This window comes from Oryza sativa, chromosome 3, assembly GCF_034140825.1.
Source record: "Oryza sativa Japonica Group chromosome 3, ASM3414082v1".
NCBI lineage: Eukaryota > Viridiplantae > Streptophyta > Magnoliopsida > Poales > Poaceae > Oryza > Oryza sativa.
The window spans coordinates 15,723,538-15,777,733 of record NC_089037.1 but is presented as its reverse complement, the minus strand read 5'-3'; the positions used below and the strand labels follow the sequence as shown (position 1 = coordinate 15,777,733).

Genomic DNA, 54,196 nt, shown 5'->3' with positions numbered 1-54,196 from the left:
ATTGCACGTGCACGTCTTCTACTCGGGTTAAGACTAACCTTTGACGATTCATAATTCCATCATTTCACTTATTATTATGCTTCTTTATATGATTTATAGTAATAAAAAATACTTTATAGATAAAACTTTTATATACATATTCTTAACGATTCAAAAGTAAATATTGTAAAATAAACGACGATTAAAAGTTAACTTCAAAACTAAAATTTAAAAAATAAGTGAAACATGTAGCTATTAGAGAGGATTCAACATTTGGAAATGCTGTTCTGCATGGTTGAGACTAGAGAGTAGCAGTGGTAGCTGAGTAGTTTTTTTTTTTTTTGTTCCATTGGCTCCGGATGGTTCGATTTGATCCCTGTTTTGTTTTGTTCTCTTGTGCGAGCAGGATGGCCTCAATTTCAGACTTGACCCTGCATGCTCGATGCCGTTGTTTCATTTGATTTGTCTCTGTGTTTTTCTTTTCTAGTATTTGATTGCAACTACAAACTAGTAGCTCCCATTAATGTTGGAGACATGTAGAATTATTTTTTTTATCAGAGGAAACGGCAGCTATCAACGATTTATTCTTGTTTTTACTATCCATGCTAACGACGCAAGATAACCGTAATACTATGTTTCTCATCTGGAACAGTTGTCTAGTGTTGACACTTCCCTATGACTCCGAGAACGAACGGTCTTCTCGAATTTATATCCCATCTTAAAAAAATGACTCTGACAAGCATTTTCCGGATTTGTTTTCCCTCTCAAAAATTGAACATGGCATGTTCCATCATTGGCTGAGAAAAATAAGGTTAAAGCATTCAAAGTAGACATCACAAAGAGGCTCCAGGTCAATAAACCAAGTTATCCAACTTAATTCAGAGCATTTGTGATGTTCCTGTTATAAGATGGGTTAGGGGGGGGTTGCAATCAACTCTTAAGCTAACATGATACTATGAATCAGAAGGGTAGAAAAGAATGTACGATGAATCAGCTTTTAGTCAGTTCCTTGCTTTAAAGAGGACATGAGTTAGATTGGGAGATGGCAGTCCAGAATTACGGCTCAGATGGTACACCAGACAGCGATTTACCACCACCAGTGTAACAGCTGCAACAACTGGGTGGGCTTCCAAGTCCTAGCAATCCAGGGAGCAAACTACACTTGCAAGAGCAAAAGATGGCATGTGCTTCATTTGGCAAGAAGTAAAACAGACTACAAAAGTAAGGAGACGCCAAATAGTTGTAGCACTGGCCGAGGAGACTAGGATGGGCACAAGAGGATACAGAAGACACCGTGCCAAATCAAATACGTTCCTAAAAACACATTTTCATTCATGAGAATCTGAATAAACATTTGTCTCGTGTCACTGGTGCCAATCAGTTCATGAATGAAAGGGGATATAACTTCGAGGCAGCTGCTCAGGTGTCCACTGGTTTGAAACATGAGATTGTTGAGACAAATTATTCCACCTCTTCCAAGAAATCCTTGATCTCTGCAGGGCTCAGAACCCTGTATTTTTCAGGAAAATATTAACAGTCAGCAAACCATCTGAGGGCAACGATGCAACATGTTCTATCATCTCAAATAGTTTGGACAGAATAGACAGCTATACCAGAGACTAGCGTGATAACAAAATACTACACCTTAGTTAAAAAAAAAACATCAAATGGAAAGGACGAAAGAAATCTAGGATTATTCTCCAGAAAAGATTTAACCTATTATGAGCCTCTACTCAGATGGGGGTAAATGTGCAGTTTTTTAAGATAAAGACGCCTATGATGCAAAACAGATGGCTATTTTCTAGAAATCCACAATTTAGAAAAGCTAAAAGATTTAGATCTTTGGCAGAGATAACAGAATATGAAATCTGATAAATGGTAGCAACAAGTTGATTAAGTCTGTATCATACTTGAATTCACGGTCAGATCGGATTATCCCAATTTCAATGTTGTTGGCGGAGATTTGTCCTTCATATCTGCAAGTTTGTAATCCATCAAGTTGTTTTTAAAAAGGAAAGAAGTGGTAAACAAATCAACACACAATAATAGTGAGGTACCCTTCTTTCAGAGTTAAAATAGCAGTATGAATGGCATCGTCAAGCTCCATATCTTCTGTGTATCTGCAATGAAACAATAAATGAATATGAAATTAATGCATTCATGCCTTCTTTTTTTTTGGGGGGGGGGGGGCATGAGCCTGTATAAACTTGACACTTAAATTAAGAAAAGGAGATATGTAGCATAGAATTAAGCACCATGTTTATGATCAAATGGAAGAAAAATGATACCACATGTAACAGTATCTAGTATCAATTGTAAGTTTTGTCAATCTGCTTACCTTTTCTCAAGAAATGTCTTTGCATTTGACACATTTTTCCCCATAGCTGATGCTTTCCAGGAGAAGTATGACCCTGATGGATCAACCTAATAAAACAATGACAATGTCAACTGTCTGCAATATTAATAACTACAAAGTCGTAAATGCAATGGTCTGAAGCAAGAAAAAAAGAAAGAAAGATTGTTCGCATTTGACACTTTGTATTTACACAAAACCTTCTCTGTTGTATATAATTATTTGTCAATACCTGGTACAATTGGGGACCATTGTCATCATACCCAGCAATCAACAAAGATACACCAAATGGTCTTACACCACTGCAAAAAAGCCATAATGAAATTTATTATATACAAATCTACAAGTAATAAAATAGATATTCTGGCTTTTGTACTTCACCGACCATGGTTTTCATTTGACCACGTGGACCACTGGGGTCTTATATTCTTACTAGTTTGTGAAAGAATATGCATTACATTGATAAGAAACAAGCATTGTGTTAACTTTCTAGAACATGCTGTTTGTGTATAAAAAATGACAGCTTAATTCTTCTGAATAGGTAAGGCAGAGAATGTTCATGGTTTATCAATCTGCTTGTACAAATTTTACATACCCAGATTGTGTAAACTCCTGCATGACAGCAGCAGTTTCTCGGACTAGCTGTGTAACAGGTATAGTTTCCTGCATTTATATATAGACAATACAGTTAGAAAGCAGAAACACCGATTCGGAATCACTTTATTTTACTGACAATGTAAATCCCTTCTGAAAGACTATTCCTACGTCTACGACATATTTTTTTAGGATAGCACTGTAAAACTGCAAAATAGACCATCAAATACCTTGTACAGACGATAATACTGTTGTGCTTGCTTTCGACTTTTCCTCACTAAAACACGGAAGTCTGGCCCCATGCCACTGGAAGAAAAAAAAAACAAGGTAAGCACATGAATATATGCAACAAAGTAGTGAGAGTCGACCATCCTAGTCATTAATCTAACCAAAGGCCAGTGTCTAACATGATTGAGCCTCAGCAACAAGAAGTTGGCACTTGTAATAAGCATTTCAAGAGAAGAATAAGCCCGAGTTCTAACGTTCAAATCACTAGAATAAGAACCAATGTAATTCCTGTTTTTTGTTCTTATTGGATGAAAATGAAGCATTCACAGGTTGTAATTCGAAAATATTAACAGTCAACTAAATTACCAAATCAAACTTGCAAACTATTAACACTAGCAAAATTAGTTAAAAGAATCAATGCTTTATAAGATGAGGCAGAAGGTATGATGTAGGCATGTTTTTTTCCCTAGTATATATAGTATGTACACGATAATTTTCTCAAAAGACATGAAATGTCTCATGTGCTCATGCCTTTCTAGTTGTTTCTATACCATCTTGTTAGTGCAAAGGGGCAGTGAATACATATAAGATCAAGAAATTATGAAAATAATTTTTTTAGAGGGATTAAGATAGCAGTACAATATTATGTAGCGTAATATAAAGTGTAAGATAATGAATAAGGTTGTACATAGCAAGACAGCAGTATATGAACAATGAAACACAGTTAAAATAAGTACCTGTAGACAACACCAATATTTGGAGTCAACGACTGAATCTTTTGCACCTTTATGTATGAATATGAGTATTCATTAGTGCCTCCAGAATATGAACAGATAAGGGAGCTTAAATTGTGAGTAATGTCACACTTACAGATGTTTCATCCACTAAAATAGAAGGCAACTTCTTCTCGGTGGCAATAACTACTCCATTAGCAGCTGTTACAACACCAAATATTTTGCAAAATTATTAAGCTTGCATTGGAGGAACCAAGCAATTTTATGGACCTAGCCTGTGTAATGGAGGAATCTAATAAATATGCACCTACAACACACATTGCAAATTATTCGGACAACTAAAAGTATTAGAAGTTAGTGTCTAGGAAATATTTGCCAAACTATAGTTTCATTCAACTCAGACAATAGTACACCTTCAGTTGTTAAATTGGTGCTGAGCAGAACCAAGCATAGTAGTTGTTTTCCAGACCAGGTACAGTTAGATTATTTTGAAAAACAAATGAACACTGGAAACCATGCAATTTGTGCATACAAAGAGGCACTTGTGTGTAGGTGCGTGCATGTGGCTACAGTGCTACTTATAAAACACTGAACAACTCATTGATAGGAACTCAACTTATCATTTTCCAGATTTCATTCATGCCTGTGCAGATATATTTGCAAGGTGTTAATCATCCTAGACAGCTCAAGCCCAACCTATAGTATTCATATTTGCACATGTTGTCTTTGAAAAACTATGTAAAAAAAAAATCAAGCTCAGGTAGCATCATAGCCAGAAACAAACAACAAATCGGTCATGCATAGTTCCAGAAATGTGTTCCTCCTGTTTTAGGTGGATTTGTTTAGCAGGTCATCTAAGCAAGTAAAGGACACAATCTTCAGACCAAGTATCAACTTCTTTAGTACTTTAGATAATCATATTATAGATAGAATTTCTACTTTTGCAATCTACAAACTCTGACAATCTCCATTTACTTCACAGAAATAATAAACAACCAACTTCGCCAAACGTTTCAACTTCATTGGTTCAAATTTTCCACAAGTGCCCACATTGCCCAATACGGCATAGGCACCGAAAAAAAATGTATATCACCAGTTCACCACAGCTAGCTGCCAATAGCAGAGTCGACAAGCATCCAGGGGCTCCAAAACCCCCAGCCTAACCTACCCACCCTCTGCGACGAACCAGCGCACACGCTCCCACAATCCACACGAGGCCAAGACCTAAACCCTAAATCCCACGACCGCAATCGTACCACTGTACCAACAAAAAAAAAAACTCATCCGCATAATCCCTAATCGGAGATTAAAGGGGAGGGAGTGGCACGCACCTTTGATCCCGAGGGAGGTCTGGCCGGACCCGACCGCCGTCAGCGCGTGCTCGATCTGCACCAGCTTCCCCGACGGGCTGCAGCAGCGGAACGGAAGCCACACGAGCGCGTCAGAGACCAATATGCTCCCGATCTCCGCCGGAAAAGAGAGAGAGAGGGTAGCGCACCTGAAGGTGGTGAGGGAGAAGGAGTACTGGCTGTCGCCCATCGCCGGTGGCGGCTCGCTCGCCGGCCTCTGCTAACTACGATTGCTTCCGCCGCCCGCGAGAGAGAATCAGAGAGAATTTCTCCCGTTCGATTTTCGATTTGTTGTCGCCGCCGACTCGCGTGTCGTTCGTTGTTGCTTGTGAGGGGATTATAGAGGAGAAATAGGGAAGAGGGGGAGTCGGTCTGCCATGTGGGGCCATGGCTACGCGACTCACGTGGGCCGTCCGATTCGTTCCGGGAGGGTCGCGCGCCGTCCGATGTGACTCCTACTCCCAGTCCTTTTTGGGTATCCTCTCTTCCTTTTCCTAATCGCAGTCGCCGTCGAGTTTCGTAGCTTGTCACGGATTCAAAATGCTACTACCTCCGTTTTGGTGGTGACAATGTTTTGGTAAGGGGCAGTGACACATTAGTGTATCTTTGAGAATAAATCCCCTATAGGTAATTCGAGATGACATTACAAAAGATGATGAAATCTCATACTTACTCTAAAATGATGAATTGTTTACGATTTCATGTACTCTAGAGTGGTCACTTTCTAATCCCAGGAGGATCTCGTCTAGATGAAGTGGGGAAAGCACAACACAACGATCAAAGCCACGACCTCGAATCAAACCGTGCAGTATAAATAATCAAGAGCTGCATGCTTGGTTCGGAGCTCAAACATTTTTGGAACCTGATTTAGTTCAAACTTGGAACACCATTCTTACAGCTACCACCAGTTTCTGCAGTGTTATCAGACAGCAGTTACAGTAGTCTACCTCCTCATGCTGCAGTGTTAAAAAAAAAAAAACTCTAACGCTCCTCGTAACCATATTACAAAACAATCGAGTATACAAAAATATCACAACATCAATGTTTCATCTGCCCTCTTGCACTCGCATAGCTATGTTAAACAGTTAAGGGAAGAAACCACAACAAGAAACTCATCTCTTTTGTACATGCTAATGCCCCCTGAATAGCCGTCGTGTGTTTCGGCCAAATGTGTGAAACCATATAACAGTACATGTGTATACGGTATACCACACAATTGGCCGGAAATAAAAGGAGCATAGTTTGGCCAAGAAGCTCCAAAAATATCTTTAACCTTCGCATATCATGCTCCATTCCACGCACACCATCCCAGGAGCCATGTTATGAACCCCTCCATGTGATGTTGCGTGCTTCAATATTTGGTATTCCAGATCAAGAATTGTGGTGGATCAAGCTAGCGAACATGAAGCCTTTGTTAGCCTCTAGTCCAATCAGATAACAGCCATGTTAGCTCACTCTTCCATATTGTTCTTTGCCACATCATTTTCTTCCTCCATCTTGTCCTTTGCCTCAGTATTTCCTTCCTCCATCTTATTCTTTGCCTCAGTATTTCCTTCCTCCATCTTATTCTTTGGATCATCATCTCCGTCGACGGTCTTCTCCTCCATAGCCATGTCGTTTGCCTCAGGATTTTTACCATCCATCTTGTTTTCTTCCTGCATTGTATCAATAGTGTCTTCCTCCATCTTATTTCTCATCACTGCATCACCATTTTCTTCAGCCATGACATCGTTTGCCTTATGCATACCATTGCCAGCATTGCCATTTTCAGTTGCATCAGCATTGTTTTCTGGTACTGCTGAAGGTGGTACATTTGCATGAGGTGCATAATATTGCATGTATTGCATCTGTTGCAAATGAAGTGGTTGGGGTTGTCAGATTCAAAGACATCAAACATAATTAACATAATTAAGTTTTGCAAGAGACTTGGTACTGGAACAGTGCTGTATGTACCTGACGAAGATGTTCTAATCTGAAATTCACTAGATGACCAATATCTTCAATACCAGCAACATAATGAATATTTCCAGTTTCCTCTAAAGGTCGCTCTGTAAATGGTGTGCACTCTTCAAGATTCAAGCCAAGCTTATCAGGCCTCTGGAGGAGAAGCTGGAATGTTGGCTGCAATTCGTAGCACTGTTCAAAAAGTGAACGACGGCAGAACACATACAGGCCCAGACGAGCACGGGACATTGCCACAATAAGTCTTCTGACATCACGAAGATGCCCCACAAAACGGGTGCGGACAAGAGATAATAAAATGAAATCATTTTGTTGACCCTGGAACTTGTCCACTGTGGTAACCTACATGATGCATAGAAAAGGGTACATGTCAGCACAAAGCAGAAAGAATGATAAAATACTAGCTTAAAAAACATAGCTCAAGCAATAAATACCTTGCTAGGTGGTTCGATATTCCATGGCTTGCATCTTCTGTTAATAACATCGCGAATAAGAAGCTTCTGACCATTGTAAGTGGTCAATATCGAAATCTTATTGGCAGGGTATCCAATCAGGCGCATGTAGATGTAGACACTAACTATAAACTCAGCCTCCCCTTCATTCTGGTAGAACCAAGGAGAAGGGGCAGACTCACCTCTGCCACGGAAATCAGGAACATCAACCAACTGATAGTCATAAGAGAAGCCAGAATTAGCTTTGTGGAAGATAGCCTCCTCACGGACGTAAGGTAGATCTCCAAGTTCTCTGTATCTCCAGTTATATAGTTCGGCGATGCTAGGTCTGGCACGCCCCTGAGCATTGAGCTCAATGTAAGGGACACCAAGACGAACAAATCTTGTAAAGAGACTTTGGTCCATGTGGCTGTACTTCTGAAAAGCCATGTTCTTCACGACAGGGGGTAACTGATGGTGATCACCAATTAAAATGCAACGTTTCAGACGAGCATAGCCATCTTCCTGCCGTTGCAGCAGCATCGGTATGAAAGTCTCTATCTCTAATATCTGTGCACTTTCTTCCATCAGCAAATTATCGTATTTGAACCCTAACTGAAGAAAGTCTCTCCTCTTCAATGCCGCATGAGTACAAGTCATGGCAACAATCTTGGCTTGTTTGGTCATTAGATAATTTGCCCTCTCTGCTGTTGACTTAAGTAGCTCAAAAGCCCTACATTCTTCCAGCTCTTGAAATATTGTCAAAAGATGTTTGAAACAACCTTTGGCTGCATGCATATCTTTCTCAAAGGACTCACCAGTGAAGGTAGGTTGTGGAGTATCTGAGAAGAACTCTGAGAAAGGGAAGCGGTCTTTAACAAATGAGGGCTTGTCTTGGTTTTGCGCACAGGCAGCTAAAAATTGTTCCCAGCGAGCATAAACATGTAATAACCAAAAGTATGCAGCCGTTTCACATGTGTAGCTCACATCTTCAGGAAGATGAAGGGAACTTGCCAATTTTGCAACTTCACCTAGCAGCTCTAATCGCCGAACCAGCATAGCATTGACACGACCTTGACGGCTAAAATCGAGATCAGTTGCCAACTCTTGTTCACCCTGACCAAGACGAAGAAGGTACCTAGCAGGCACATCTCTCTGGAAGAAACAAGTAAAATCAGCAAGTTTAAAAAGAACATGTAGCAAGCCAACTATGTAGAGAGCATCTAGGTGATTAGGATATATTTCAATATGAGATGTGCATGGCATTGCATGAAAATATGTAACTCCATTGGGACATATGTAGCACAACTTTGCATGAAAATATGGCATAAAGAATCATTTAAGAATCATTTCTGCTGGAAGTCCTCAAAACCCAATAGATACCCATTTTCATTCAACTTAAAGAACACTAGAAATGATAAGCAGTAAAATTGGTATGTTGCGACTGAAAGGAACAGGAGCAAAAATGTTCAGGTGGTTTTCATGAATAAGTGACATTAGGATAGCTGGCATAGCATGGGATCAAATATGCAATATTTCTCTCTCATAAAGAATAGATTAATAAGGAGTAAAACAGGAGTAATTGGTGCAGTTACAGTACCTGCATTATCTTCTCAAACAAATCATTCAAAGCTTGATTGGAATGAGTTATAATTAGAGTTCTTTGGGAAGGACAGTTGTGATATAAAACATTCAATATCTGCACAGCTGTATCTGTTTTTCCCGTACCAGGAGGACCAACAACCATTGTCAACCCAGGTTGAATACCAGATATTATAGCACCAATCTACAAGTAAAAGAGATTGTTACCAACAGAGCTAAAGTTAAAGGACAAGTCATATGGTTGTGTATCTCAAGCAAATTCAAATAAGCAAGTAAAATAATAAAGCAAGTACAAAAATCTCAGCACCTAACACAAATGAATTGACACATAAGCATTATCATAGTCTAGAAAATCTATTCATCTGTGTAATATTCAAACAAAGACATATTTTCTCTATGTTACAATAATAGGCTCATAGGAAATACTTTAAAGTTTTCTGGCAGGTTTTGTTGAAAAGATATGCACCAATTGAGTGATGGTTAGCTGGTAGCCTGAAAGTACCTGAGTAGGTGTAAACCTCACTGAGTTCTGTTTAGGTTTATCTTGAGGATACGGCCCTGGATCAGCAGGAATATAAGTCTCAACCATTATTTTTTCTTTCTGGGGCCCATCATCATCAACCATATTGTTCTTAGCCGACAAAACAGAGTTTACATTGCCAGGTAGAGCATGACTACTTTCCCTCATTTTCTTGGACAACTTAATCTTAAAAGGAGGGCTCGGATTCAGGTTTTCTGTTCCATCTGAATTGATAAATGTGACCTACAAATGAGCTAAAAGTGTTAGAATCTTTAGGGTTAAAATTAAAAAAGTACTTCCACTTTGAAAAAAAAAAACAGTACAATCAAGTTTTAAAAGATATTTACCTGGTAATCTGGAAAGCTTTGTACAACATGGTCCGCATCAAGAAAAGTGTCCTTAAAATCTATATTTTCCAGAAGATCAGGCATATTTATCCACTGTGCGGCAGAAGGGTTCCCATAACCCAAGAATATGTTATGCAACCATTCAGGAACTACACATGTTTCATTCATTAGATCACGTATAGATTCCAATATCGCTTTGAAATTATTCTCCTTGGGTTTCCTTCTCATTAGAATGTTAAATGTCCCATACACATTCTCTGCACCCTTCTCTGCTACCTCAGTAACATCAATATGATACTGAGCTGTATCCAAAGCAATTTTAACAGTACGAATCTCACCCTTGGGAGGTTTCCATTCCTCTCTCTTTATCCTCCCTGTAAAATCATTCATAAGAGATCCTTCCTCATCACGAATTTCAATAACCTCACATCCACGTACACATTGTAATCCAAGCCTTTCTGGCACAGTTGATTTTGCAGCCTCCTCAGGGCTAAGGGGTTCAAAAGATGGACGGATCGACAACAAAAATAAAACATCATGTTCCTTCAAAGCATCCCATTCAGATTTGATCTGTGGCTTGTAGCTTGAGATGCTGAAAGTGACATCAGCAGTTACAGCAGATGGCTTAACTTCTCCAATGTTTGGCTGCTTCACTTCAGTAATCCTAAATTCCTTGATTGGAACAGCCATCCTGGACCAACCACGAAAGGCAGTGTCTCCCTCATTGTTAATATAGGCATGCAGATGAGGAACAGCTTCCTGGATGTCTTCACGAATTTCATATGTTGATTCAAGGCGGAAAAGATTGAAATTCCTCAATAAATAATCATGAAGTGTTAAAAACTGGAGATTGAGTTTTGGGAGAGCAAGGCAGCCCTCTCCAGAATAATTAATGCTAGGAACAAGGCTTTCATCCCACATGATCTGTTCATTTGGATAAAGAGGAAGTGCATTTACTGCATCTTTCTGTGACTGACGCTTCTCAAAAAAGGCAACCAGGACCTCAATAAGAAAATCACGTCTTCCACTGCATGGGTCCTCCTCTGAAATTAACTTGAGCTGTATATATAGGAAGAAGTTAAGCACATGAAACGCATTTATTTCAGTTTCACGTGCAAAATATCTTAAGAGTGAACTCAGTGATGAAAGACTCATCTGACAAAAATTAATAACTAACTTGTGAGGAACATCTATATGATAATTTCCTTTTATCCTAACAACAGTCCTGCAGGTATGGAAGAATTTTATTTCCTGCTCTTAGCTTTCAAGTTGAGCAGCATTCTTACAAAAAAAAATTGAAAGATTTATTAGAGAAGAAGGTATATTCAGCTTGGTGTATGTCAAGGGAATACTACTTACAAATAACAATAACAGCTGATAAAAAAACTGAAAACAAATAGCAAAGGGAGTTCATGTAATCATGCGAATTGCTCACCTTATTACAAACCAGATCTTGCAGTTCTACATCTGTCAAGACAAGCAGCTTCTTTGCTAAGTCCGCACGCTTATGGATTGAACCAATATTACACAAGGAAAAATCTCTCAACTGCAACGGTTAGTAAAAGAACAATGAATTAATATTTTTATTATATTGGAAATAATAAAGAACGGCACAACAGAATATAAGGTGCACACCTTAGGCACTTGTTTGAAGGCCAGCAGCTGAAAGGCTTGGAAACGGGAATAATGAGCTTGCAAGACATCATCATCACTGAGCTGTGTTCCAGAATGATCATTAATCTCAAAGCCTTCATAAAACTGCAGCAAATCAACCAACTGCGCAAAAAGACGCCCCTTTTCATGGGTATACAGTGCACTTAAGTGACACTTAGCAACAACAGCTACATCGGCAACAAGGGGCCTTAAAAATCTGCACATTGTTAATCAGCATAAGTTGAGAGCAAACATAATATGCATTTTATGATGAGAAGCTAGCTCTTGGTAATAACATAATATCACCGCTAGAGCAGAAGGTTTAAATTTTAACCTAACAAAGATATATCCATCCCTAGTAAATGAACTGATATTGCATAAAGAAATGCTAGTAAAAAATTCATGCATAAAGTATTCACATCAAATCAATGAATAGACATCTGGTTGTCACAAGATGTGGTTAAGAAAGTTCATACAATAGCAAGTGAAAATATGGAAAAAGAGCTCGACCAGTGGGTTAAGACGGCCAGATTTTTTATGAGTAAAACCCAGATTGGGGACTTCATCACTGAGCTATAAGCGTGTTTATGGGTAAAGTTGAATGAAATACACAGGTGGTCAAAGTGCTCAGGGGGAAGAACTAGGCAATACGTGTTTTTTTTTATAAAAACCATTTGATGCACAGTTGCACACGAACTTCAAACTATGCACATCATGAGTGACTGACCAACTGATATTCTGAAAGTAAATTGTATGCTATCATTAAACCTGAATAGAGTTCTCACTTAGGTCAATGAACTTAAGAAATGACCCAATTTAGGCTTGTATGTTGTATCCCCGAATGGAGCTTCAATTTGCCCCAATAAGACCAAGTGAAAGAATTGCAAAATATATTCCTATTAATGAAATATGAGTATATTCATTAATTTCCACTAGAAATCCTAGATGGCTGTCGCGACAGGCATCTGGATGTCATGTTCTCATTCTTAGATCTAAGAGGAGAAACGATAAAGTTGAATCACCTAGAGAACTATACTCATATTAATGAAATACGCTGCTACTAGTAGTAGACAATTAACAAAATTGTATTCATACCGTCTAGTAGGAAGCTGGCTCAACATATCAATCAAAAACTCCATGAATCTCTCACAGTACAAGACACAATAATCATCAACCTGCCCACTGAGTGATACATTCAACACAGATTCATCCCCACCATCTTGACTGGACAATATTACCTTCGAATCAAGAATCTATAGAGAAATTTTGCAGGAGTTAAGCACGATTCACACAACATAGTTATGAGAAGAGTTTCAAAGGCACACCTCCAGGAATTCTTCTATTAAGTTCCTAAGGAATCTATTCTCGAGCATTTCTGAAGCATCACAGGTTTGACCTGCCTTTTTTGCTTCTTTAGCTTCTTTTCTTTTGATTTTGGTCCACTTCTTAATCAATTCAGGGTTAAGGCAAAGCTCCATCTGTAGATATTTGAAAACTATATAAGTACCAAAGAGAAACACAGGATAAACTAGTGTGAGAAGAAAAGAACAGCACAGTTACCTGAAGCCGTCCAAAAGAAAGAGTATGCCACAACTTTAGGCTTACTAACTGAAGTATGGTTTCTCGAACTAGTTCATCCTCCAAACTCTGCAGCAAAGATGATTTGTAAGAGCACTGAAAGGATTAAATTTTTACCACATATGGAGTGACAATCACCGTAGACCTTTGCATACTAGTTTTTAAAAATTAATGTGGTCAATTACACCTAATCCAGAAGAACAAAAAAGGAAACTGATGAGAAAATAGATCGATTTGATCATAAACTTGTATGGACATTCAAGCGAAACATCATAAGGATCCAGATTAGAAGGCTCAATTTCACGAAGGAAGTATTCTCTGGTGGTTGATGGTTCAACAAAAATAGTAAGGCAAAAAACACATCTAGGAAGAAAAAGGTGAGCATCAGCATGTGATTCAAATATCCTATTGCAAGCATAAAAGTTAGTACCTGAAACGCATTTATCATGAACAACAGGTAGTTTGTTTTCTCGGCCATATTAAGCTCCCTATCCTGCAATAAGAAATAAGAATGAGACGTATTATGAAAAACATGACAAGACATCTGAGTGATATCTTCTGTAAGTCATAATGAGATCACCCCAAAGGCAACAACTGAAAGAACAAAGAAGTTCCAGAATGGATCTGCAAAACTGAATGGCTCAAAAATGTAAACTAACAAAGCAAGCAAAACACAATGGCAAAAACCCATTAAGCCTGATTTCCCTCAATTCAAAACTCCAAAAGTACGCACAAAGTCCATCTGAGTCACCTAGAGTATTCCAATCTTTTCAATAAACCATACAGGGGCATCTGAGAAAGAACTGCTCCATGCAACTACTTAACTGGTGGTCCAAATGACAATATAAGGGATCACCATCAGCCCAACAGAATCAATTTCAACATGAAAAACTTCTCATGCTTATGCACATAATAAACACAAAAACCACCATTAACTGTGTTGAGTAGCAACTACATGCCATTACCGCTTAAATTTTGTTTAGTTGAGAAAAATATAGTGAAAATATATTTCCAGTTCCAGGAACTGCAGCAAACTAGTCGCAAGCATAGTGAGCTCTGAATGATGCTGACTGCTAGCAAGCATTGAGCTCGTACTAAACAAATAGTGCCTGACCATACTGAACAACCCCCACCAAGTAATAATAATAATAATAATAATAATTCAAAGTAGATGCACAATTAACCAACACTAAATTCCATAGTGTCCCCAATTAGGCTTCTCCATCCTACAGAGAGCCATCTATATTCTATACAGCTTTAGAATTGCAAGTTAAGCATTGGAAAAGCAAAGAGTTAATTATGGTGACATCAAAACAAACCTCTTCCTTTAGCTTGAGAACCCGCCATAAAAATCCCTTGAAAGCATCCTTCCGGTCATGGAAGCAGGTCCACGCCGCCACATTCTCCCGGAACTGCACACAAAAAAAAACCCAAACTACATCAGAAACCCTAGAAATCGCCCGAGCAAGGGAACAGCCAACAGCGATTGCTCCAATTCGAGTAGGGGGGTCGAAGAGGGGGGCGGGTCAGCACCTTCTCGTTGACCATGAGGATCATGGACATGACGTGCTCGAAGGAGGCGCCGGCCGGGTCGAAGTTTGGCCAGAGGTAGTTCTCGAGGTACTGGCTGACCTCGAGGATCATGACGCGGTGGAGCGGGACGGTCTTGCGGCCGCGGCCCTCGACCCGGAGCTCGGTCGCGTAGATCTCCCTGACGAGGGCGGCGTCGAAGGCGGCCCCCGCGGTGGGCGCGCCCCAGTGCTCGGCGGCGACGCGGGTGAGGCGGTCGCGCTGGATGTCGAGGAGCGTGATGGTGGAGGCCGCGGCGGTGGGGATGGCCTTGTCGGGCGCCGACGCGGCGGAGGCCGGGACGTCGGCCGGGAGCGGGTACTCGGCGGCGCGCGGGTGGCGGAACTCGAAGACGCCGGTGCCGTAGACCTTCGGCATGGCTGGCGCCGCCCCCCCGGGGGGGTTTTAGGGTTTTGGTTTGGGGGCCGCGGGGAGTGGGAGTTGGAGTGGTGGTGGAGGAAGCCGCGGCGGCGGCGATGGCGGCGGCGGCGAGGGGGGGTGGAGATGGGAGTCGTGGGGGAGATTTGAAAGGGAGGGTTTAGCCGGAACCCTTCATTTTTTTTTTCTTTTTTGTTTGTTTGGGGGTGCGGAGGGAGAGGAGCAGAGTGGAGGCCTTCCGCTTCGTTTTTAGCTTTCGCAAGCGCAAAAAAACCTTGGCCCGTTGGATCTGTGCTCGTGTTTTTGGCGTCGGATAGGCGGTTTCTGCTACTACTTCTCTCAATAGAAGATAGGAGGCGACGCAGGATGGAAAGAGAGAGATTTTCGTAAATGTGCATTGTTAGATGATTATTTTAGGTAAATTGGATCGGTCCTATGAAAAATATTCATGAAACCTGATATTTGGCTATTGAATTACTCTAAAATTCAAACCATGATGTTATTATCATCAAGATTTTTTTAACACCAACGTCTTATGTGAGAAAATGACAAAAGTGTCATCTCTTTTCATGTTAGCTCATTTCTCTCTCTCCTCTCTTAGAGCATGCGAAGAGCACCCAAAACAAATCCATATCCAATAATTTTTGAGGTTTTGTTGAAAAAAATCAATCCAACAGTGACCCTAAGCAGAAAACCCAAAATCAGATTCCCATCTCCAGGTTTCTCGTTCTCCACGAATAAAGAAGCGCTCTCACTCCCAATCCACCTCTCGCGAGCGCTTGTGGCAGTTCCCGCGCCCTCGTTGAAATTTTCCAGCCTGCAACTTCGTCGCGAGGTTGTCCGTCATCATCGCCTCTAGCTACCCTGCCACCGGACGCATCTCTCCCATAATCGGCAGAGTCTTTTGTGGCTCTCCCATTCACACATTTGACCGGCGCCTGATTCACACATCCACTCCCGTCGGTCTGCGTCGATGCAACAACGCATGACCAATATGTTGTTGTTTTTGCTGTTGCTATGTGTTGAGGGAAAATAGTACTTCATCCTGCTGTTGCTACTGTTTCTAGTTCTGTTCTGAGTAAAAAAATGCCAACGTCAACGGCGGAGCACGCTGTCACGGTGCACACGCGCGGCGTGACGATTCTCTTATGCTTGCTAATGCATTTGCAAACTAAAAACTGATGCTTGCTAAAAACTGATGCAGACTGAAAACTGATGTCCTCTGCTATGTGCTAGATGTGTTGCTACTGATGCTAAAATTGTTAAATGGCCTTGCTGCTGCTAAAGTTGCTGCTAAAATCGCACCATTTTTGTCTAACAAGAATGCTAGGAATAAATAGATAGTGCTTGACATGCAAATTGTATGTTTTATTTTTTGACATTGTATTGTTGCTCAAGTATTGATAGGTGCCCATATGTTGTACCGGATCTGCTGTTGGTGCTTATGCTGCTGACTGTAGAGTTGCTAACAAATTTCTGGAGCTACTAATGTATTGCTGCTTGCTGGTTGGTGTTGATTGCTACTAACTAGAGTTGATTATTGTTGCTAAATCACATGTCTGGAGCTGCAAGACCTGTCGATCGGAGAGGAGCGACAACGCCGAGTGGTGAGCGTGATACTGCGATCGCAGGTCGTGCAAGCGAGTGTGACGCCGCGATCTTGCGAGAGGCGAGAATGAAACGGATTTCGGTTGGTAGTTTTGTATGGGCCCCACCTTTTATTTTTAGGAAGTCAAATTTACCTAATCTCTTGGAGAGATTATTATTTTCACATCTCAATTTCTGTTTAGGATTCTCATAAACATTTTTTTACTACTGACTGGAGCTGATGTTGTTTGCTAAATCCCATGTTTGGAGCTGCAAGACCTGTCGATCGGAGAGGAGCAACATCGCTGAGTGGTGAGTGTGATACTGCGATCGCAGGGCGTGGAAGCGAGCATAACGCCGCGATCTCACGAGGGGCGAGAATGAAATGGATTTCGGTTGGTAGTTTTGTATGGGACCCACCTTTTATTTTTAGGAAGTCAAATTTAGCTAATCTCTTGGAGATATTATTATTTTGACATCTCAATTTCTATTTAGGATTCCCATAAACAATATTTTGGGGATGAAATTTAATGATACTGTTGGTGATGCTCTTATAACTCATCCATCTCTAACCACTCCTCCATCGCCGTTGGTAAGCTCGACGACTTCAACCTCGCCTAATTCATGAACCACAACAAGAGCCATGTCTACATGCTCACCGTTGACACCACAAGGGGTACCTTGTGTTAGAGTACCTCCAATCTGGCAAAGCCATCGAGCAGGCCAACGTGTTCAACTACGACATCATGTTGTGATGCGACCGTCGCCCGATCAACAAGGACGAAGTTAGGGTGAGAATGTCAACCTAGTGGACTGGTTGTGTCACTTGCACGGCAAGGATCAGCTCATCAAGGTCACCGATATGCTCCTCACCGGTGAGTTCGACTTCGATGAGATGTTCGGTTGCTGCTCGTTGGGCTGAGCTGCACGAACCTGAGCTGCGACAAGTAGCTGGCGATGCATCATGTGATATAAATCTTGAACCACAAGGTGGATCAGTGGTCATGCTGAAAAAACGCCATTGCTCGTGTTCCACTCCAATGTCTAAAGCTATGACTCTAGCTTACGAGCTATGTCGCCTGCACCAAGGTTGCGGTCAATTTGTCCTAGCCTGAAATCTGGATGGAATGGGATTGGATGAGAATATCAGAAAACCTGACGGTAATGCAATGATCAAATTTTCTAAAATTTCAATGACACACATCAGGTTCCATGAATAATAATGGTATCCTTTTTCAATACTGTAATTTTACAATGCTATCATTTTCTCATATTTCTCTATGATTTTAAAAGTATATTCTTCCTTCCGCTCTTCTCTACACACATGAAACCCGCATACCATCATCTCCCCACCCAAAAAAAACTAGAAAATAAGCGATTTATTAATGGAAAACCAGTTGAATCCGGTAGTTATGATCCGCGATTCCGTTCAATTAAGCACCCATATAATATTGAGATATCTATCGATATCTCGTGCATTCTTTGTTGATTTCTCATTGCTTACACAACGTCACGAACAATACAATAGCAATTTCAACAAGACCAATGTTCCCATTTGTTCTTACTGGAAACAATGAACGGGATTTAGCAGAAACAGCTTGTATGTAAATGCACGAAGGCTAATCTATTTGATCAAACCATCCATGTATCCAACAATCCAAATAACTAATCAAGACATTTTGCACGAGACAACTAGATAAAAAAACCAATCCAGATGATAGCTCTATTTTAGGAAGCTCCTTGCGCTTGCAACTTCTTCTAAAATTTTCATCTTCCCTGTAACTTCTTCTAGAATTTTTAGCTTGCCAAATAGTCCAAATAATCAAAAGGATTATGAGGATCGATAGAATCTAAAAGCCGAAAGCTAAGAAAGTTAGACCTCTTGTATTTTCACATGCAAGCTACTCGCTAGTTGCTTCTTGAAATCTTCAGTTCCCCAAAATAAGCCAATGTTCCATGTGTAAGTATCAACATAGTAAGTTGTCTCGGTTTCTTCATGCTAATTACCCTATCTGTTACTTGCCATAATGGCTTGAGGCAGGGGTGGGGCTAGAACAAAATAAAGAGGGTTCCGCTCGCTAGCTTTTACTCTATTTTGAATCAAATTTAGCTTGATACGGGTGCCCAAGTATGGACTGACGGGTATATATATATATATATATATATATATTGAAAATTGATAAACTATAGCTAAAAAGAATTTTTAACTAGCTTCCTGGGCACCCCCTAGATATACGTAGCACCGCCGGCTTGAGAAGAGCAGTGTTGCACCTCATGAACTATCACACTCGCTTGGCAGCGATGAAGATGCCTCAATGCTCTATGTTACTTAAACCATGCTCGTTGCTTGATGCGGCTACAAGATCTTCGTGTACCGATATTGGTGTCGTAATTGTGAGAAAGAAAAGACCAATTCTTTGACGGAAAAGACAAGAAATTCTTTGCAAATAGGGAAAAAAAGTATATTGTGCTCACAGTAGATGAATTTATGTGATAGGTGTAAATAGACAACTTACAAATTGCTTATTCAGATACAATAAGTTATGTAAACTCAGGGCAAAACGATCCACAAAACGATCCACAAAAGCAAAATTGATTTACGCTATGTTCGGCACCCCTGGTTCCCAACCTCTCTCCATCGTTTTTCGCGCACACGCTTTTCAAACTATTAAACGATGCGTGTTATGCGAAAGGTTTCTATATGAAAGTTGTTTTAAAAAATCATATTAATCTATTTTATAAGTTAATTTTAGCTAATACTTAATTAATCATGCATTAATCTATCGCTCCGTTTTGCGTGCAGAGGGGAGGGGTTCTCAACCCCTCCAAAAGAACACAGCCTTAATGTGCACATGGTGGTAGCATCTCATCTTACACGTATGGCCATGTTCTGTAGATTTCATTTGGAATCAAAGAACAAGAGAAATTAGTCGTGCCAAAGTCCATTTTTCATGTTCAGAACCTAAACAATTAATTTCATGTAGAAATTTTGATCCTCGTAATTCATATGATGTTCACTTATTAATGTAAAGGACCAAAATAATTTCTATCACGCGCTTATTAAGTAACTGAAGAAAGTTTTATTTTAATGTTTATGCTAAAAACTTCATTTTTATCGGAAGTTTGTTTTTTAAAAGTTATGGTTAGGCATCTAGTTGTCTTGCTTTTCTTTGTGAGTCTAATCCCTCTGTTTAAATAAAAAGCCATTACTAGCATCCATGAGTGAAACTAGTAAGAATATAAATGACGAAAATATCTCTCATTATTTTTAAAAAATAGTAACGGTAGGTAAAGAATATTGAAGGTGAATAGTATGCCAAGGATAGGTAGTATGATAGAAGTTTGACTTTTTTTAATACAAAATTCAAACTCTTTGGGTTTTTTTGGATGGAGGGAGTATGTCTTAAAAAATATCATGCAAGTAATAATTGCACATATTGTTAGTCTAAAATTTATTGCAATTTATGGCCATCACATTAGATCAATTTTGTTTGCATGGGTCGTTCTAGCGCGAGTTCATACAAAGTAGCTACTGTAGCAATTTACAAGTTGTTAGTATCTATTTACACAAATCAAATATACCGATGACGATTTGTCAAAGGGTTGAATAGATAATATGCCCTTAGTATGAAGGATTTTTAAAACCAAAGTAATTCAAAACAATGTCCCTTTATTAGGGTGTTTGGGAATTGGGGTGAAGGAATTCAAGAATGCTATGGAAGTCTTGGTTTTTTTCCTTCTTTCTTAACCTCATTTTTCTTTTCCTTTCATTTATACTTCATCTCCCATTTATCTTACAATAAATGTAATCATTGTATCAAAGTTTGTAAAAACAGAGAATATATATATTACAAGTAAATAGAGAGCGTAATAATTATATTGCGATTCGATAAAATGAATGTTTTATATAGTAGCCTTTTGTTTTTTTTTCATATCGGCACTTTGTGTAATGAGTGAAAATGAAGGGACCGTTTAGATTGTAGCTAAAATTTTGGTAAGTTGACAATACTATTAAAATTTTGGTATGATTTCTTATATATTTACTAATTTTTTTAAAAAACTAAATGTATACATGTTTTTGACAACTTTAAAAGAATTTTAAAGAAATAATTAATTATTTGCCACTCTTACGGATGGTGATAAATGATTTACCACTGAATCCATATATATATACACACACATATGAGGATCCCTATGTCATACACCGTAAGTGACAAATAATTAATTCACACATATTAAAAGTGGTATAAAATTAAATGTCCTAAATTTAAATGGTATGTTTTGGAATAAGATAATCTGAACAGGCCGAAGTTACTCGGCGGTGCCGCGGCGAACTGACGCTCCTCTCCTCCCGGCGACGGCGGAGCCCTCTCGATCTGCTCATCCCTACTCGATCTCCGCGCCGCCGTCTCCCACCTTCCCCTCTCTCTCCTCCCCGCCCTTCCCACGCTCCACCACGCGCCCGCCCTGGCGCTCGAGCCGGCGAAGCCTACGCCGTCGGCTGCCGCCCTCTCCACCACCTCCATGTCGGCCGTGGCCCGGTGGCGCGGCGCAAATGCAGCTAGCCGCAGCGCGCTGCTTCGACGGGAGAGGGCCGGCGGAGGGCGCCGATGCCGGCGAGGCTACCAAGAGGAAGGGCTGAGGCCGATGGGAGCGGAGATCGATCGAGCCTCTTATTTAAGCAGAAGGTTAGCACCCCTACATATTGGGAATCAGTGAATTGCGCAGTGGATCGATTTATCGTACATGATATATGTGAATTTTGGGTTGTAAAGGGCATTTTATAGGAGGAATTCGGTGGAATTGGGGGGCAATGGATTGATCTAGCGTACGTATGTGAATTTAGGTTGCAATAAAGCATTTTACTAAGAAGTTGTGCATTTCTTTTGCGATCTTTGACAATCTTTAGATAGCAGCTTTGATGGGAATCCTGACAGGTGAAGGCATCCATTTTTGAAAGCTGCTGTAGATGCACACGTAAATGTTCCTTAGTTCATTTTCCCACGAAGATGACATTGCTTTAAAGAAAGATGATATAGTCCTAAAAATCTGTCACCCTGCTTACAACAAAGACTGCAGCTGTTTGGTTGGGTGAATTTTTGTCACCCAACTGCTGTGGAGCAACCAGGCCAATTTGCTCTTGTTTAATCAGGCCTCATTCAGGAGATGGCCAAGTATGAAAATTCTCAGGATTTAGTACTAGTACCTGAATTTATTTTATCTACATGAATGCTCGATTTTGAGCAGAACTACTTAATCCATGAAGTGCTGCTGAGGGTGTACTACATATATATTAGGGCCTTCCTTATGAAATACCATGACTCCATTGGATTGTGGGGTAGGATGCTGAGCATGACGATTGCAAGGTGTTTGGCTTGCTAGATCATTCTGGGGGAAGCTTTCCTTCAAGGAATGAGGAGAGCAGCGCTAGCGCCCTGCGAGGCTGGTAGTAAGGGACCATGTGCCCTGCTCCTCTGACTGTTGCAAAGACCAGGCCTCTGTACCCAACCACATAGCCAGCAACCTGCCAATTCAGTAGCAGATCAAGAAACTATCCTCTTTAGTAGCTCCAAGAAACGATGCATTTCTGATTTATTTTATTTTTTTTGGCATGCATATACTTCTTCCTTTACACAACTACCTTGAAACTATTCTATTTAGGTTGCATAGAAACAAATTAAAGCATGCTCTCAACACAGACGTGGATTCTAATGTGAAAATTTGGTCCTCTAATCAGGAATGTGTTCCGTACCTCATTGTCGATGCGCCATGGACGCCAGGATGTTTCTACAGGTAGCCCAAGAATATCTAGTGCATATTGTGTTGACGTGACCGAACAAACTGCATCCATATCACCACTGGCATGCAAGGGTAGAGTTGAAATTAAGGGGTAATAACTAATATGTGTTTTAAGTCAATAGCTTAGAAACATAGATATATACCTGTACAGCCATATCCTTGTGCCACTTGAAATTAGTGTCTTGATTGATGGCAGCATTGTCTCTGGTGAGTCTTTCCAGTTATCAAATATAAGTCCACTGCTTGAGGGGAATATTTAAATTTGTTAGAAGCTTCAAATGTTGACTTTTACTTGATACACATCTAGTAAGAGGCAGCTTGGGAGTCAAGAATAGATCTTCTCTTTATGGTTTCAGAATTCAGATTGATGGTTGCTGGACAAGCAGACCTATGCTTAGGCCACAGAATCACATTCTATATGCCTTCTCTCGATGTTGACTTACTGATACCTCTAACCTTTTGTATATATTAAAAAACCAACCTTGTTATAAGAAGTTTTTCTGTGGTCTGTTGTTCACATTACCTGAAACTTTGTTTGGGTCCTAAAGGTTCTAGGCACCATTTTGGCATCTAAGCAAACCGCTAATGATCAAAAATTGTGTGCAAGTTATAGGTCCCAGGATCAATTATACACAAAATAGATTATAGTTGATACCTTAAATATAGCTTACATTCAGATAATAATTAATAAGGAAAGAGAGGGACTCTTGATACTGATCATGCATGGAAGAAAATTACACTTTAAATGGAGGCAAATATAGGTAACTTGTTCAAATATTTGAATCCATATACCTGCAATCCATCCATGGGTAGTTCAGCCCTGTGGTGTTTGCATGGAGTGCTCTCTGGACCTCAGGATTATTTAGATAAGAAGAGACATAGTGGTTTGTGCAAGGATCACCAAATGCCACCTTACATGGTAAGCTATGAAATAAGTATGCCAAGTAGGGTATATAACAATATAATTAATAGCATATGTCAATTGACTTGTTTGGGTGTGGGTACCGAGTCACTGGAACCAGAAGGAGAGGGATTGGAAGCATCATGGCATTGTGGTGCATAGATGTTGTAGTCATCAACATTTCCCTTTTCCTTGTTAGCTAAGTTCATGGCATTCTGGCAGTCGTTAGTGTATGTCTCATTGAAACCACAGCTAGTCTGGATGGCTCTGTAGACTCTGTCAGAAATCATAGCATGCCTCCAATAGTAGTCAAATGATGCTCTTAGGGTCACGTTGTCATGCAAATCTGCGTTGCCTATCTGATCAAGTTTCACAGCACTGTCTACGTTTAGAATATTACCAAAAAATAGAAGCTCCAAAACAGTTATTATTGAACACTTACTGCAACACCTTTGAGCTTGATGTTTGTTGAATTGATGGCTCTATTGTTAGATACAATCAGATTAGCTAGCTCTGGTATATAGTGACCCGCATAGCTCTCACCAGTTATAAAGAAATCATGGCCCTGATACTCAGGAAACTTCTTCATCCAATTGATGAGGAATATGTATGCATCATCTGTAGTCTTTTTGTCACCAATGTTGTAATAATCTGATGTAGTGTTGGAGTATGAGTACCCAACGCCGGCTGGGACGTCAACGAACAGCATATTGGCCACTGCACTTGCAAATGAGTAGTGTCAGATCAATCTGGTTATATGTGTTGATTAACTATATAATGGGCAGGGTTTGAGCAAGTGAGCTACCTGTGTTCCATGCATGCTGTTTATTGTACAATGTCTTGTTGTCACTACGGACAGAGAAAGGTCCAAGTTCTAGCATGGCTCCAGCTCCAAAAGACGAACAACCAGGGCCTGCAAATCCAATGGGTATGCTACTCTGAGCAAACTAGGTCTCTTTCTCTTAAAGAAGAGAAACCTGGACTTAAAACTTATTAGGTGTGGAGCTTCTTGCTACATCATTTCAAACATTTTAAACAACATATATTATGAACTTGACCTGCTCATGTTTCTTTGAGTTAGATTTTTCTTTTGGAAAACAAGTCCAGTAGCTTCACCTCGTTTCACTGGAGAAGCCAACAAAAAACAAAAACACCACACTGACACCTACGAATACCTCAAACTACCAAGCAACCAAGAATTATTTAGATCTCACCAAGCAGCCAATGATGAAATAATATGTTTAAAATAGACCTAATATGCTCAATCTTAAGTTTGCACCTTTTTGTTTGTGCCATTTACATAGTTTTACTGGTTTACATGCAGTACAGTGCACTTTACTGGTTCTCATGCAGTACAATGCACTTTATGTTTTATGGATAAAATTTAACATACCTCCATTCAGCCATAGGACCAGTGGTTTCTTCAAAGGATCATGAGGAGCCTCAACAAAATAGTAGAACAGAGCCCTTCCAGCCTTTGCATCCACTGTGACATATCCTGCATATTGGTTGAACTCGGCTTCCTCCATCTGCCCTGGCATTGCTCTTACTCTATCCTTCTCTCGCAGATCATCTTGTTTTTCTGAACCATATTTACTTGGTATTTTCAGCTGATCAAACTCAAGAGGTTTGTTGGCCTTGTTTCTTGCAGCTGTGTTTGCCACACTGAGGCAGAACAAGGACCAAAGTATCAGTAGGCCTCTTTTCATCTTGATAGGAAGCGTGTGCATGGGTGCTTGGTGTCTTGTGCTAGCTTGCCATTGGTCAATCTTTATTTATAGGGGACACATTCTGTCTACAGTATAGTGGAGGGAGTTCTCCAAGGAAACCATAATACATTTGATTCTTTGACTTTTTCTCCTCCATGTTGGACTTAAAAAGTTGTCAATACTCTCTTTCTCATGGCATCTACATTTATAATGTCAATGGTGTTTTCATTGGTCGATTAAAATTGTTAGTACCTTTTTGTGGATTGTGATATAACAAAACCAGCATGGTTCCCATAAAAGTTATCTCTAGCTCAATTTGGTCTTAATCTGGGAATTAGAAGGAAAGAAAAAATTATGTAAATCAGACTGGAGGTGTTCCATTTATCACGATGTTGATTAAGTGCAGTGTCAATATCCTGGTGGCATTTGACCTTATCATTTCTTAGGTATTGTACACCCTCGTAGGCATCCTGTACACTCAATTGTATTCTGCCAAGATTCCCAGGGACCTTTATCTTTGATGTGCTTTTCTGCTGTGACCTATACTTCTTTACCCCAAGGGGTTGCATTTCTGCATTGCAATGTTGCTTTTCCTGATCACCTTTCAGTAAGAGTACTGTGGTTTGTAAGCTGCAACACAATTTAAAGAGAAGGCCAATTGGTTCTTCAACTTTTCCAGAAAGCTGGAAGTACATAACTATCTTTAGTGTCTCATGTACTCCATCCAGTTCTGGGCTTATGGCTAGTGCAACTAATAATATCGTAGAGACATTATATTCTACTTATTTAGTTTCCTTGTTGCTCAATTTTCTGTTATCTTTTTTTTTCTGGCTCTACCTTTATTGACCAGAAAAAAGTATGGAATTTAGCCTAACCTTCACTTCTACTGTAAATGGTATGTATACAAGGAAACTGTAACACTATTGAATTATATCACTATGTTTTCATCATTGACTTCCACTCTGAAGTCAAGAAAACCACTTGATACCCACTGCTCAAAATATGATAGGGTTGACGGCATCTACTGACTCCGAGTACATGTGTGTCGGGACCTAATGAATTTTCGTTTCATGTTTCTTCCTTCTCATGCATCTTCGTTTGAAGTTTTGAACTATTGCTTAGGTCTGTGCTGGGCTGCTGTCAGTTAGATCCGCCAACCGATTATATGCATATTCCATTTTTGTTCTTGAGATGTGGCTTCCAAGCAAGCTGTCTTTTCTATCTTAAGCTTTTCTGTGGAAAAGTAGATGCTAAACTTAACCTTTGAGCATAGAACAATACTTTCACCTAGAGTTATTGCTACCATTCACAATTCACTGGTACAATAGCCCTGGACTAGACCCTGTGCCCTGAGAAAAAGGAAACTTGGAGAAAATATTACGATTATAGAAGGAAAAAAAGATCCTTCTAGTTATTCTCTTTGTAGAAAATGTTCGTCGTTCGGTTGTATCTTATTCGAAACATTCATAAGGTTCCTAGGTTGACTTTGAAATTTGAACAGGTCATTGGGTTAAGCTGAACTTCTATAGGGGGTATCGTGCTGCTGTGCAACCATTGTGTTGATGTATTTCATCTCTTTTTGTTTGTTTTTTGTCTTCTTTCAGTTGGTGGTTATGCACTAACTGGATGCCCATTTTTTTAGTTAGAGTTGAAATAAGAGTTGTTGGGACAGGGGGTATCCACTTTTAAAGAGAATCCAACTTTTAGTAGTGCACATATGCTGAATACCTTCCAAGACAACTCATACTGGCAAAAGAGAAGAAAGCAAGAGGGAAGAAGATGTGCATACCACAAGGATTACAAAGGCAGCAAGGTATATTTCTTTGTGCTGGTACTCTGGTTCCTTGCAAATTCATATGTTTAGCATTAAAATAAAGAGAAACTATCATGATCATGCTTTAGTTCGTTCATGAAACTATCATAATACATGACTTGTGTATACAAAGAGGGTTGCTAATGCTAAATGTGGCGTTTCATCTATCACCCTTTTTTGTTTGTTTGTTTGACTTCTATAGTGTGCAAATTGGTTAGGAACTTTCACAAAGGCTTCTTATACTGTTGGATTGTTTGATGGATGGATGGATGGGCAAAGAGTTGAGATGCTGTGTGGAGAGACTTTGAGAATATCTTGTGGTCCATTTAAAAATACAACGACATGAGAGGCTTTCATAGTTCTCACACTTTACGTGTAGAAATCTGTTCAAATTCACATCCAGCATGGTGGTTATGGAGATAATCTAGATAATGTTTTAGTTTTAGTTTCTTTCTTTCTTTCGTTTTTATTTTTTACTGAGAAGAAAGCTATAAGTTTCTCCCTTCTTTTCTAAAAGGAAGCTTAATATTGATCTAACTGAACTACTGACATGTATTGAAATTACACATGCAACTGCCAAAATGTACACCTTATTTGATATTATGAACACAAAATATCTCCAAAGAGCTGCAAATTATTACAAAAAATTGCAATATGTGGAAATAAGTACGCTTCAACACAGATGCTATATGTTGGGTTTTAGTAACAAGGCATGGGTGCTCATCTAAAATGATTTAACTACCTCCATAACTCGATACTCTTGTAATATGAATGCTTGTATTTCTACTGATAAAAGCAATCTCCTATGGGAACAACTAGTTACTGTGTTCCAGTTATTTTTCCCAGACAAACTGTTCTATCTTTCACTGTAAGAAACAAACCAAAAATTAAAAAAGAAACAGAGCTTTCAAAGTTATGGTCATTCAGGGGGTAATATCCCTTGCAGGAACGAGGAGAACAAGGTGAGTGCTCTTTGAGGTTGGTAGGTAGGAACCATATGTCCAGATTCTCTGACTGTTGCGAATACCAGACCTTTGTATCCAACAACATAGCCAGCAACCTGCAATCTCCCCAAGAAACAAAACCAGTTTCAGAACCCTACATGCAAATTAATGTTTAGACTTCATCCTTTAGTGCTTCTATTCCTAATTCAAAACTTTATACCTCATTGTCATCGGAGTACCATGGTCGCCAAGATGAGTTTATTGGTAGTTCTAGAATGTCTAATGAGTACAATGTTGAAGTTACTGGGCACACCGCATCGATATCACCACTGGAAAAGGTAAAAATGAACATTTCTTAGCAGGGTGATAAATTCAAAACAGACTGAGTTCAAGTAAAGTTTTAGGAAAATGTTCGATGACTCACCTGTACAGCCATGTACTTACTCCACTTGAAATCAATCCTTGGATAGATGGTAACATAGACACAGGTGCATCTTTCCAATTTTCAGGAGTGATGATATTACTGGTCAGAAAGCATATGAAACTTGGTTAGAACCCTAAAGTTTAGTATGAAATACTCAAAAAGACTTTTGGTTCTATTCTTGCACCTGCAACCTGACCATGGCTGTTTTAATCCTGTGGTGTTAGCATGAAGTGTTCTCTGAACCTCGGGGCGATTCAGATATGATTCGACGTAGTATCTGCTACAGGGGTCAACATTGATTGCCTGCAAAACCATCTGATGAGATGGGAAAAGCAGCTCGGGAAAGATGATAAAATCTGTGACAACAATTTTAATTACCGAGCCGTGCAGCTGTCGGGGATTGGAAGCGTTCCAGCATAAGGGTGCATAGATGTTGTATGGATCAATGACTCCCTTTTCAGTATCAGCTTCTGCTAAAGCATTTCGGCATTGTGCCATGTATGTTCCATTGAAGCTGCAATTTCGCTGAACTGCAAGGTGAGTTTCTTTGGAGATCAAAGCATGTGTCCAGTAGTAATCAATTGTTGCTCTTGTGTTTGTGCTATCATCCAAGTATGCATTCCCAATCTGTTCCCAACAAGACGAAGGTAGAATTCAGTATATATGGCCTGATATTATTATAAGGATTGCTAATTGTCATTGTCTGAAACTTACTGCAACTCCTTTCAAATTGATGATGGTGACATTTGTGATATTGTTGTTCGACAATATAGCATTCGCAAGCTGTGGTATGTAGTGGCCGCCGTAACTTTCACCTGTTATGAAGAAGTCGCGGCCCTTGTACTCTGGGAACCTCTCGAGCCAGTTGGTGAGGAAAGTGTATGCATCTGCTGCCGTGCTCGTGTCACCAGTGTTGTCGTAGTCTGATGTTGTGTTGGAGTATGAGAAGCCAACACCAGCTGGGCTCTCAAGGAAGAGCATGTTTGCCACTGCCATCCAAGAACGATCATTAGTGCAACTGTGCGAAGGTATTATGATTTTTCGTGGTGAGTATAATTTGATCCTATACATTTGTGGTGGTTTGCTTACCATTGTTCCATGCATATCTGTTTATGGACAGTGTCCTGTTATCGCCATTGACTAAGAATGGTCCAATTTCAAGCATAGCTCCATCTCCCAGAGAAGAACATCCAGGCCCTGAAATCTCAAGGTACAACTTTGTCATACGATAGAATTCACATGTTAATCCTATTCAGGAGCATATATCTTCTACAGTAGATTCTATACTATTAGATGATTAGAATAGTTTGAGAAATAGTCAACAGGCTCGTAAACTGTGAACTTCACAGAATTTTGAACTTTGGAAGCATGATTGGATGGATGCAAAGTATGCTTTTGATGGATGGTTAGGAAACAACACCTTTCAGGCATACTGCAACACCATACAAAATTCAGACAGCAGAAAGCAACGGATAACACAATCAGATAATAGAAAGCCACCCATTTCATCTGACAGAATCACAGAAAGGTACACTAAAATGCATATCAATCAGTCATGTAGGGGTACCTCCATTCAGCCACAAGACCAAAGGCTTAGTGGAAGGATCGTCAGTAGCCTCTGCAAAGTAGTAAAAGAGGGCCTTCCCGGATGTGGCATTAACCGTGACATATCCTGCATACTGATCAAAGCCAGCTCTGCCTGGCTGCCCAGGGAGCTCACTGACCTTGTCTGCCTCCTTGAGTCCATCTTGAGAGCTCATGTACAGCTGATGATTGGCACGTTGACTCGTGTGCTCCGTCGTATATTGGTCGTCCCGCATCTCCATTCTGGACCTGGAGAACTCCAGGACTCGAGCAGCCTGATCAGCGAAGGCGCCATGTACAAGCAACAGGAAGAACAGCCAGAGTGTGAACGCTTCTTTGCTCATGTGGAAGGATAGAGGAGGAACACCTAGTGTGACAAGAACTTCTCAGGAAGTGTTGTCTGATTGGGATAGGTATGCGTATGATCCAGCGCTTCTAGAGAGTTGAAAGGATTACTATATGAATGCATGGAGATGTTGTGTTTGGTTAGGGAAGATTTTGTTGGGATTTAGTTCAGGGTTTGGTTGGGGTTTTAGTTTAATCCTGAACTAAATCCTAGCCAAATTCTGTTGGACTGTAGGATATTTTTTTAAGACTATTGTGATGAAAATATAAAAGTAAGCATGCCAAAAGGAGCATGAGTGTGTACAGTAATCTGGCAGTAATAAACTTATTGGATTGTACAGCAAGAAATATGCAATGCCTTAAATGTTCAGATGCTGCTCTTTTATCTAGGAACAAATTGGGATCCTTGCTCTCGAAAAGCCCATATAATGCTCTAATAGTAGGCTGTAACTAAAGGTGCATCTGTCTTTTATGAAAAGAAAGGAGAGTTCTGCTTGAATTGTGCTTAAAGCAGATTATGATTTTGTATTGTAAAGATACAAACCAAGTTTCATGCCTTCAAATTCTGAAAAGAAAAAAAAATCCCACACCTGAAAATTCTGAACTGCTGCTATATTGGTGCTTAACGTGAAACGGTTCAGTCAATGCAAAGATGGCTCCACATGAAATCTATGCCTGAATTTGTGGATGCTATTTTGTTTTTATTTAACAAAACTGGAAGATATCTTGTATACTCGAAGCAACTTTGTCATCTCATGATCTTTGTCTCTTGTAGGATTTTGAGAAAGCAATCTGAAATTTGGTGCATCGTCAATTTTCTGTTGAAGGACCAGTGCCAGTTGGAACAAAAGGCTGAAACTTTAAATGTATCAAAATCAGTTGACCCACGCCTAAATTGCCTTGGAATCTTTGAATTGGTAAAAGATCTCAAATTAATCAAGCAACATCAGGTATCTTGTTCTCTTCTCCTTTTCTTGAACACTGTTCTGGCTCCACACATCTTGAAGAAGACCTCAATCAAGTATAGGACATAGGAAGGGAGGTGTATATGCTTTGTAAATTGATTTTTTTTTTTGGCAACATTCTTGTCTGATGCTTCCAGTAAGGCCAAACTGTGCTCCACGGCCGGCATTTGAGCTTGGACTGAACAATGATATTGCAAATGCCATGATTAGCAGCGGGCTGTTCACTTTATTGTCAAAATTAACCCTGCAAAGTTAATGATTCAAACATTGCCAATTCTCGAATCTCTCTCTCACAAAAACATGACAAAGGTAGCAGATCGAATACAACCCACACATCTCAACCTTACTAAATATTAGCAACATTAAAATTTGACACCACTAAAATTTAGTAAGGTTGATTTAGGCATCAGTCTCGTAAATTATCTATCGAGATTTTTCTTATGGCATTACAAACTTTGTGAAGAGTGCTAGGAACACATGGCTAAATGTTGAAAATGTGATTTTTTTTTTGTTGCAATAAGGTCTGGGGGCAATAGTATTTCCATGAGCATAATGAAAGCAAACCTAAGGTGGTTGGTACCATTAACAAAACAATTTTATTGCCGGCATTAAACAGATTTAGGCCTGTCTTGCTCAAAATCAAAATGGGGGCAGAATGTCAGGTTTTCTTCTGGCCTGTCTTTGGGCCGGCTTGTTAGCACTTAGATTGAGCCTTTGTGCTGTAAGCAGGCCGGCTGTTTCCAATTCTTGTGCTTCCCTTGTATAATTGAGAAGAAAACGTACAATTTGTTCATGGCCTGATGGGCTTTGCAATTTTGTATGTTCTCCTTACGTTTTCTTTGGTACCAACCGGTTTTTCTTTATGACATAATAGTGGTCTAAGTTGGTACATTCATGCATAAATCATGCTGGTATAGTGGTATATACGAATGGTCAAATAAGTCATTTCCTTAATATTGAAATCCTCCATTAGCATTCTGATGTTTGATTTTAATGTCCTCTGGTACTCTTTTATCTTTTCTTATACCGAAAGCTTCACTCCAACTAACATGTGTATCAGGAAATTAAAGTCCATCTAGAAAAAAAAGGAGGAAATTAAAGTTCATCTAGAAAAGGAGGAAATTCAAGGAAAAGGAATGAAAAGAGCTGCAAGTTATTGGTTTGATCCAGTATAATCAGTTTCATCCTTACCTTTGCACTTTGCATAAAGCTGGCCAAAGGAGAAGCTGAAAGCATTTGAACCACTCATCAGTACTTTCTACCTAGCTAGTTTAGAATTTTAGATCGATTAATGATAACACAGGTAAAGAACATGTGTAACTATTGGCTGTCAAAACATTTGTCATTATTTAAACATGTTGCAAGATTCCTCGCGCAAACGTAAGAGAGAAAATAAAAGCAACTTGTTTGCAAGATCTTTGGAGCTTAACCTGCTGGTGGATTGGTTGAGAGCCTTCAAGTGTTAGTTGCTTAAGTGAAGCAAATTAATTAAATACATATCTTTTTGTTTGAAAGGACTAGCGATGCATATATAGTGGCAATGTTAGTGTATAGTTGGATATCAACGGAAGCTTGTGCTTTTTTACAAATGCTTAGTGGAATTGAAATGCATTGCGGTTGGGGTGAATTCTCATGTCATTTTAATCAGCAGACTTGGCCGTGCGCACCCGCTTCCGGATGCAGAGGCTGGGCATTATATATTGCCCATTATCTAAAAAAGTTTTAATCAGCAGATAATCATTGATGAGTATGAGTGTAAAAATTACTCATAAAAATACCCATGATTGGGGTGAGTACCTTAGTTAAAGCCCGGATAGTTTGTCTACAATACCCATAAAAATTAATGGTTAGATTCAAATTCTATCGTATAATACACCTTTTAGAACTTATAAATTATTATCAATAATTTGCATATTTAATCAATATGTTACAAGTATATATGGCACACTTATCAGGTATATATAGAGAGTTAGAGACTCTTTTCTTTAAAAAGGTACCAGGTGCAACACCATTTTAGCCCTATAGTATCTGACTGTAAACTGTTCTCCAACCTATACTTCTTCAGTTCTACAAAGCATATAGTGCTCCATGCATGCAGAATCTGAAGTTCTGAACAACCACCACCATAAATTAATAGTCATATTGGCAGATTAAAGCATGCATGAACTTTCTTCTTCTTCTTCTTCTTCTTCTTCTTCTTCTTCTTCTTCTTCTTCTTCTTCTTCTTCTTCTTCTGATTTTGCAGTTAATTCTTGCAGGCGGGTAGACGATAAGTGTACTTAACCTCAAGGCAACAAGTAATTGCATGCAACCCCCAGAAAATTTTTTAAAAAAGAGGCTCTTCTCTCTTCACATGTTACTATCAGCTACTGGAAATGCTGTCACACAGCAAGCACAGGTACCCTCAAGTTCCAAGTCCCTTTAATTATCTGCACTGATCCATGCTTGGCATGATGCTATCCAGTCCAAATCATACAACAGGAAATTAAAGATTAATTAAGGAAGCTCACAAGAACGCCACAAAAAGGCAACACTCCTCTCTCTCTCTCTCTCTCTCTCTCTCTTTCACCACCAAAATTGAGTCCTTTTTTCCTTCTCCTTTCTGGTCACCCGGCCGTTCCTTTCTTTGTGTCCTGCTTTAATTTTCCGCCGTGGCCACTACGCCGGCCGGCCGGCGATCGCCGGGCCACGCCATATATATGCCGACGAAGGACCACCGCTGCTGCTGCTAATAATAAGGAGCCTTTCATCAGTCATGTGCAGTGCAGAGATCAGCTTTGCATGCAGGCCATTAATCAATCAATTGGCCTGAAGCTTAGCCAACTGCGAATGCTTAAAAACTCCAGCCTCCGGAATGACCAGCATGTGATGACCATCTCTTCTTGTATACTCCCTCCGTTCCATTTTAAGTGCAGCCATGGTTTTTCGTGCCCAACTTTAACCGTTCATCTTATTTGAAAAAAAATTTAAAACGTAAGTCACGAGTAAAGTACTATTCATATGATATCATCTTATAACAACAAAAATACTAATTATAAAATAATTTTAAATAAGACGAACGATTAAAGTTGAGTGCGAAAACTTATAGTTGCATTTAAAATGGGACAGAGGAAGTAGCTGTGTAGCCCTGATGAGTGACACACACATCGTCTCTGATCGATGCATCATCTAGCTAGCTACACTAGCTAAATACTACTAGTGATTAAACAAGAGGGGAAAGGGAGATTCAGTGAGCCCTTGCAAAGATCACGCACTAACTAATCATTGTTTTTGCTGTACTAAGCCTGTGTTTTAGTGAGATTTGATCCTGATTGCCCATGACCCGGCCTAGCTAGCTACACCTGCAAAAGTAGCATCGCTTTCTCTCGCTCGATCCGCAGGTTAAATTCGAGGTTCAGTGGTTGGCCTGCATCTGCATGCAATGCATTTGCATTTATATTTATATTATGCCTCCAATTATTTGATCAACCCATGCAAGTGTGCCATATAGTTTATATATATTTATGTATGGATCCAAATCAATTATAGCCTCGATCAATCTCTTTAGGCTGCAGAGAGAGACTATGTATGGATTCGATGGAGTGATTAAAGCGTGCATTTTGTATGGGGCTTTTGCATATTTGCAATGTAGAGTGTGCGTGTAAAGAAGCATGAAATTAGAGGTCCCCTACACGATCGAGCAAGCACTCACGTACGTAGCATATACAAACGCATGATATGATGCAGGAGCTATATGCCTCGCTAGGCCCGAATGGTGTGTTTAGTTCACGTTAAAATTGAAAGTTTGGTTGAAATTGGGACGATACGACGGAAAAGTTGGAAGTTTGTATGTGTAGGAAAATTTTGATGTGATGGCAAAGTTGGAAGTTTGAAGAAAAATTTTGCAACTAAAAACGGTCCAAATTAACAGAAGAGACCGATTCGTCCTGTTGGCATTATTCATTTCTTAAAAATTCAAAAAAAAAAAAATCCGACTCTATACAAATTCAAAAGAAAAAAGAACATTGATGCCCCAAAATACCCCCAGTGCCTCTTCAATGATAGTGTGAACTAGCTACACTTGCTCTCATGGTTGAAAGTACACGTGGTTATTGCGTTCCTTTCAGATTATCCAGGCGACCAGGATGATCACGCTCTAGAAGCCTTCATGTTATGATGGCTGTGTATCTTCATTCGAGCACTGAACCACCGATCGAGCCTCGAAGGCTGGCCCGCCAAATTAAAGGAAAACATGTCAGTATTTTCAGCCTGTGTTTAATCTTCATCCTCCCTTTTCTGGCCTCTTCCATCTAGAAGTAGTGCAAATAGAGATTGTTTTTTATCCTACGACTATATATAAGAGGGATGTCCTCTTGTTTTTTCACGTGTCGTCGTAGAAATGTATCCCTCCATTTCAAAATGTTTGACACCGTTGACTTTTTAGCATATGTTTGACCATTTGTCTTATTAAAAAAATTGTGAAATATGTAAAACTATATGTGTACATGAAAGTATATTTAACAATGAATCAAATGATATGAAAAGAATAAATAATTACTTAAACTTTTTAAATAAGACGAATGGTCAAATACGTACTTAAAAAGTCAACGGTGCCAAATGTTTTGAAACGGAGGGAGTATAATCTCCTGTGACATTTTCATTCCACAAAGATATACTCCATATAGCTATAAGTTCGATCTTATTTTCTAGCTAGGGACAATGAAGTTATTTTGGCAGCTCATCTCATTGCTGGATGCATGGAGAGGGGAGTGGATATATATCGACCAGTGTATCGAACACAGGCACGTTGCCGGCCTACGCTAGCTGCTGCTGCTGCCACACGTACTACTGTGTGATCGATGCACTGCACTGTGGCTTCTATCCGTACGTACGGCGCCATAGCTTAGCTAGCAGCTAATTAAGCTACTCGTAAGATTAGCCTAGTAGCTGCCCTTTACGCACGCTGCGCTCACGTACATGCATTGACATCGACGACGTTGCATTGTGCTGCTGCTACGTAATCCCTTTGTCCTATAAAAAAAAACCAAACTAGTATTGGACATAATCAATTATAATACGTACTATATATAAGTCTGAATAAGCATGTGTTTGGATTCATAGTATTAGAATGAGTCACGTTCCATATTAAATTGGTTTTTTATGAGACGGAGAGGATTACGTGTTCCTTCTTGTGTAGCTAGCGTTTGCATGCGTACGTACGATGATGCAACGATATGATACTCTGTGTGTGTTGTACTCGATCTCCAGCATCGATCACCATCACGAAGTATATATCTATAGCTAGCTAAGCTAAAGCTAAGCCAAGCTAGCTTGACCATTGATGCATGGTCCAGCAGCTAATTAAGCTAGTACCTTAATTAGCTTCCTCCTAGCTCTGATGAACGTAACGTGTACTCTCGATCTCGATGCTTCGATGAGCTAGCTCCAATTATTGCTGTGTTTTTTTTTCTTTTTTCTTTTTGAACCGGCGAAGCAAACGAGTTCGTTCGGCGCCATTATGGTCGTCGTCCGTCGTAGCTCAGATCCCCCTTCCTTTTGCGTGCATTGGGATTCTAGCTTGATGCACACTAGCTCTAGCTTGCTTGCAGGCTTTTACGCATTCGTCCGTGACGTCATGCCGATCGATCGATCGATTGAGAGGCTACCGGAGATGAGCTAGCTAGCGTCGTCGACATACTCTCTCCGTCAAAAAAAAAAAAAAAAAAGGTAAACCGTGGGTTTCCATGTCAATATTTGACTGTCCGTTTTATATGAAAAATTTTTATAATTAGTATTTTCATTATTGTTAGATGATAAAACATGATTAATACTTTATGCGTGACTTATTTTTTTAATTTTTTTTATAATTTTTTTAAATAAGACGGACGGTCAAACATTAGACATAAAAATTAGGGTTTGTCTCTTTTTTTTTTCTTTTACGGAGGGAGTACGTTGCGAGGAGATGGAAGATGGGGGAGACGACGTGGTGTGCGAAATGGCCTCTCGTTCAGCTAGCCCGACACGCGCATGCGCACTCTGTTGTTGATGGCGATTCTGATTTGCACAATGTCGGCGTACTGCTCCCCCTGAATTAATTAATCCTGTCAAAAATCCAACTCAATCCCTTTCTTCTCTCTTATCGAGCTTTTATATATCCACCGGTAAGTATACTACTACCCATTTAGGTACTACTGTTTGACAAAGCTTTCAAGACTCAGGTAAAGTTGTGGAACAGCTTGAACCCGTTACATCCCTCTAGTTAAATTTGTAAGAATACTTTAATCTTATTAACTTTTTTTTAAAGCTAGAGCTGAAACTATTTGGTTGGACTTGAGTTGAAGCTCTCTCAGACAAAGCCTTAATGTAACCCTTTACTATACAACCTAAACATGTCAACTCACTAATTAGTTCACACTAAGGGCCTGTTTGACATAGCTCCAGCTCCACCTCTCTCAGCCAAACATTTTTTTTTTGAAACTGAAGGCGGAACTTTGTTCCACTATTATATTTAGAAGAAGATAATTGACCCAGTTTATAAGGAAAACCGGGCCCGAAAACCATACAACTGCACAGTTAATTACAGGAAAACCGGATAAAACCACCGTTGCACAACTAACAACGACAGCGGAGCCCAATCGCAGGACGTCGCCGCCAAGCTAAACACAAAAGCGACACAACAGCTCCCACATCACAGAAGAGGTGTTATCGTTGCTGAGCTAGCCGCCCAAGCGACCCAGTAGCGCCGACTTCATAACCGCAGCGACACTAAAGCCACGCAAGTCACCAAAGCGAAAAGCAGCTCCGACATCCAACAACGGACATCAGCCAAGCCACCGAGGAGCCACTTCCTTCACACGGCTAGCACCAAAACTCCTTGGAAGAGACTGCAACATGTCATCGTTGGAGAGCGTCGCCACACCCCATCAGCGAGCAGCTTCAACTTCATCAGCAGAAACAACCGAATAGCGTGTCACCCACCACAAGAAAGAAGTGGACCCAAGAAGGCGAAGGCCTCACCAAACGCAAGGTATGCAAGCTATTGAACCGAAAAGGACCATCGATAGTCATCGATGCGTTGGAACTTCTCCGAAGCGACGCCCCCAAGGAGGACACGACGCGTAACGCCGCCGCCGTTCGTCCGAAAATCGGAACAAGGTTTTCACCTAGAGATTTGTGGGGGTTATGAAAGAACGCCATTACAACGCCTCCAAGAAGGGAAACGGCGCCCACAGACGCCGTTGTTGTCGAACCGGCCCAAGGCATGGCAAGGCTTTCGCCAGCATTTTCACATCACCCACACATGCACCCCCACATCGATGGCCACAAAAAAGTCCATGTCGTCTCACAAGTAGTCATACCTTGACCGTAACCAACGGCAAAGACGGGCCCGTGGCTACCCTCGAAACGCCATCAATCCGCCGCAAACTCCTACAGCAAGCCGGAGCCTCCGCCCTCCCCCTAGCGTTCCCCACGACCAGAACAACCAAACATTTTTAGTGAAGCTAGGTGGAGCTCTCTCATAAAATGAGCCAGAGAGGTGGAACTGTGTTTAGGCAGCTCTATAACTCCATTCCAAATCCAACTTCTAAAGCTAAATTTAGGAGTTAGAGCTCCACCAAACGGGTCATTGTTAAAATCACACTCGCGTGTGCACAATTATCGCAACTCGGCCGTCGATTAATTGAATACGAGCACCTTAATTTCCAGGGTGAAAACTGAAAAGCAGAAAGCGAACCCCCGCATCCATGCAAAGCAAGCGACCCCCGCCGGCCCGCGCGCGTGCTGCGATTCGGACACCCGCCGGCCGCGGCCACCGCGCGCGCGAGCGCCGCCGCGCGTATAGTACTCCTCCTCTCCCGACACCGATCGCGACGGAGCATGGGCGTGCTAGCTGTTGGTGTCTCGCGTATATATGCACATTGATGAGTTCATTAGCTCTCGATCGCCAGGTCCATCTCCGGCCACGACGACGCTATTGCTAAGCTATACTGCTGTCCCTGTCCGTCGCGGTCGCCGTCGCCGTCGACGTCACGGCACAAGCTATAGCTAAGCTAGCTGATGCGCGATTGCTGGGCAGGCATGTGTCTGCTAGATAAGCTATGCTCTCGCGCGAGGTTTGGGTATGGTCGGTGTCGCCACCGGCCGGCCGGCGATCGCGCGCGGCGTGCTCTCGAGATCGAGATCGCATGGTAAAGTAAGGGGGCGAGATGGCGATCGACGTACGGCACGGCCGTGCTCCATCCATCTCGTTGAATTTTCTTGCTTGCTCTCATGTGTGCACTCACCCATCCCTGCATAGTACTACTCCAATGCAATTAAGTGGGCGTTCTTCGGAAGCCACAGAATTAGGAGGTCTGTCCTTTTTGTTTTTTCTTTTTGTTTTGTTTTTCTAATCATGATCGATCCATCGATCGCGCATAGGCCTTTCAATTTGTTACGACTGGTTTCTTTCCAACATGCATTGGGGATTAATTTTCACAACGGAATTGCTAGAAAACTTGCGTAAGTTACTAAAACTTTCATATTTGTGACCATCGGATCGCTCGAGGTTTATGCATGAAAGAGAAAAAAGAATTTTTCACACATGTCACCGTAAGATCCTGGTGCTAGCCAACCAAACCATAATTAAATGCAAGTTTTATATAACTTATATCATACAATATAATTACACTTAAATTATATACTATAGTTAAAAAAAACTTACGACACTCCTTTCCTACCTAGAAACGATCAATGTACTGAAGCAAGTTTTTTTAACCAAAAATAAAAATGAAAGCAAGTTTTAAACCTGATCCTCTAATTTGAGAGTTCACATTCCAAAATCCAAGCCATTTCAAAGTCACCATAGTTAATATCCATTAGTAAATATCACACACGAAGAACAAGAGTAATTTTACTATATCCAATAAAGTACCAAGAACATTTCTAGTATAAAAACTTCGTATTTCTATGGCTAGGTATCTTTAAGGTATCAAAATTTTTAGTATAAAATATTTTACATACAGATAAGTATTGTAAAATTTCTTTACAAACAAAACTATTTATGTGAGTTACTTTTAAAAATATGTCCTATTAAAATGTATACTGACAATGGATATTACTCTGAATGTGGAGGAAACCTCTTCACCTTTTTTTTTAATCAATTTACCAACCTTGCGATGATTAATGTGCTCTCTTTGTGCTGATTAAGTACAAATAAATTGTGCGTCCTTTTTTTATGATTAAAATTTCGTTTGAACTAAATGATGCATACAACTTAGAGCCCCATTGGTTGCACTAATAAGTCAAAGCAAAAGTCAAAATTTAAATTTTCAAACGTAGAAGTTAATTTTAAGATATTTTTAACATAGTATTTTTAGCATTAGCTTTTAGGTCGCTACGAACGAACATACATACATACATACATACATATATATACGTATATATATATATATATATGTATATATATACACCACAAATTAACTTTTATTTTTAACAAGTATTTTAGCTTAGTAAGAAATATGGGCAAACGATGAGGAGCTTAAGAAAAAAAAAGATAGCATTGCCACATATCTCGAGCTTGAATCCCAACGGAGAAACATCTTTCCTGCCACATATCTCGAGTAGATATTGCATTCACCCTAAGGATACAACATGGCAAGTGATTGTTGTTGTCGTACACAGTAGTACATCTTTCTTGCCATAAAAGAAGAAGAAACATTGCACATAGATGGGACTTTCTGCCGATGCATTAATCATTTCTTTTCCAATTCCAAGCAACTTTCGAACTGCATCTATCTTGACACAGTGTACTAACAGCGATTAGCGAGGCAAATCTACAGTCACAGACAACCCATGGACTCCATAGCACTGTGCATATATATATATATATATATATATATATATATATATATATATATATATATATATATATATATATATATATATATTCATCTGCAAATTGTGCCATTCTCTCTGAACCTCTCGTTTTCGGTTAATTTTCCTGCTGCCGCTTTCGACCGACAAATCAACACACCCAGAGAGTCGTCGCGACAATTACTCGGAAAAGGCAAGCTGTGAAAGCTTGCAATTAACACTTGTCGTCGTCGAAATGATGGGCAAGAGAGGGTACAGTGCAAAGCTGAATTTAGATGGAAATTAAACGGTACAGTACAAACTGAAATTAGGTGGAAATGGATCGTATTAATTCGGATTAATTCGTCCCGTTTCAGTGACAGACAGACAGACAACAAACTGCTAAAAATTGACGACTAATTACAAGGCCTTGGATCAGCTGGAGGAAGGTTAAGGATAATAGAGAAACCTTCAGATCGAGCTGTCACACTGTGGCCTGTGAGATCGATCGATCAATCAAGATGGCAGCCGCAGAGCAAGAACAGAAACACATAAAAAAAGAAGAAGAAGAAATGAAGTGACCGGCTAAAATTAATACAGGGATTAGTAACCGCTAATTGACTAATCAAGATCCTTAATTATTTCTCTCTCTCTCTTTCTCTTTCCCGTGGAGGAGGAGGAAGCCAATTAGTGTCACTGTGGTCAGGTGAAGGTGACGTCATGCGGCAGCGCAGGTGACGAGCTTGCGGAGGAAGTCCTTGACCTCGCCGGGGTCGCGGAGGGAGAAGGAGGCGCAGGTGTCCTTGGGGAACCTCGACACCAGGATGCCGGCGCCGTGCCCCCTCGCTCGGAGCACCCGGAACGCGTCCTCGTCGGTGCGGTCGTCGCCGATGTAGATGGGGAACGCGTCGTCGTCGTCGCCGTCGTCTTCTACGTCTCCGGCGGCGGAGAAGCCGAGGGCGGAGAGGAGGAAGCGGAGGGCCTCGCCCTTGTCCCACTTGATGGCGGGCCTGACCTCGAGCACCTTGCGGCCCTGCGTGAGGCGGAGGCGCGGGTAGCCCCGGAGCACCGCCCTGACCTGGTCGGCGACGGCGCCCCACCGGCGCTCGTCGACGCGGCGGAAGTGGACGGAGAGGCAGAACTTGTTGTTCTCCACCTTCGCCCCCGGGATCACCCCCTCCACCTTCTCCACCAGCGCCGCGTACGCCTCCCCGATCATCGGCAGGAACTCCCTCGCCGGCTGGCACAGCACCGACTCCTCCTCCTCCTCTCCTCCCTGCACACACACACACACAAGCATCCGCCATTGCCGCTCAAGCTCAAGCTCAAAGCTCAGGAGGGGGTTTGACCAGACAAGTGACACGTGCGAGGGTGGCCGTTGACTATTCCGTGCCACGTCGGATTACCTTGGAGGCGGCGGCGTTGGTGGGCCCTTGGATGTCCATCCCGTGGCTACCCGCGTAGTAGAGCTCCTCCAGCCCCACGAAGCTCAACACCTGGAACCCAAACCAACGCGTCATTTTCAGCAACCGCAAGCCAACAATTAAATCCATTTTTATTTTGTATTTTTCTTTTTCTTGCGAGGACAAAAGAATTTTAAATTTCTTTTTTGAGGCTCATGCCAAGTAGAGGAGCTTCTAGGTCGCTTGTCCTCGTGAGTATATACTTATTTTTCTTTCCTTTTTTTCTCTTAATTAGTGATGGGTATGTCATGTGTGGCCGTGATCGTGAGAGTACTTTCCAACAAAAAGTCGCAGAAATTGCAGAGCAAACGGTGGAGTTCTAGAAAGAAGATTATGTGTTTTTTTTTTCTTTTTTTACCTTGTCTCTGCAGCGGCCGCTGACGATCGCCGTTGGGAATCGCGCCGCCACGCCGCGCACGGCGTCCCTCATCTGCACGCGTAGCCATGGCCGCCGGCCGGTCAGCAACTCAGCACGAGTGGGTCGACGAGGTCGCCGGAGGAGGAGGAGGAGAAGCAGAGCAAAGCAGAGAGTGCTCTGCTTTGCTGCTTCTTCTTCTTCCTCCTCGTCGTCGGGTGATTCAAGAAAGAGAGGAGAGTTTGAATTAGGGAGGTGGGTGGCTGACCTCGTCCGTCATGACGGCGCGGTCGGGGTCCTCGACGATCGGCGACAGCGTGCCGTCGTAGTCGAGGAAGACGACGATCCGCTTCCCCTTCGCCGCCGCCGCCAGCGCCTCGAACTTCCCCAATGCCGACGGGTGCTTCTCCTGCCACCAACAAAACACACAAACACGTGTCTCAGTTCCAGCGCCACCGCGCGCGTGCGCCGCCGGCCGGCTTAGACCGACATCGCCGACATGTACAGGGAGGGAAATTCGCGGCGCGTGAGTTACCATCCACTCGTCGTGCTCCGCGTCGGCGGCGGCGGCGGCGACCGCGGGCGCCACGAGCCTGTGCCGCGGCGAGGACGCCTTCATGGAGTCGAGCCACGACCCGATCACCGCGGCGCCGAGGTCGATCTGCTGCGCCGCCAGCTTCTTGCACGAGTCGCCGCCGACGCCCCCCGTCCTCGGCGGCGGGAACGAGAAATGCCGCCCGACGGCCGCCGCCGCCACCACGGCATCCTCCGGGACAACCACCGCGCCGTGCTTCGTCATGGCCCAAACCAAACCAAACCGAATCCAACGAGAGCGAGAGAGCAGCAGGAAGAGGAGGAGGAGGATGAGGAAGAGATGGGTTGTGGAAGGAAAGGAGGAGAGAACGGCAATGGCGTGGTTGTTGATTTGGTTGTGGGGAGATTTGGGAGGTGGATGGAGGGGTATTTATAAGTGTTAGGGTGTGGGTGGTGGGGTGGAAGATGGTGACCTTTCTTGGCCAGCTCTTGCTACATTTTTTTTTCCTCTCATATATATACTTTTCTTTTTTTTCCAAATAGAAAACCACTTTAAGCTGGGACGTTTTCTTGCTTGGTGGTTGGGATTTGGGAAATGGAAGAAAGACCAACACTTGGAGCAAGGTTTTATTTAGAGTAAAGTCTATCACCGGTCTCTAAACTTGTACCATTGTGTTATCCCGGTTCCTAAACTCGCAAATCGACCGTTCAGGTTCTCAAACTTGTTTGATTGTGTCATCGCGGTCCCTAAACTTGCAGATCACCCGTTTAGATCCTCCAACTTGTTCAGTTATGTCACCCCGGTTTCTAAACTTGGATTTGAATATTATCTGGGTCAAATAGGACGGTCTAAAGACTTTATATTTAAAAATAATTCATAACCTTTTCATGTGAACTCTAATGAAGACAAACTTTATATCAACTTGTAGTCCTCGATGCGATCTACAACTTTGTAGTTGAATTTTTTTATTTTAAGACATGTTTTGTCCCAAAATGTAATTTTAAAATTAAAATTTCAAAATCTATAAATATGTAACAATATTTTGGGACCCTAAACAGTTTTAATTTAAAAACTTTTCAACTGAAAAGTTGTAGGTCGTATCGAGGGCTACAATTTTGATATAAAGTTTGTCTTCATTAGAGTTCACATGAAAAAGTTATGAATTATTTTTTGATATAAAGTTTTTAGACCGTCATGTTTAGGGACCGAGGTGACACAACTAAACAAGTTGGAGGATCTAAACGAGTGATTTGCAAGTTTAGGGACTGGGATGATACAGTCGAACAAGTTTGAGAATCTGAACGGTCAATTTATGAGTTTAGGGACCGGAATGACACAGCGATACAAGTCTAGTGACCGGTGATGGACTTTACTCTTTTATTTACTTGAGTGGTGTGAGCTTGGGGAAATGTTTAGGAGTCCCCTTGTTGAGATTTGGATATGGATCACCTCTTTCTTTTTTTTTGTTTGGTTCAGATCAGATAATATGGTTTTTGCCTTTTGGTTTGTGTGCACAAGCTGTACTTACCATTTTGTTTGCAGCATTCTTGATATATCATTTAGATTTGCGAGGTCCTCCTTGTTTACCGCTTAATATCAACCGTTCTCCACCAAGTCTTCGTACAATGAGCGAGCAAGAAAGAAGGATTGAAATTTCTTAATCAATTCCTAGTGACATACAGTACATATTATTGGAAAAGTTGTTCGAAAGAGATTACAAAAACGGCGTCCAAGATATCAATCAAAATCACCAAGCATGTCGACATGCTGTACCTTACGTATCAAGTTCAAGGACCAGTGGAGACCTAGACCAGTTGGCTCTAGTCAACGTTATACAACTCAATCAATTATAATAAAGTGATTAACCACTAGTAACAGAAAACAACCACGAATTAAAAAAAAGCAGAGAACTAAACAAACAGCGTTCGAGATGGCGGGCTTCTCTCATCTCATTGGGCCCCACATTCGTGGGTTGGACCGGGCCGTACACGTCGGACACGCGCCCACGCCTACAGCCTACCTAGCCGTCGCCCTCCGCGCCCGCCACGTGTGCACCGCGTCGGTGCCACCTCGGACCAGCAGGGTACGCTGCGCCCATGGCCTTGTGGGCCCAGTCCCCCCTGGACACGTGTCGACGCGGCAGGGCATCCCTGGAGCCGGGTGGGGCCCACCGTGTTTGCTTTGCTGTTCATCTCCTCTCGATCGGTTCACTGTCGTGTGGATTTTGCGGTTTGGTTTTTCGCGTTGGGATTTTGTTTTGGAGGAGAAAAGAATCTTTTCTGTGTGGATGGTAGTAGTGTGTGTCAAAATTGGTAAAGATGAGTTTTTCTATTTTCTATGTATTGAAAAATTTATTATCTGACGCCCTCAAAAAAAAGTTATAATCTGACCAAGGAGTTGCCAGGTTTTCCTGTGGAATAATTCGAGCTATATTTTTTATTTGACCTGTAGAATTATTTAACTTTTTATTCATGAAAAATACACAATTATATGACTAAACCCACGTGAACATAATTTAGTCCCTGATAGATCAAACCAAGACTTCAACTGTAGGTTTATTGACTCTACCATCACTCTACTAGATTTACATGTCGGCTGCCATGCATGCCATTTACATTATATAGAATTTTGTTTTTTTTAAAAAAGATTATCTATATCGTTAGGGGGGGACTGAAAATGGACCACCGGTTTGTTCTTTACGACTTAAAAGATATCCATATTTGTATTGTAGAAAATGAAAAAGATCTACATTATTAGATAACAGTGGGTCTAGATTAATTATTAGTTTAATTATAACCGTGTAGATTGGTATATGAAAACATAAGTTAAAACTAAAAGTTGTATATGAAATTTAATTATATTTTAAAAATCTAGCTCATCACAAAATTACCTGTGAAAATCTGTTAGCTTGTTTAGTGAATTAAAAAAAAACACTCCGCTTTCAGACCAGAGGGAAAAATAATGCAAGCTAACATTTTAATTATGAAATAGAAAACAGAAAGTATCTTATACTCGAACTTAGTACGAAACAAGTGGGCGTCCCCTTGCTCTTAGCTCCAGGAGTTGATGTGATCAAATTTGGACTTTTATTTGGCAGGAAAACGTGTTTGTGTAACGCTGGAGCTACTCTGTTTCAGTCACCATTGTTATTCTTATTCGGAAAGCTTGTCAGGAGCACTGCCATTTCAAAACCAGTTGTCCTCAAGGTTTGCGTTTGAGTTGGCCCAATCATAATTTTGAGCGAAAAGTACTTGAAAATAACCCTTTTTTTCTGGTCTTCGCATAAATGGTTTTTCAGAGATCATGACAACCCCAGCCACAGCCTAACTACCGCACATTGGAAAACTCTGAATCTATGGGCTGCTTGCTTTGCACTTCCATCAACATGCATTGCACCCCTCTCAAACATTAATATATACATTCAAGTACTGGAATTTTAGTAGCATCTCCTCTAGGAATTTTAGCTAGATAAGTATATATATTTGATTTGATCCCTGCAGCAAATAAAACGGACACTGTATGTGCAAGCTTAAATTGGGGATGCAAGTGGGACGACGGGCAAGTGATCTTTTTCCCGCTTTATCACAATTATTATTTTTTCTTTAAATTTTATACTAGTGAGTAAAAAATTAAACTAATGATAGCGGGATTGTCCACTTGCGTCCTTAGACAATGAGTGAGATAGCACATCGTTTTCGGCGCGCACGCTTCCCAAGCTACTAAACGGTGCTTTTTTTGCAAAAATTTTCTATAGAAAAATTGCTTTAAAAAATTATATTAATCCATTTTTATAATTTAAAATAGTTAATACTCAATTAATCACATGCTAATGACTCACATCGTTTTGCGTATCTTCTCAATCCCCTATTCTTCAAACTCACCCTTAGTATGCACATCCAAGCCTACGGTGACGTGGAAGACCTGGTCCATTCAGTTCAGATGCTTCATTGGACGGTACTAGAATTTAAGGTCCATGGAGGACGTAGAAGTTTCAGAAGAATCACTCGTCGTTGGCACGAAATTGGCGAAATATACAAGAAATATTCAAGTGATTGGTTGCAAGCAATTTGGAAGATTCTCTCATCATCTCCTCTATTCTTTCTCTGCTCAGCTGCCGCGTCAAAGTCTCCGTTTCTAGGCCAATCTCAGCTGTATTTTTTTAACTGTATACCAATGCATTTTTCTGGCCAGAAAAGAACTGTACACTGCATTGGAAAAATTGGCAGACATGTGAAGGGGTATAGGTAGGTACGTGGTGTCAATGGCTTGGACCTGTGTTTCTTTCTCTCTCTCTCTCTCTCTCTCTCTATCTATATATATATATATATATATATATATATATATATATATATATATATATATATATGGCCTGTCAAGATCTCATCCTAAAATTTTTCACCCTATCACATTGAATGTTTGAATACCTACATAAAGTATTAAATATAGGCAAAAGAAATAACTAATTGCACAGGGTGAGACTAATTTGCGAGACGAATATTTTAAGTCTAATTGCTCCATGATTTGACAATGTAGTGCTATAGTAAGCATTTGCTAATGACAGATTAATTAGGCTTAATAAATTCGTTTCGCGGTTTAGGGATGGATTCTGTAATTAGTTTTTTATTAGCATCCGAACACCTCATGCGACACCCTATACAATACCCGATGTGACACGCCAAAATTTTACACTCCTGGATCTAAACCCCCCCCTATATGTTCAATTGCATGTGAGTAATAGTATAATTTACTGTAGGATTCTCTGGCCGTTTTCTTTTCTCTGCAACTTGGGGATGGAGGATTTTGAGTCCAAGTCCACTGTCTGCATGACTTTGACCCCAGGAAAAGTTGCTGTTAACTGCTTATTCTGCAGGTCTGACTGGAGATCACAGGGTCACAGGTCACAACAAATATATACTCCGGGATTAGAAGCTTCCTAGCTTCTTCCTTGATTCTGCTGAGTCTCTGAGATTCTATGTCATGGCAATTATTTGTGCTTGTTTGGGCCAATTTGCTTGATATTATTCCAAAAATCACGGAGTTAAAAAAATCTTTGTATTTAATCATGTCATGGGTATATTGTGGGCCTAGATGGCTAGAGTCCACTTGTCATTTTTCACGCGCAATGGTATTTTGTAATTCACATGTTTTTATGGTGGTATCTGATTTTCTTAAAAGGAGATTGTAGATGGTTTCAGTTCCTACATTGCAAGCTCTCACATCTCAAACACACCACTAGTGCGTGGCCGAGAAATCTGCCTTTTTTTTCTTAGGGTGTGATGTGAATTCGCTATGAAATTGTATATCGACGCGCCGCAAGTTGAAAAATAATTTATTTGTAATGTGCTTCATCAGTACTACTTTCATAATTATGCACCCATCGATGAAATTATCCTCCTGGTCATAATATTCTGATATTTAAGACACGATTCAGTCGAAGTTTTGAGACTTATTGTCTATCAACTTTATATTAGATTAATTTTATAAAATTTAATGAGTTTACAACGGTACTTAATTTTCAAGACAAATATACTCATATCTTTTCTTTATTTTAAACCCATTATTTGAGAAATCATTGAGTGTCAATTTTTTAAAAGCTTGACCAAGTGTTGTACTGAAAGTTAAATGTTTGTGACTAGATAGAGTATCAGTTACATTTATGCTAGTTTTTCTGTATTCTAAAAGAGCACATTTGAAAAGAGAAAGACATTTCATTATTTTTTAGACGATGAAAATAAATTATATTATTACTGTACACTGAACTATCAGCTAAATATGGTCGATTAGGCTATTTTCAAAACAACAAGCATCTAGAACGAAAAAAAAACAATGTATGTACTTGCACAAGCATCTAGAAGGAAACAATATTGTAAGCAGTAGTTCCTACGCAATGCACAAGAAACCTCCAATTAATCTCAAGACATTCTCCATACATATATGGCTGGTTTATCTCGAAGGAAGAAGTAATACTAGCTTATTTTTTTTGTCCATTCATGACTAAAAAAAATTACATTTGAAGCAGATGGTGTCACTGGATTTCATATCAGTTCACAAGGCATGCAGTAATAAATAATTAAAATTTTAAAAAGCGGAAAAATGGAACAGGAAAAATAAATTTCACGACAAAGAAACCATGGTAGCCAAGATAGACTACACATGTGAAGCGGACAGTCCTACTCTCTTTGCCGTCGAGATTCCAAACAGCATAAGCAACGATGCCGATCTTTTGTCGAGCGTGAAAAGGTAAAAAAAAAAAGAGAGAGAGAGAGACAAAAACAAATTATAATTAAGTACGCGAAGAATTCTGCAGAGGGGATTAATTAGAGACACGTGGAGTACTTATTAATTTGTTACTGCATGCGGTCAAAGTCAAAGTCTATCTCTTAACATGCCGCAATTTACTACTACTTCCGTTCCAAAATAAGTGTAGTCGTGGATATCTGTGTCCAATATTTGACCGTCCGTCTTATTTGAAAAATTTATGAAAAATTTAAAAATATTTAGTCACACATAAAGTATTATTCATGTTTTATCATCTAATAGCAATAAAAATACTAAACATAAAATTTTAAATAAGACGAACGGTCAAACGTTGAACGTGAATAGTGCAAAACTGCACTTATTTTAGGACGGAGGGAGTAGGTGACAACGCCTTGGCTCATACTCTCTCCGTTTCGAAATGTTTGACGCCGTTGACTTTTTAGCACATGTTTGACCGTTCGTCTTATTTAAAAAAATTAAGTAATTATTAATTCTTTTCCTATCATTTGATTCATTGTTAAATATATTTTCATGTAGGCACATAATTTTACATATTTCATAAAAGTTTTTGAATAAGATATACGGTTAAACATATGCTAAAAAGTCAACGGTGTCAAATATTTCGAAACGGAGAGAGTATTTTCTTTGCTGCATGCGTGTCTACATCTCTCTACGCACGTAAACTAGGCACACAGATTGAACAATTCCAGCGGCTATACTTACGGCCTGATTAGTTCACGAAAATAAAATTTTTTAGATATCACATGAATTGTTTGGTCGGATGTCAAAAGAAATTTTGGGCACGAATAAAAAAACGAATTTCATAACTCGTCTGGAAACCGCGCGACACGAATTCTTTTGAGCCTAATTAGTTCATCATTAACATATTTGGGTTACTGTAGCAATAATAGCTAATCATGAACTAATTAGGCTAAAAAGATTCGTCTCACGATTTCCCATCTAACTGTATAATTAATTTTTCTTAATATATATTTAATGCTCCATACATGCGTTCAAACATTCGATGTGATGTTTTTAGAAACTGCACGTTTGTTTATTAGCAATTTACTGGAGTACTTGCTAATAAAGTCGTAAGCGTGATTAGCTCTGTCCCCAAAAGTTTGGTCATCATCTAGATATTTATATTAGTAGTAAATAGTATCGATCTAGATTGCTAGCTATATGCACGATCACGGGAGCGAGAAGAGAAGTGAACGCCGACCAAACGCGGAGGTCGTTTTCTGTCCGGTCAGATTCGCAAACGCGTCATGCGTGAAACTAATGGACCTGGATTAGATTAAGCAGTATACTACCAATCTTAATTATAATTTTTAGAGGGAAAATCTTAATTACAATCATAATTATAATTATATTCTTTTATTATTTATATATGCTTCATTTATTAAGGCAGTGTCGTCAGTTTGTCACACTGTCTTATATGTAAAAAAAAAAAGTCAAATCCTAAGAATGAATTGGGATTTAAATACATAGGGAGTAGCTAGCTAGCAGGGCATGCATGTACAACGTACTAGTGTGAAACCACTAAGCTGTTAGCTTTAGTACACTTGTTAACCGCATTGTTAATTATCTGTGGTTACAATTGTAAGATGATACCTACAAGTTAACCCAACTGATTTAACTAATTTATTTATTGTTTAGTATAGCTAGATCAGCTCACTTATGTACTCCCTTCGTTTCATATTATAAGTTAGTTTAACTTTTTTCTTAGTGAAATTTTTTAAGTTTGATCAAATTTATAAAAAATATACTAATATTTTAATATAAAACAAATATATTATTAAAATATATTCAAATTTAAATCTAATGAAGTTAATTTCGTGTCGTAAATGTTACTAATTTTTCCTATAAGTTTAATAAAAAAAGTTTGATAAAAACAAACGACACATTTACTAATTTTTCCTACAAATTTAATAAAAAAATTTGATAAAAACAAACGACTTATAGTATGAAAAAAATAAGTAAACCAAAACGACAACGGAAATCGATCGTCATATATATATATCTGTCATTATTAGTTACTGCATGTCCAAGTCGTGGTGCAGGAAACGTGCAGTTTCTGATTACGGACGGTATTTCTACTTAGTGGCCTTTTGTTTTTTTCCGAAAAAAAAAATCTCATCGAACAGTGGCTTGATCTGGCTGCAACTTTTAACGAGTCACTGAGCTAGTGGATTGACTTAACTGCTAGGATAATTTTCTCATTCAAGGCAAGCCTTTGCTTTTGCCCTTCTGAAAGTAACATCGTACACGCCATCTGAAACTTGTCATGCATGGACGTATAGTTGAGTTTGTCAAGCGATACGGTGGAAACAAATACTCCTCATTCCCTTAAAAACTACTATTCTTTTAGCCTAAAATTTTACGTAATAAAAAAAAGTTGTTTTAAGTTAGAGTGTGGTTTAATTACTGTATCTTTTTAAAACTACTTCTTCATTATCTTATCATTTCAACCATCGAATCGGTAAATTGAGATCCTCTGATTTAAATCAGATGTCTTTAAAAATCACTGATATAAGTCTAGAGCAAAGAAGGCTCACATGACAGTGACTTAAAGCAGGGATGAAGCTAGCATCAAAACTAAGGTGGTGCATTACCATTGAAAACCTACAAACTTTCAATCCAACATTGTGCATTCTATTGTTTTAAAGAGAGAAATCTTGGCTTTCAGGGGTTCCTGTGCATCACTTAATTAAACTGAATGTGGCTCCGCCACTGACTTAAAGGCATGTGACCGATGTGACTTAAGTCAGAGGATTTGAATCCCCAATTAATCAGTAGTGCCACCTTATCATTGTTTTCTATTCATATTACTATAAAAGATAACAATATGTTTTTATAACAATTTTTAGTTTATACTTAACATATCTTTATTTACAAGCTAAAATATCAGTGTTTTTTTAAGAACGGAGGGAGCATGTGGCATGAAGATAAATCATATGTCAAATGGACGTAATTGTTTTATTATATTTAATATTAGAAAGAACAAGTTTTGTGGCCCAATAGAGGGCACGATGGTGTTTGCTCCCACCCACCTGCTCGGATTTAACGCATTCGATTAAGGAATATGGTTCAATGGACAAGTAAAGCTTATATACATTCGAGTAAATTGTAGATTTAAATTATCATGAAAACAATCAACTAGATAAATCATTTATTTGTGTGTGTGAGAGAGAGAGAGAGAGAGAGAGTTAACATTTATTTAGCGAGGAGAAACTAGGAAGAACAGTTTGCAAAAGTGTCTAGAATTCCGAAGCAACTTAATTTAAAACTTGTTGATAAGGCAAAAAAAAACCAATTATATTTGGAATCGAACGGATCATTAGATAATTAGTTCTAGTAGAAAAGTATAAATACTCCCTCAAGTAAAAAAAACTCGATATTTGATTTTCTTTTTTGAAACTATTGAAACTTTGACTTATACATAAATTTTAAAAATGTTTAGTTTGAGAACATAGAAATAATACGTGCGTGGATTTGTCTTGAAAGTACTTAGCTTTCATAATTTCATAGACTTATTTGATTTTCATAAACTTATTCTAATAAAAGTTTATAATAAAACTCCAACACTTCGAATGCAGAAAAAGTCAAATGTCATATAGTTTTCCACAGATATCAGTATAAAGTCATGATAAAGTTGAAGCCAAATATGTATTTTTATTCCATCCGCTCCGAAGTATTAACACTTCTGAAGTTTTTCATAGGGGTTAATGAAATATATGAAATTAAATATGGGATAGTTGTGATGGGTCGAGATAAGAAAGTCGCGGGAAAATTAAGTACGGCATGGTTGTGATTGCTCAAAATGAGAGAGTCGTGAAGAAGTATCTATATTTTGACACAATATTAAATGCTATAAGTATGTATATTTTTAGGACAAAGGGAGTACTATATCCTAGCTAAAAGCATTAGGACATAAATTCTCTCCTGCATTTCCCATCCTGATGTGATTCTGCAACTAATTAGTAACTCGGAAAAACAATGTGAGATTGATTTAATTAATCACGCGCCTTTATAAGCGACTAGTGTCGATATCCATATTAATTAAGAATGGACCCTAGCTTTTGTATGTGTAGTGAACCTTTTCTACTGCTCCCTCAGGTTCCATATTAGTTGACGTTTTGTATAAAGTTGAGGTCAAACTTTTATAACTTAGACTATCAATAACTTAAAAATATTTAGTTTAAAGGAAAAAACAACATATATAGGTTTGTCTTTTAAAGTGCTATAATAAAAGTAAACATGTATTTATTTATTATATTATATTATAATAGAAAAATAAGGTCAAAGATGTATTTTGTAGACCATATCATTATTCGAAACGTCAATTAAAATGAATATGGGGAGAGTAACTAACTAGCTAGTTGCTCCTTGTTCATCGATCCTAGGCTCCTAGTTAACTTGCT

At 39.9% G+C, this 54,196-nt stretch overlaps 5 protein-coding genes and 1 long non-coding RNA gene across 10 annotated transcripts; 1 reads left to right on the top strand and 5 right to left on the bottom strand.

The window, feature by feature from the left end:
• Nucleotides 1-1,011: 1,011 nt before the first annotated feature.
• On the bottom strand, nt 1,012-5,560 carry LOC4333000 (proteasome subunit alpha type-2-like). The gene is made up of 11 exons (NM_001402166.1): nt 5,387-5,560; nt 5,220-5,296; nt 4,025-4,089; nt 3,892-3,938; nt 3,157-3,232; nt 2,928-2,995; nt 2,565-2,634; nt 2,318-2,403; nt 2,037-2,099; nt 1,890-1,955; nt 1,012-1,489 (listed from the first exon to the last, which is right to left on the bottom strand). The coding sequence occupies exons 1-11, from the start codon at nt 5,425-5,427 to the stop codon at nt 1,441-1,443; spliced, it is 708 nt and encodes a 235-aa protein (NP_001389095.1). The 5' UTR covers nt 5,428-5,560; the 3' UTR covers nt 1,012-1,440.
• Nucleotides 5,561-6,074: 514 nt separating this feature from the next.
• On the bottom strand, nt 6,075-15,554 carry LOC4332999 (uncharacterized). The gene is made up of 14 exons (XM_015775994.3): nt 14,864-15,554; nt 14,650-14,742; nt 13,761-13,823; nt 13,313-13,399; nt 13,078-13,230; nt 12,848-13,005; nt 11,735-11,969; nt 11,535-11,645; nt 10,100-11,158; nt 9,735-9,995; nt 9,231-9,416; nt 7,634-8,785; nt 7,191-7,541; nt 6,075-7,084 (listed from the first exon to the last, which is right to left on the bottom strand). Exons 1-14 carry the CDS (start codon nt 15,275-15,277, stop codon nt 6,689-6,691), a joined length of 4,719 nt encoding a protein of 1,572 aa, XP_015631480.1. The 5' UTR covers nt 15,278-15,554; the 3' UTR covers nt 6,075-6,688.
• Nucleotides 15,555-21,157: 5,603 nt separating this feature from the next.
• Nucleotides 21,158-25,294, bottom strand: LOC4332998 (serine carboxypeptidase 1). Its single transcript, XM_015772527.3, has 8 exons — nt 24,958-25,294; nt 24,370-24,477; nt 24,007-24,281; nt 23,669-23,923; nt 23,456-23,574; nt 22,807-22,902; nt 22,617-22,722; nt 21,158-22,388 (listed from the first exon to the last, which is right to left on the bottom strand). Exons 1-8 carry the CDS (start codon nt 25,292-25,294, stop codon nt 22,248-22,250), a joined length of 1,437 nt encoding a protein of 478 aa, XP_015628013.1. The 3' UTR covers nt 21,158-22,247.
• Nucleotides 21,163-32,750, top strand: LOC4332997 (uncharacterized). 5 transcript variants are annotated; one of them, XR_010739870.1, is made up of 6 exons: nt 21,163-21,552; nt 22,602-28,991; nt 29,228-29,482; nt 29,575-29,664; nt 31,159-31,333; nt 32,409-32,750. It is a non-coding gene; the product is annotated as an uncharacterized lncRNA (long non-coding RNA). The 5 variants fall into 5 exon arrangements; XR_010739869.1 differs by lacking the exon at nt 32,409-32,750 and having other exon boundaries at nt 22,602-27,086; nt 28,679-28,991; nt 31,159-31,577; XR_010739868.1 differs by lacking the exon at nt 32,409-32,750 and having other exon boundaries at nt 22,602-27,086; nt 27,305-28,991; nt 31,159-31,577.
• Nucleotides 28,006-30,382, bottom strand: LOC107275811 (serine carboxypeptidase 1). The gene is made up of 8 exons (XM_015774046.3): nt 30,022-30,382; nt 29,544-29,651; nt 29,169-29,443; nt 28,833-29,081; nt 28,639-28,757; nt 28,455-28,553; nt 28,251-28,359; nt 28,006-28,146 (listed from the first exon to the last, which is right to left on the bottom strand). The coding sequence occupies exons 1-8, from the start codon at nt 30,380-30,382 to the stop codon at nt 28,006-28,008; spliced, it is 1,461 nt and encodes a 486-aa protein (XP_015629532.1).
• Nucleotides 32,751-41,436: 8,686 nt separating the features above from the next.
• Nucleotides 41,437-43,910, bottom strand: LOC4332996 (probable trehalose-phosphate phosphatase 9). The gene is made up of 5 exons (NM_001417801.1): nt 43,515-43,910; nt 43,248-43,388; nt 42,983-43,054; nt 42,568-42,657; nt 41,437-42,437 (listed from the first exon to the last, which is right to left on the bottom strand). Exons 1-5 carry the CDS (start codon nt 43,776-43,778, stop codon nt 41,880-41,882), a joined length of 1,125 nt encoding a protein of 374 aa, NP_001404730.1. The 5' UTR covers nt 43,779-43,910; the 3' UTR covers nt 41,437-41,879.
• Between the last annotated feature and the right edge of the window lie 10,286 nt (nt 43,911-54,196).

Excerpts from the sequence above, each read along its gene's own strand:
- LOC4333000 (NM_001402166.1), bottom strand. The coding sequence starts at position 5,427 with ATGGGCGACAGCCAGTACTCCTTCTCCCTCACCACCTTCAG. Across the intron at positions 4,090-5,219 it reads GACCTCCCTCGGGATCAAAG|CTGCTAATGGAGTAGTTATT; the intron begins GTGCGTGCCACT and ends GTGTTGTAACAG. Across the intron at positions 3,939-4,024 it reads TTTTAGTGGATGAAACATCT|GTGCAAAAGATTCAGTCGTT; the intron begins GTAAGTGTGACA and ends TCATACATAAAG.
- LOC4332999 (XM_015775994.3), bottom strand. The coding sequence starts at position 15,277 with ATGCCGAAGGTCTACGGCACCGGCGTCTTCGAGTTCCGCCACCCGCGC. Across the intron at positions 13,400-13,760 it reads TCATGATAAATGCGTTTCAG|AGTTTGGAGGATGAACTAGT; the intron begins GTACTAACTTTT and ends TCTTTGCTGCAG. Across the intron at positions 11,646-11,734 it reads CCTTCAAACAAGTGCCTAAG|TTGAGAGATTTTTCCTTGTG; the intron begins GTGTGCACCTTA and ends TAACCGTTGCAG.
- LOC4332998 (XM_015772527.3), bottom strand. The coding sequence starts at position 25,294 with ATGCACACGCTTCCTATCAAGATGAAAAGAGGCCTACTGATACTTTGG. Across the intron at positions 24,478-24,957 it reads GGTCCTATGGCTGAATGGAG|GCCCTGGTTGTTCGTCTTTT; the intron begins GTATGTTAAATT and ends TTGGATTTGCAG. Across the intron at positions 24,282-24,369 it reads ACAGCATGCATGGAACACAG|TGGCCAATATGCTGTTCGTT; the intron begins GTAGCTCACTTG and ends TTGCAAGTGCAG.
- LOC107275811 (XM_015774046.3), bottom strand. The coding sequence starts at position 30,382 with ATGAGCAAAGAAGCGTTCACACTCTGGCTGTTCTTCCTGTTGCTTGTA. Across the intron at positions 29,444-29,543 it reads CAGATATGCATGGAACAATG|TGGCAAACATGCTCTTCCTT; the intron begins GTAAGCAAACCA and ends CTTGGATGGCAG. Across the intron at positions 28,360-28,454 it reads GTAAGTACATGGCTGTACAG|TGGTGATATCGATGCGGTGT; the intron begins GTGAGTCATCGA and ends TACCTTTTCCAG.
- LOC4332996 (NM_001417801.1), bottom strand. The coding sequence starts at position 43,778 with ATGACGAAGCACGGCGCGGTGGTTGTCCCGGAGGATGCCGTGGTGGCG. Across the intron at positions 42,658-42,982 it reads GCGGCCGCTGCAGAGACAAG|GTGTTGAGCTTCGTGGGGCT; the intron begins GTAAAAAAAGAA and ends TTTGGGTTCCAG. Across the intron at positions 42,438-42,567 it reads CCAACGCCGCCGCCTCCAAG|GGAGGAGAGGAGGAGGAGGA; the intron begins GTAATCCGACGT and ends GTGTGTGTGCAG.